The 72089-nt window shown below is 40.1% G+C and overlaps 3 protein-coding genes across 3 annotated transcripts in view; 1 reads left to right on the forward strand and 2 right to left on the reverse strand.

The window, feature by feature from the left end:
* Positions 1-5174, reverse strand: part of nts (neurotensin) — a 7449-nt gene extending 2275 nt beyond the window's left edge. Inside the window, exons 1-3 of the mRNA XM_061035996.1 lie at positions 4882-5174; positions 3336-3397; positions 1-17 (exon numbers count right to left, since the gene is read on the reverse strand). The exon at positions 1-17 is cut by the window's left edge and continues 190 nt beyond it. Of these exons, the coding sequence (XP_060891979.1) occupies positions 1-17; positions 3336-3397; positions 4882-4942 (140 nt within the window). The 5' untranslated portion in view covers positions 4943-5174. The remainder of the gene's footprint in view (positions 18-3335; positions 3398-4881) is intronic.
* A 3142-nt stretch (positions 5175-8316) lies between these two features.
* rassf9 (Ras association domain family member 9) lies at positions 8317-20620 on the forward strand. Its single transcript, XM_061035997.1, has 2 exons — positions 8317-8524; positions 17469-20620. The coding sequence occupies exons 1-2, from the start codon at positions 8478-8480 to the stop codon at positions 18733-18735; spliced, it is 1314 nt and encodes a 437-aa protein (XP_060891980.1). The 5' UTR covers positions 8317-8477; the 3' UTR covers positions 18736-20620.
* A 50668-nt stretch (positions 20621-71288) lies between these two features.
* Positions 71289-72089, reverse strand: part of alx1 (ALX homeobox 1) — a 7155-nt gene continuing 6354 nt past the window's right edge. Inside the window, exon 4 of the mRNA XM_061035999.1 lies at positions 71289-72089. This exon is cut by the window's right edge and continues 776 nt beyond it. The gene's annotated coding sequence lies outside the window, so the exon portion shown is untranslated.

Consider the following 72089-nt stretch of genomic DNA (forward strand, 5'->3'; position numbering starts at 1 on the left):
TGCTTATTCTGTTTCATCTGCAAACAGGGAACAAGAGTCGAGGTCGTTAGGTTGAAAAGAAATTCAGAAAGTGATAAGGTTTTCTAAATGTAGAGATTTTAGAAAATTTAGAAAGTCGATCCTTATTGTGCAGTGATGATATAAAGGAAGTTTCTACAAACAGTACGCTGCGGATAAACTGAATATGATCCCAGAGACAGAGAGAGAGGGAGAGAGAGAGAGAGAGAGAGAGAGAGAGAGAGAGAGAGAGAGAGAGAGAGACCACAGAGGACCAAAATAAAACCATGAACCAAAACCATTTCCTTTCAAATGTAATCATCATTTTATTCCATTGAACCTCTCTGGGCAGGAGGAAAAGGTTTTTTTTCCTGTGGCCTGAGTGATATGCTTTGATCGTTAGATACAGACAGGAGTAAGACGATCACAATCAAGAGAATCTTCTACAACTTAACTCAAGCTAATCTAATCGTCCTGATGTAACATGTTTACATGTGTGCTCATCATGCTGCTCAGGACTGTGACGGGACAAAGAAGAAGTTGTAATAATTCATATCGCTTTATACAATTTTAACATTTTCACCATCAATTTTACAGATCAGATGAATGTGTTCTTATATTCTTATCAGAATAATAATTTTTGATTAAAACGAATGTCCTTTTCACATTTCATTTAGTTTAAAATGAATCTGAATTGATGAAGCGAGTGAGGGGCAGGTTTGGTTTTAATTGTGCAGGTGTCGTGTTTAATATAGATTCATCAGAATCTTCTCCTGTAATGTCACTAAATCAATAACTTAGAGGGGGGAGGGGGGGTAATACAGTGGGCAGATACTCTAACAACCCCCAGGGGGTCCACTTGTTACTAATTCTTTGGAATCGGCTCCTTGGAGGGTCTGTTCTTTTTAATCCTTTTTGAATCAATCAGAAATAAAGACTATATTAGCCGGTGTTCTGTTGAGATGTGCTACCTTGTTGATAAATGCTTCTATAGCGTAAAATGATAGCAGAGGTTCCCCGTATCCCCTATCAAATATTACTACCCAGAACAAAATAACTTTATATCAAGTCAAGCTCATCTCTCAGTGGGTGCTGGATCCAAAAAACACAAAATAGGTAAGGAAAGGAAAAGAAGAGCCGCACCCACAGAAGCTCCCGTTTGAAGGATTTATAAGTAACATTTTAGAAAGTCTCTTTGACAGACAACTAACATCATCCAAAAAAAAAACCCACATATGAAACCTGGCTTGTTCATGTGCTGTCGTGATACAAACAGAAATAAGCCAGAGAGTCAAACCAAAATCCTGCAGGAAATCAGAACAAGAGAAGACTCAACAACAGATGGTGGATAATTTAAACTCAAAGTGAAGAAATCATAATCCTGTTTTTTTTGTGAAGCTCCAAAGCCCCATGACTCCTCTACAGTCCTGCACTCCTCAGCCTTTGGAGCCGTCTATCAGTCATCTGGCGAGTTATTATTACAATCATGAGCCCTGAACAACCTCCCAGCATCAGCAGCGACTGTCAAATCATCTTTGTACGAGCAGCACTGTTATTTTCCAGACAGCGAAAGACAGAGAGGTGGAAGACGTGTCGTTATGATGCTGTCCATCTGAATCCTATAACTCTCGGGTATCCGTCACTTTAACAAGCTTTATTTTCCCTACACATTCTCACTCCAAAGTTGACAAACACTCAAGCTTGGTCAGTGGCCTCACACTCAAAATATGAAGCTGCAGATGCCCCTAAAGCAGTGTGACTTATTGCTGATGATTAAAATCTTCCATCAAAGTCAGGTGACATCTTTTAAAAAGTACCAAAGCCTCGTCTATGTGGAGGTCGAGCGCAATGGCTGCGTCAATCATTTACGGCTGATGATACGAGACGGGATGTGTTATAAACCTTTAAAAAGACATTACTCTAGCAAGGCATCACCTCTGTCAACACACTTGACGAAGGTTCAGAGGGACAGAAAATGCTGTGTGTTTTTTTTCTAATAATCAGTGACGCCTTGCAAGAGGAGAGGTCAAGATTTTTTTATTTTCCAAATGACAGTTTGATATCTTACGCACCTACTTAATACATTTTCATGCAAAATGTAGTGTCTTTGTAAATTGTACTTTGTCTTTCTTTGTGTCTCTGTGTTTTTGCTGCTGCCTGTCTTGGTCAGGTCTCTCTTGAAAAAGAGGATCCTAATCTCAATGGGACCAACCTGGTTAAATAAAGGTTAAATAAATAAAAATAAAAACTTAATGAGATAGCTGGATGTGCGAACACCTCCTTTAAAACCTGTGTTATAAAACAAACATGTCCGTATCTGAGTGACCTTTATACTCTGAAGAAAGTCGAGTTTTCATGGTGCATAAAATAACCAAAGTGAGGTAGTTTACAACATCAACCACAGGTTAATGATAGTTACACATTCTTCTTTTGTTTTTCCATCTGGATGGATATTTGTATTATTGAATGGACACTGGACGTATGTGCTGCAGTCTGCTTACATCATACATCACATACAGTATAAAACCAGTGTCATGTTTTCCTGTATCTAGAAATCAAAAAGCAAATGTTTAAAATGAACCAAAACTTTTAGAACCAACTTTTAAATGACAACTCAAAATAATCTGTGAAAGGTCAGACACCAGTCGTCAGCAAGCTTTTTTATAGACCGCATTTTACAGATTATTGTCACTAACCCGTTTTCTTTATATAAACGGCCTCATGAACAATTCTAATATTATGGATAACTTAATAACACAACTGATCATCCAAACCAGATCTTCATATTTTGAAGTTTAGGGTAACACATCAAACTTGTTGTATCCCACCTCGAGCTCACACCACCAAATAATAACTTCGAAGTGGAGGCCAATTTCACTGTGAGAACCTGCACTTCATGAATAAAAGAGAAAGATCAGCACACTGTTCAGCTCCCAATGAGCAGCTTCATTAAGAGCAACGTTTGGATCATAAGGATCTTCTTTTTTTTTTTTTCTTTTTTTTGTCCTGCCTCTGTATGCAATGTGTGTGGATGTGCGCACACTAGTCTTTTTTCTCTGTATGAATAAAATACATAATTTCAAACCAAACCCTAACTAGCTCAGTCAAAGTGTGAGTTTCTAAGAGCGATGAGAAAAAGATTGAATTAGATGAAATCATGTATCTGCACTCAGCATGAGTACAACAGGAAGGTGAAAGAACTCTTGGCGGCCTGTATGTGCGGGCAGCAGCAGGGATACGAGGGATCACTAAAACACCGGGTGGGTCGAACCTTTTTGGACACTCAGTCTCTGATGTCACAGGTATAAAAAAGAAAAAGAAAAACCCCTGTACAGTACCTTAGAAGTGAAGAGACTGCTGAGAAGCTCCTCCTCTAGCGCTCGCTGATCCTGGTCCACATCTGTCAGAGGAGCAAATGAAAAGAAAATGTAATAAATCTGCATGACACATGTTTATAACATACAGAACATGAGAACAACGTTCAATTATGATAAGTGTCAGATAGCATTTAGACTGTGTTTGAGCTGTCGTCATGTAGAGTTTGCAACCTTTTATTTAACAAGCAGATAATATGTGGCTACGTGGTTAACTCAGGGACTGTCTATTGACCCGGTTAAATAAAAGAAACAACATAAATATACATACGATGAAATATGGAAAGAAAACCTAAACTAAGTCTTTAAGCATTCATTAGGAGACAAAGTATCAATTGTAGAATTAAAAAGCTTTTTTAGCCTGAGAGGTTCATCAACCAACGTCCGTTGGTTTTTTAAAATACTGCAAAACTCTCTCTGTATTAGATCATCGTAGGCAATATGTCCATGAATCTTAAAGGCTGACTGCTGATTGGATCAATGAGCTCAACGTGATTTTGTAATCTAATCCCGAAGGATTAAGTCTCTTAAAGAGTTCTGTGAAGGCTGCATAAAAGGGCCATTTAATTAAACCGCAAATAAATTCAAAATAAATGTACTTTGATTTGGAATCAAGAGAAACAAGTTGTGTTTATTTTGAGGCATCTTTGGATGAGCAAAGGTTTGAAAGGCTTCTAGGACGGTTAAATTAGGTCTTAACTGATTGGATCATTAAGGAGAAGCAGATAAATAAGACAGTTAACGAAGAATATAGTCTGTAGTAAGAAGAGCGGGGATTTATTCATCTCAATCTCCAGAGTGTATGTGACTGTGAGTGTGCATTACACTACATATCCTTTAATGCTGAATTGATCATGTGTATCCGTATGCATATGTGCTTATGTATATGTATGTTAAACTTCATCATGTCTTCATTTTTTTTGTTAGCACCTTTGCTTTGCAGATGATTGTGTAAAAAAAAAAAAATACAAGAAATAAGAGAATGCATTAAATTCAGTTGATTCAAAAGGAGCTTAAAAGAGGGGAGTAATGAATCAATAAGTCACAACTTGTGCAAAATGTTAGCTAAAAATGTCAGATAATATCTTAGCTTGACTTGAATATATTCAGTGAAGTTTCAAAGTTAGAGCCTCATGATGGAAAAAGCATTTCCATAAACTGAAGGACTAGAGATGTTGAATAACTACCGTATAAATAAAACATGTTTCACAGCAAGAATATTACAAACATAGAGATAAATAATGTCATGAAGAATTGTTGAGGTGCAGCACTAAACTGTATGCTTTATTTTTAATATAGAGATGTTTCACTGTTGACCAAATATAAAACAGAATGATGCACCTGTTGCACACAGTAAGACATGTAACGGGGAAAACGGCCAGAGCTATTCAGCACCATAGTTATCTGTTTATATTCCTTTAACCTGTTTTTATTGCGCATCTGTTCAGTGATAAATAATGAATGCAAAGCAATGCAAAAAGTATTTTGAAAAAAAAAACAGTTTTCTTACCTGTGCAGAGTCCACCACATGTGAAACAGAGGAGGAGTAAGCCCGTCAACAGAACCTGCATGCTGATAAGAAAAGGACTAAAAGAGTAAAGAAGATCCCGCTCTGAAGAATAAGAATTAACCTGGGGAGGGGTCTAGTCCGTATGGTTAAAAGACAGACACAAAGAGAGGCTGGAGAAGGACTGAAAGTGATGCTGCTTCTTCTTCTTCTCCTTTTTCTTCTCCTCCAGATCCAAACACTCTCCCTCCTGTCTTTCAGTTTCCTGGTTAGTTGTCAAGTGCAGTGGGCTCCATTCCCTCAGTTTATAAGAGCCAATGTGATGTAAGAATATCACCCCCACCTTCACACCCACTGATGCCCCCCCCCCCCCCCTCCTCCTCCACCCCATCACCCCTCCATCCATCCTCTCTGTCTTCATATCATCTTTTTCCCTTTATGTCCATGTGTCATCGCTGAATCAGACGTCATTGTGGCATCACAAGGCGAAAATGTTTTTGCGTCAAGGTTTGGGAGATTTGGTTATTTCCCCTCGGCTGAGAAATTATTTATGTATTCAATAATTTTAGATATTTTTTTGTGTTTGTCGGGAGTGGGGGAGGGTGCATGGAAAAGGATTCCCTCTGTGCCTGTCTTTGGAGAAGCTGTGCTCCCCCCATGTACTCTGGTTTGTAAATGAAGTCTCTTTCCAAATCAACAGGTGATTGTTTTAACTTTCCAACACTGTGGGTGAATGACATCAATCTTATTGATGTATATCTGATAATATGGGAATGTAATTTTACTGTATATGCTTTACTAACGCACTCTCTGCTTTTATTAATACACTTGTATACATACATTCTTTAAAATTTGCACTTATTTTACAGAAACTCTTGAAATTTCTATCCTCATCATTAATTCACTACCTTTCCCAGTAATGTAAATGTTCATGAACGCAATCATGTGTCCAGTTTTCGGATCATTAAAGAAAACAATCCACAAATGTTGCTTACATTTAAGTTCATTCTTGATTTTTCATGAATTAAGAAAACACTCATTTTAACTTCGATTTAATTTAATTATCTGATGAGTGTTTCTCTATTAGTAACTGCAGAAAAATAAAAAAGGAGAACATTAACAGAACCTTAAAAAGCTGCATTAAATTAACAGCCATCACGTGATGATCTCTGTAAGAACTTTGAAACTTGCATTTTACGGCTTCAAAAACACAATTATGATCAATTTAAACAATTTTTTTAAAAATAATTTACTTCGTAGTCCCTCAGGGATCTTTCTTAGATCCTCTCCTTTTTCAAGATACTGCCTTGTTTTTGTTTTCGTTTGCATTTAGTTTCTTATCATTCATACACATTCACACATTAATGGCTGTACAACAGGTAGCAGTAGGGTTCAGTGTTTTGCCCGAGAACAACAAGACATGTGGGCTGCAGGAGCTGGGGATCGAACCACCAACCTACCAGTTAAAAGATGACTGACTCTACCAGTGAGATATCTGACATTTATTTACATGTTTTTATGGGAATTTGTCTATTTAGAGAAACTGTATGCAAACAAGGGATAAGTATTATACAATTGTACTTCTGTTGTAAGGTTCGGGTGCAAATGCCTTCATTTTGACTTCATATGAACAAGAGAATTGTATAATTTAAAATAATAACAATCATCATCAGCAATTCCACAAGTAGAACAACTTGACAAACTTAAATCATTTCCTAAGATTTTCAAAATCTGTTGTTGTTTTTTTAGAAATCGACGAGCCAGTTGTGTCATTAATTCAGGAAAAACAGCCTCTATTTCTGAATCAACAACAAAGTGAACTCATTAATTGATGAAAACAACAGCCCAGTTTTTCCAAATTAACAACATAATTATCTTTTACATTTAGAAGCACAGAGCAGATTATTTTTTATTTCCTCATGTGAATGTAGTATGCTTCCATAATTTCCTCACTTGACTATTTATAAAATGACATGCTTTTTAGCTCATGAAAGTGCATAATGTGTGTGGATTTGCATTACATCTTCACTATGATAAATCTTCTGATACTTTTTCATCACAATATACAAACTACTTCTAGATACATCCTGATAACAAAATCCCTTTTCACACATACGTAAATCTCCTGAAAAACTCCGGAGATTTGGCTACCCAGAGGGGATTTAGGCTATGTGTGAACGCTAACAGCCGCATTTTTCGTGCAGACTTTACCCGGAGTTTCTCCGTCCAGACCCCTAGTATTTTTTCCGCAGAAAATCCAAGTGAGCTGATGTCTGAACATGGCAGCATATACTCCGGAGATTTCAATTTGAGCCAATGGAAAGAGAATGACGTTTATATACAGTTACTGCCTAAAGTGTCTGCCCACGACCTCTACGATCTCCGTGCACGTTATTAAACGGCTGCATTGTGTTTTCTGTTCATCAGTATGTTGTTCTCCGCTCTCTTGTGGATGTTGTCATTCCATTGGATTACACATTGATATAGCATTGATATAAAGGCAAATATTCTCATTATAATGTCGTGTAGCGGACTCTGTTGCTTCGGCCGCTACTTTCGCATTGTTTATTTACGTCACGTCTTACCTCAGGAAATCCCCCACGCCCCCTCCCCTCTGACAGGGATAGTCCCCCGCTGTGAGGAGAATATGTGAACGGCTAGGTCGGGAGAATCTCCAGAGAAGTCCTCCTGCAATTATCTAGATATTATCCGAAGTGCATATGTGAAAACGGCTAAATCATTACTGGATATGTAAATAACAATTTATGTAACAAATAAAATCCACTTTGATTTAAAGTGACAGTACAGTTTTCACACTAATTGGTCTCCTGAGGGTTAATTTCCTATTTTGGAAAAGCCACACAGTCTGTGTGTTCTGCTCGAGATGTTTCCAGTATGAAAAAAAAAGTCAGACTGAAGTTAGAGCGCGCTGCATTCCTCTCAGGTCTGAAATTAAATCTGTGTCATTTGAATCCAGCAGGGAGAGCTAGTTCCCAAATTAAATAAAAAGTGCATTTCCTTCTGTGTGTCCTGTACTGCAGCAAACTGTGACTGGGATCATACTTTTACATAACGTTATGAAGGTTTCTATAATACAACCAGTCACATGACAAGTCAATACTAGTATAATGGTACTTGCTGTTGCATAATGGGGGTTATTTTTATGCCCATGTGCATCATATTTCTGATATTTCTGTGATAAACTCACATTTTGTAATTCCTTTAAAACGCCTTATATGGAGTTTAATCTGATCTCCTATCCTACAATATAATTCCCTTTTAATCCCAGAAAGTTTTAGGCCTATACTGATACTGTAGCCTACTCTTTTGTAATGAACACTGATTTTGAAGAGGCTCGAGCATTTACTCGCACACTCCTGCAGGTGGAGGGGGGCAGAGTTTCACCATCTAATCTCAGTTGGGTCTGGGAAACACCTCCCTCCGCTTTTTTTCGTCTGGGACGGGCTGCGGAGTTTCAGCCGGGACACCCTCAAACTTTTCCGAACGTCTCCACAAAGTGTCTGACGACGTCCCGCGTGCCATGCGGGGATTGTAACGCGTTTCGGATCGCTGCTCGGTTCTCCTCGCGCTCCTGAGACATGGCTCCGTTTGGAAAAAACTTCCTGAAAGCTCGACTGAAAAACAGGTAATGTGATGACAGTGATGTGTCGTTATGGGAGACTTGTGAACTCAGTGGTGAATTACGCACGACGAAGCGCGTCAGGTTTATGAGCGAGCTGCGTTTTGGGTACAGAAGGACAGAGGAGTAATACTGTTTTGTTTTTAATAGTTATTTAGTTAGTTTCATCTGTTCATATCAAAGTTGTTATTTCTTGTATATGTGTATCTGGAGGACAGTTTAACGTTTTGCCACTTGCAAAAATTAACAGATACTTTTTTTCCAACTTAATTTTACACTTAAAATATGAAACCTTTGTAAGTTATATTGCACCAGCAGTTGAAAAAAAAAGCACTAAAACACGTGATTTAATGAGGTTTCACTTATTTCTGTCAAACTTTACATCATAGTTGTCAAGAAACCAGATTTTTTTTTGATATGATTCCAGTTCAAATCAAATGATATACATACCTTTAAGGGTACCATGGCAACTCTTTTTTCTCTCTTCTCTGAAGAGAGGGCAAACTCCTGCACAATGTCTTAATTGCACAAATACAAACGTTGCCAATGTATTTGTACACTGCTCTCTCTTTCTTTCGCTCCAGCAGCTTTGAGTTCAAAAACATGACTTAAGATCTAAAGCTATTTTTAAGTGTCGGTACTTGTAGATACTGTCAATCATTAAAATATCAGATATCGCTGTATGACTTTAAAACATGTGGTTTTAAAAAATATCTAAGCATCAAAAATGTTGACCTTACTTACTTACTAATTATAAGAGCACCTTCTCTCGCTCTGTAATTACAAAAAGGTGTTTCTTTTAATGCATGTTTCATCTGGGATAACACGACCAAAGAACGTTCAGGTACAAAGTCGTCCTGTCATCAACACTCTTATAATTTGCTGCTGTAGTTTCCCTGAGTGGCTCGCCTTTTTGATGTGCCTCTACTGTATGTGCAGCAGCTTTGAAAAAAGTGTGGGAAAATTAGATTTGCAGATCCACAAGCTGTCCTCCATTATGGGTGCAGAAATTCTATTTGGAGTTGTTGACTGCAGACTTTTGTTGTGCAGAGTTGGTAAACAGAGTTTCTGTGGGTTTTTTTAAGGAGTATCTAGGTCATGATCCAATCCCCTCGCAGCGAGCAGACAGAGTTTATGTTGCCAAAACCGGGATCAGGAAGGCTTTAATTGTGGGTTAAGAGCTATTTTCATTAGTTTTACTTATTAAGACGCAGACTTAGCACCTAACCAAGCAGCAAGGTTTGGATTAAGTTCAGAAATAAAACTGGCTTTTATGCTAAATTGCTGCTTGACAGTGGCACCAGCAGCAGAATGGATGGATTTTGACATCACACACACACACACACACACACACACACACACACACACACACACACACACAGAGCCTAGATGAATTATCTTTGATCACTTCAAACAGTCTGACTGAGGCTGTCTCCTGTGGATGTCTTATTATTTTTTCATGTTGTGTAGTAGTAATTACCATTGCGGCACCTATAATTACCTCGAGTGTTTAGATCTGCAGATATGTCACACACTCGATTTCAGAGCGGCTCCTGAGACATTCAAGCGGATGTTTGCCGCTCCACATCAGCTTCATCTTGTCGCTCTTTAACAGTCGGTTTGAAACATCAAGACTTTCAGAATTAAACTGATAATTGCAGCTGACAAAATTTGTTTCATTCTCTTTCACTTCAAAGACTCAGGCTGCGTCACTGCGGAGCTGCTGTGGTGGTGAAACTGCACTTTCAGGCCTCAAGTAACTTCAAGTGTAATGGTTGTCAGTCTGTGACACATGTGGCCGAAGCAATGACAGCTTCCACTTAATCCTGCTCTCTTGCCACAGAAACAGCATGACAGCGACCAATTAGCTGCTGAAATTTGTTTGGTTCTGCACAAATTAGCAGGCCACCAAAAAAGCAGTTTGAATGGATCGATTGTGTTCATAGAGAATAAGTCATTTATTTTCACTGAGCAAAAGCCTATTTGGTGATTCACAGAGCCAGCGGGGGGGAATAAAGGGCGGGTGGGTGGTTTCCTAGAGGAAAGGGGGGGGGGGGGGATAAGGGGAAGGGGTGTGTTGTGTCTCTGCTCACAGATGCCTATCAGAGCGGGAGTCATCCCGGAGATCAACATATCCAGATTCATTTGAAAAGTGATGTTTTTTTTCCTCGCCCATCCCTCATCCTCTTTGAGATAAGAGCGAGAGGAAGCACCTCCTGTCCAGAAACCAGAATCTGCTCTCTGTTTACTTTTGTTCCTTCTATCTAAATAAGCCACTAAAGACGGTATGTTTACACTTTCAAAGTCTGATATATCTGTCGTTTAAGTGCCTAACATAAACGTGGATCTCTGAAGGATCTCTTTTTTTTAAGTTGTCTATGAGACAGATTTTCTTTTTTTTTTCATCAGAAAGAGGCTTTGGTGGTTTTGCTCTCGTCAAAATCACCAGACTCAAATAACAAAAGCAGTGATTTGCAGAAGCAGGACACAGGAGTTGCTGATCTACCGCTGCCTTGATCGGTTAGCTAATTTGTGTTATTGTGAGACTTCTTGTCTTTAAATGTTTCTCCTGATCTAACACAGAATCAGTTAAACACACAAAAATAAAGCAAACTGACAAAAGCCGAGGTGGACAAGTAAGGCCTCATGTCCACCTAGCGTTTTTTGCAGGCAGAAAAGCGCTGGCTGTGCGCTCAGGACCTCTTGGAAGAAAAGTTTGTGTGCTGAGAATAAAAGTGCCGCACGTCTGTCCTGTCTCTATGACAACAGTCTGTTGACAACAGCTGCTGTATGACCGACACTGCTCCGCTGCTTTTTACTACATGTTTAAGACATGATCTGTAGGCGGCAAAAATACAGGGAATACCATACATTTGCAAAGAGCACTGGCCTTTTCTGAAAAGTTGAAAGAATTTTAACTCTTAAGCGCTCAGAGCAGCTGTATCAAAAGGGCAGAGCGCGCTTTTTCACCGGACAGCAGCCTGCTGCTGCAAATGCTCTCTCCTCATTTAAAACAATTAAAATCTGCTAGTTGAAGCAATTTCATACAGACATTTCAAAAACTGTACCTCTTAGTGACTTAACCAAAACTTATGTAAAAGACAAAAAAAAGTTCCCAGATTTAAAGATAGCAGAATGACCCTTTAACATCAGATAAGTTGTATGATAGTCCTCACACTGTATGACCGACAGGGCACAACACATCAGACTATCTCAGAGCTGAACAGTAAGTCTGAGAAAGAGAGCTGCTTCTTATTAGTTCAGGAAATACTAATATGATGTTTCATCTTATGGCCTGATGTCATTAACATTTACGTCAAGAGAAACAATGCAAAGGTCGTGTGTCTTTAATGAGATGTGTCGTTCCAGCAAAGCTTTCAGGTTTAGTTCAAACAAATGTCAACAGACGACTTTCTCTTACTTAGCTCTTTTTAATGCAAAGCTGGACTTGTTTCCTTGCATCCTGGGATTTCTCTGACATACGTTTACCTCGTGACCTAAATCTTTGCCCAGGTTTAGTATAGGCATCCAGCATTGTAGCGCTAATATGTGAGTTTTAGAATGGGGATCAGCAAAATAGGTCGTCTTTAGCTACACAATACAGCTGTTTTTAGGTCTTTCTTTTCATTCTTAACCATTTCTTACATTTGTTTTGAACCATAAACCTGCAGAACTCGTATTCTGATCAGCCTTAGCTTAGAGTTGCCGCTAATTAGCCCATCTAGGTATGCTTACTTGCTAAACGATGTCATGGTAAATCCAAAACTTGCTATATATTGGCATGTTAGCATTGTCATTAGGGATGTAAGCATGCCGACATGTAGAGTAAAAGTACTGTTGTGTCAACGTAAAGCCTCCAGACGGATGGATATTTAAATTATTAAAAATGTTGGCGTTAAAATAATAGTTTCAAGCGAAGCAGCCCTTTAATAGAGCTCTTAACAAGACACGTTTACATTATTTCTTTCTTTCATTTTGTCACCACCTGAAGAATCAGAAGGTAATCAAACGTCGATGCCAAAGCAAGAAAATCAGAACTTGCTGACAGCAGTTGCTACAGGATGTATTTGCTGACACTCTACCAAAGCTTTGTTTCTGTGTGCAATATTAGCATCCACTTATCATATCGCTATCAATCTGAGAAAACAAGCTGAGACACTGCAGAGCTATAACTCTGTCATTTGTTACGACATGTTCAAACCACCAGCATGCAGTCATCGCGGTAACTTGCAGCTTGCAAATTTACGACAAAGAGGGAATTGTTGAAGTCCCGAAGGTGGTCATTATGAGTGTTATGATGGAAGAGTGCCATGCCACCATGGTGAAGCTGTAACGCAATCGGCCTGCGCAGATACTTGTGCTGAAAGTTCAGATCATTTGAATGTGGTTTCCTCCCACGTGTCTGATGTCTCTCTGGGTTTCTCAGGTTGGAAGTTCAAACTGAGGTCAAGCTGGTCCGCTCAGGTTTCCTGGATTCACTCGAGTGTTAAATGTTGAATGCTGACTCTCCTGTGTTGCTCCCTGCACAGCATCAACCCCCTCTATGACAGCGTCTTTTTGAATGTCCAGTACTCGTCATATGTTTGTTATTCTCTTGGATGATTTTCAATCAGTGGCGTTGAGTTCATCATAAAACCAGTGCCAGCTTTGTCCTTTTCCACCTGAAGCCCGGACTTATGAGGGCAACCTCATTTGTTGCATCTGGCAACCACCTCTTAATCCCAAACTATGAATATCAAATGGCACCTGAAGTGACAGCCCTCATGAGCATATTAGCTGCGATGCAATCAGCCCAATAATGCGTGCAGTATTTTTCTTTATCTAGGTGGGGACTTGACTTGAGTGTGCTAGCGTCTTTGGTATTTCCAGACACTTAGCCCACCACCGGTTTTATCAAAATGTTAATCCATAAACAAATATGATTTTTCCACCTCACTTTCTCATGAGGTTACAATAATGTAGTGTTTGTTTTAAACTTCCTACCGAAGGTCAAGCATACTCTGTACAGTTGTATACAAGTCATTGTATATGACTTATTTCATGTCTCACTATATGAGTGAATTGTTTACAACACATGACAAAGGATCATGAATTATGCGATCACACTGTCACAGTGTTGTTGTTGTCAAGTACGACCTGAGTGGTCGTGATGGAGAAAGTCACACTTCTCTACAAAGTTTCACTTGAAAACTTTCCGCGGACAAGTTGAAGACGAGATCTGTGTAGTTCAGATGTCTAATATACACAGCTCAAATACAAATACAAGCTCTCTGCCTCAGTCTCTCTCTCTCTCTTTCTCTCCCTCTCGCATACAAACACACCCACACACACACAACACTCACCAACAATTAAAGGGTAATGAGTCAACCAGTTGTTTTTTTCTGTTGATTGTGTTCTCAGTGCAAGCGAACCACTCAAGAATTAGACTGAAAGCGAGCCGAGACACTCGATTGTTTTGAGCCGCATCAGAGTACAATTGTTGTCTTCACGTGTGTCCAAACTAATCGGAGCCGAGGGGGAATCGCTCCACTGTTTTCCGGAACAAAACACCCTTACTCCCTGAGAACATCTCAACACGGACATGAGCTTCATTCATTAATGTTAGAATTTTAAAGAAAATTTTCAGATATTTGAAATCAGGATTATCCAGCCATGGTCATGGATTTGTCAACACTAACTTCACATTAGAGCGGAGTTTTACAAAACAGATTTATTTTGACCGCTATGGAATTCATTGTCCCCTTCCTCCATCTGTCTATTGAGCTGTGGTGGCAGGATGTTGGGGATTGTGGCCCGGGACAAATACAGGTGTTTCCCTGCCTCGCTGTAACCTCTTCCTGCACAGCTGAGGCCATGGGTCGGTCTCTATGAAATACAGAAATGTCTGTAGAGCTTGTTTATCCACCTGTATGTTCAGATATCACCATGCACTAATCAAATACAGATATTCCTGTCCTAATACGTAATCAACATCTGTCCAACAAGCTTCATGTTTCTCTCTCGTTATTTCTTCTTCCCTCCTGTCCTGTTCTCTTTTCCGTCCTTTATTTCTTTATTCATCTGCAGCAGGAAATCCCTGGTTCTCTTTTCTTTTTTTTGCCAGGGGATACCATACAATTGTGTTATTTATTCTTCTGATTCAGAGTACAATCGTGTGCTAAACAATGATACCGATTACCCGATTTCAAAAAATGTTTTAACAACTTTTGCTGTGTTTGAACGCAGCCTTTCAATGTTGCATATTGTTCTAGGTGGTGCTCCATTTAAAGACTTACTTCAAGGAGTCGATGTATCAATAAATTCACAATATTGTGTAAAAGATGTGTAAGAAATGATCGTTGTCTTGCTGTCCTGCAATGTACCTTCAACTGTTAAATGTGCAGATAATGTCCCTCTAAGTAGATCAAATACTTTATCGATTTAAATAAAATAAGGTCAACAAATTCTATTTACTTTGTAATAAACCATTGCATGTAACCTTGAACATTTCCACAGATTGTTGCATTTCTCACATTTTAAAGAGGTGAAAATATCTATTACTCTACCTGGAAAAGCTTAATTTGCAAAAAGCCGGAAACATTCATGGTTGTGATTCTCATCGTTTTCCTCTTCCCCGTTCTGATCCTCTTTCAGTTTTTGTTGACCCCTCGGGGGCTTTAGATACCTAAAGAGCTGAAAAATGTGCATCATTTTTGAATATTCCTATAAAGTAAACAACATATGATGCATGGCCTACACGCTGTCCTCCCCCTGTCTCCCCCCGTGCATCAACAGTGTTTGCAGAGTTTCCTGAGTGGGCTGTAGTTGGAAACTCTGAGGTCATAGTCGTCACGGTCGATGTTTTTGAATGCTGGAGGCGTGCAGGATTTGTTTGGCCTGCACATAGCTCAGGTATTTGCTTTGCTCCGCTTGTCTCTGAGGGTCTCTATATAACCATTAACCAACCTGTTGCATTGTTGCATACATATCGCATTCCTGAGACCTTATTCAATGCCAGCTTACACAATGCTCTGGTTGTGTGTTTTCATGCAGTGTGGGAACCAAAACGCTGGTGGTATCAGACTGTAACATCTGTAAAAATGTGCGAGATAAAGAAGCGTTTCAGTTCTCCTGTTCGAACAGTACTTATTATATCTCACTTGCTGGTGTTGGCCTCCAGGCGGGTCATATCTGTGTCATCTCCAGACGATGTGTACTTTTGTGCCTCCTTCCTCGTGACGATCGGTGGTTAATGTGGGCTGCAGTCAACCAAGGCTATCTGAGAACAAAAAGATACTGCAGCTACAGGATGCAAGGTTTGGATCTGAAAACAACAAAACTAGAGACTGAACATCTCTACTATTTGGTTTTAACCACAAATGTTCGTAGGCAAGGCTTTTGTGCACAAATCCCTCACGGCAGTGGTTCTCGACAGGTGGACCCAAAAGTGGGTGACAGAGTTTTTCAGTGGGTCATGAATGTGTTCCTGGAAAAAGTTTTTTAAAAGTTTGTGAAGCGTTTTTGTTAAACATATTAGTTTTGTTCCGTTTCTGGCATGTGTTATACCATCTGAGGTCCAAAATACAACATTTTTCATTGAATACATCTGAAGGGTTGAAATATAGCATAAATGTGGGTCATGTTTTTCCATGAAGGAGTTGGTGGTGGGTGATGAGTCTTTCTCTGGAACAGTAAAATGCTTTCAGACAAGTCATTTTAATCATGTTGTGGTCAAAAGTTTTTGGTTTTTGTCCGCTCATGTCAAACAATGTGAGCAAGTGTCTCACTGAGCTAAAGCTGAGCTCCCTCACAGAGTCTGCTACCTATCCGTTTTGCAGACTGTGGACCAAACTTGACATTTACCAGGATTGCAAGCACGTTATTCGGATTTATTACTGTTAACAGTATCATGAATAAATGCCTGTTTGGTTGTAAAACCAGAGACCAACATTCCTTCAACCCCAGAGTAAGTCTGCTCTTCAGCGTTGGAGTAGGAACTCCTGATTTTATTTGTTGTTGCTGTTATAGGGTCATATTCTTTTCTGGTGTCTTTGGGATTTAACTGTCTGAAAGCATGATGACACCAGATATCCCTTAGAACATAAGAGAAGGTTTTATTTAAGTATTTCACTGAGACCGAAACTTGACATTTAGGAATACTTCTGCTTCTAGTTATCTGTTGCTGATCTCTTCTTTATAAATGATTACATGATGCATCAGTCTTTATCATGAAATCAAATTGAAATGTCTGGCGATGGTATCTAATTATTCGATTACTTCTCTGTGTTGTGGATGTCTGCATTGCCGGTGCCGATCATTTAATGACTGCATATTAGGTCCTGGATATTACCGGTGGTCCATTAAGCATGTAAAAAAATGGATATCGTCGGCCCATTGGAGGTCAATTCTTGAGCGAGTTTGACCGTGCAGATGAAAAGGTAATGAGGGCCTCGGGGTGAAATAGCTCAGAATCAAACCATTAAGTGATCATCTCTGATGAGTAAGACGATAAGTAGCAGTCTAATAAAATCAAGGCTGGGGGCACCAAATGAGCCAATGTAGTTTTCTGCTCGCTGATCTAATGGAAAACCATCAAAGACAGAACTGCTTAAGAAAATATGCTACTTAGAATACAGTGAAAGGACCTTTAAGCTTAGAGTATATGTGTGGTAAACATTCAACTGCAGCTCTGTTACTTCTTATGCAAAGCTTCTGAACTTAACAGCAATCTTTTTTCAATTTCTTTATGACTCCAAAATGTTCTTAAACCCACCAACAAGTAAGTCCAAATTTGGGTAAAATGCATGTAAGTGGACTTACAACATATCAAAACGGTTTCTGATTTATGGAACGATGGAAGAACGAAAACCACTGAGACTGTGATTTTTACAACCATAAAAGACTTCTGAATGTTTCACTCCTAAGCCACAATCACTAAAAAAGCTTTTTTTTCCCCCTTTCTTTTTCCCAGGACAAAAGATGCCGAGCCTGTGGTGGGAAAGGAGATTCAGGTTTCAGTCTGCAACGAGGAGAAAGTTGTCTGTGGAGTAACAAAGCACACAACATGTGCGGATATGATTCAGGCACTGCTGGATGATCACAAGTCAATCCCAGAGAGCAAGCGGCTCCTGCACGGGGAACCCAAAGACTTCTGTCTGGTGGAGCGGTGGAAGGGTTTCGAAAGAGCCCTGCCTCCTCTAACCAGAATCCTGAGACTCTGGTACGCCTGGGGCGACCAGAGACCCTTCATCCAGTTCATACTAATCAAAACCAGTGATTTTGTGCCTCAACCCACCAAGAAGGTTGGAAAGTCCAGGGGGGCTAGGCCAAAGCGGCTGGAAAATGGTCGCGCTCAGCACACCCAGGCTGTGCCGGTGGAGAGGCAAAAGCGCATGGTGAAGAAAGCTTTCCGAAAGCTGGAAAAGCTGCACAAGGAAAGTAAGAGCTCACTGGGTGCAGACGAGGTCGACCGGATGGTGCAGCTTATTCTAGACCAGGACCACACCATCCGAGAACAGATCCAACGCATGAGGGAGCTGGATTTGGAGCTCGAGCAGGTAGATCTCCAAACGAAGCAGGAAGCTGAGTCTGAGAGTTCACCGACTCCGGCTTGTGCTCAGAGTTTGGAGGCGCACTTTGATGATCAGCTGCAGGAGTATCTGTACACCAGTGATGGGGTGGAACAGCTCGACCTGCAGGTTCAGAGGCACCAGGAACTAATCCTACAGCTGTCTAAGGATATCGATGCTGAACTCAGGAGGGCCAACTTCCCGCTGAGCCAATACGAGGACTGTGAACACGAAGGAGCTGCAGCTGCTTCCTGGTCCCCCATGGAGACGGACGTATTGTTCTACACTGCTGAACTCAAGAGGCTGCAGGATGAATTGAAGCACAGCCTCTTCACTGGTGTTTCCCTTCACAACCAAGCTGCTGAGATAGACAAGCAGCTGGAGAACTTTGAGACGACCCTGGTCTCCAAGGATCAGGAGTGCTGGCAGCTGGCTGCCCACCTGAACTCATTGCAAATTGCAGACAAAGGAGACGAAGAGCAGTCCAATCCCGTTTCTCTGAAAAGTGAGACTCAGTGCAGTGTCTCGCAGACAGTGAAACTCAAACAGAGCCTGTCCCCTCTAGACATTACGGACACAGACTCAGACACCGGGATTAGCTCCACACACAGTCAGGACTCGCTGTCACCGTGTCTCGACTTCCCTCCCCCACTGGACACAGACGTTTGAACAACCATGTTGAACCTGCAATTTAGAGTTTCTGTGTGCACTAGCACTTCTTTGTGCCTGTCATGTGTTGTCACTGCCTTTGTGTCTAAGAGAGCAACATTATTTTTTCTGACCAACAAATCCCTGGATAGCTTTCATCAACCCTTTCACAACGAATTGATTGACCATGTTTATAATTTTTGCAATAATGCCAATTTCTGTTGCTTAGTCTTGAAAAACTGTAAGGGCCTTCAGTAATATTTAGAATACAAAGACAGTATCCACCCTTTAACCTTTTTTTGTAGTTTTTAGGCATCTCATACAAAAAAGGGCTGCTTCCTGTCTTTATTTCACTTCACTGATAAACTTGCAAGGCATGACACAGGAGCTTTTTCATACAACACCAACAGTCCATCACTTTTCCTTATGACAGATGGGTTTCTTGACCTCTGCCCTCAGCAAGTTTAAAGTGTGAAATATTATGAGATAGCTGTCATTAAGTACCCATTTAATTTTCTTTCCTCTGCAGCAATTAACTGATTAACCACAGATTCACATTTTTTAAAGCAATATTGCCAAAAATTCGGTTTCACAAGCTTTGAAAATGCAGAGCTTTTAGTCCAATATTTACAGATTGATCAAAAATGACTTTTTTTCAGTTTCAAGGCGCAATAATCACAAAAGGGACGGTATAGTTGGAATACAATAGCTTCTTTCTCCTTCAACTGTAGACAAGCCACCCACTATTGTTCATGACAGCTGGGTTTCCCGCCTTAGCATGTCTGAGGTGTAGCAGGCTTAGCTATAATTAAGTGTTTCCTGTTGATTTCTTAATAATGTTGAATGTATGCTCCTATCCTATCTTTGAGTTGTCAAGCTATTTATGAACTGCACTTCTTTGTACACACTTATACGTCTATTAACAATGTTTTATATTAAAACAAAGAGCTAACTGTTTTGGATGTAGATTTAAATTGTGTCTTCCTTTCAGCAACACTGTAAATATACTACTGTAGCAGCAGAACATTATGGAAGCCCAGAGCAGACATGCATGAATACATTTTATTTACACCGTTTTATAGCAATAATGAGTAGTTTCTGATTGTTTTCTGGAGATATCAAGTTATCTCATCTCAAGATAATATCCCTGTGATTGACTGTCGACCAGGCCAGGGTGTACCCCGCCTCTCGCCCAATGACCCTGTGACCCTGAATAGGAAAAGTGGTATAGATAATGGACGGATGGATCTCAAGATAAAGCTAATTCACCTGTGATCAGTGAATTCCACTTGTTTCTTGACTATTTGTTTTCTCTTAATTATGAAATTACCTATTTTTTTTACAACCTTGTTTTGTCTCAATACCGGGATCATTTTCTGGCAGAAAAAAACAGAACAACAGTCTGATCACTGTGGTGACCTTAAACCTCTCTGTTAATGGGAACAATGGCAGAATGGTATGTTATTGCTGTTGTCTTGCCTATTTCTAGGTTTGTTTTGTGCATTTTGTGCACAAGATGAATAAGTGAAAATCTCCCAAAAACAACCTGAAATGACTCGATATGGGGGGAATGAAGTAAATAAAATTGTATAGATTCATGTCCATTTGGGGCTTCCGTAGTACATCCCTATTCTTATGATACAATGTGTAAAGATGAAAAAAGCAGCTGAAAGAAAAACATATTTATTTGTCTTGTAATTGTATTTTATAGATTTTATTGTGACCGCTTGCTATCCGAGGCAATAATTTCCATGTGCAACCGATCTGATCACGCATCAGGTGTATCCGGGGCAAAAGTAGCACAAGTATTTGGCTATCACTGTGTACACCATGCTTTAACACAAAAGCTATTATAAAGTTAATTGTAAGTTTCATCTTTTATAATAAACACTAATACTATACTATATTCAGTTTGTTTGTGCTGAGCGTTGGTGATTTATTGCTGTATTTTCTCTAAGTTGTTGAATAGACTCCAGCTGGAGGGCATTGCTGCTAAAACCACGAGAAAGAAACCTGAAGCCGCCAAAAGCACAGAATTGACTTTCATGGATTCCTGAAACTTCTGAGTCACCTGAAAGAAATGACACAGCGAATACAGAGCCCCCTTTCCCGTCAGTGCAGCGTATAATCAGACAACATGGTCGCCAGGCAAGCACAAACAACAGCGAGCACTCTCCCCTTGTCAGGGTCCTGCTGACAGACTAACACTTTGTACTCGGGGCAGAGTGAGGCTGCCTCTTGGAAAAGAAGAGGATATCTATTTCACACACTAATTGCTTAACCCCCCACCCCACCCCATCCCTCGACCTCCTCGTCCTCCTTCATCGCTTCCAGCCACTAAGTAACTCCACCAAGCATGAAAGGCCAGAGATCTTACAATGTGAACAATGTTGCACCGGTGCCTCACACTTGTTGATGGAATGGGGGATGATTACGGTGCTTCTAGCATGTTCTTTTTCACCATCAGGCACGCACCAAGCAGGAATAAAAAGAGGCATTTTGTGGGACTGAGATTCTAATGCAAATCAGGTCATACGATGTTGGGCATATTAAGGGAAGGAATGTTGAATAACAGAGTTGCAGAGGATTCAGATGATTTGATCCAAAGAGTCATTATTCTGTATTCAGAGCTGAGGCCATCTGGGGGCATCTGGGGTCCACCTGTTCTTATTGACAGTGTAACTGCTCACATCCACTAAACGCATGTTAGGCTCGTCTCCACTCCCCCACGGCAGCAGAGCAGATTACTAGATTTTTACTTTTGTTATTGTGTGTGCTTCCACTGGCTCCACCATACTGCGCCTCAGCTCCGTCCCACCTCTGGAGGGCTGGAGCATTGTGCAGAAGATACGCAAGGCTTCTCATTTTTCCAAATGCAGCGGGTACTCCTTGGTCTCGCGACTCCAGCTGTCCGACGGTGCTGCTCCTTGCTGCGCTCTGAAGCCTGTGGGTGTTGACAGACGAGGAAGCACAGGGCTGTTACAGAGCGGGGCTGACACGCATCTGGTGGAAGTTCTGGGTCTGGCATCTCTGCACACCACTATGTTGGTTGTGTCCTTCAAATGATGCAGCACTCCAAATGACATACAGCTATTGATGATAATGGTTTCATACATGACACCAACAACCACTTTCAGCTACAACCTGACTAGCGCTGGACTTAGACCACAGAGGGCAGAGGTCAATGTTGACCTAATTCCCCCCTCACATTATAATCTGCATGATATCCTGTTGTGAGTGTGAATCTTCTCTAACATGCCTATAAGCACCAGAGTTTTAAATTAGTGGGCATTTTAGGATTACTCTTACGGGTAGGCCCATGCTAAAAAAAAATTGCAACATACATTTTCAATTAATTGACCAATTTATTTATATTTTGTTGGCTATTGTGCTCTGTGTTTGAACAATTGCTTTGTATATAGACCTCCATATTAAAGTTTATTAGTGTTGTCCTTCTACCATAACCGTTTTTAATAGATAAACATCATGACTTTACTGAATGACATATGGAGGCACCTGTAGTTCTCAAACAGGTGGACATTTTGACAGAGTTTTTTTTTTTTTTTTAATATTTGATCTCTTTGTAGTTTTTTTTTCCCAATGCCTTTTGCTTTAAGGGCAGCTTAGGCATGAAAACAAGTTTGAAGCAACCGATTGAGAAATTCTAATTCTTGAGAAATTGTGACAGTCTCAGAAACACTTCATATGTTCAGAAAGACAGTGACATTCTCTTAAATGCAAAGCTAAATGGACTAGAGCTTGTGTAGCACTATTCTAGTCTTCGTTCTACTCAGTGCTTTTTACACCGCAAGTCACACCTAATCATTCACTCACTGATGGTAGAGGCTGCTATGTAAAATGTCCATCAGTGGTGATTAATCCCATTCATATACATCCATACGCTGCAGACGAAGCAGCAGGAGCAACTTGGGGTTAAGTGTCTTGCCCAAGGACACATGCAGGAGCCGGGGATCAAACCCTCAACCTTCAGGTTGAGAGACGACCAACTCTACCAACTGAGCCACAGCCACCCCAATGGCACTGAGTATTCATAATACCGATTTAGGCATTCAAAATTCTTCAGTTCTTTCCAACAAACAAAGTGCTTTCCTCCCTGCAGGGTGCCTTTAAGTGAGGCTGCAGACTCAGGTAATGTTTACCCTCTTCTCTCTGCAGCACAGCAACAATTCAAAGACTTGCCAGCTCAGCAGACAACAATAATTACACGCACCAAAATGACAATTAGACCGACTGCAAACCTGTCTTTGTTCAGCCCTCCTAGTTACGATGACTGGGCAGCTTGAGCAAACCATACTTTGTTATCAGCTGTGGTTCCAGTGCTGAAGATGAAAAACTGAAATCTACACAGATAACTATTCATATACATGTTGATACAGACTGTGCTGTGTTGTTTTTCCCCAACCTTGACTGTACCCCATATCTTTGTGCACAGACTTTTGGAGGAAGCAGTGCGATAAGAGTCAGGAAGACATGACGTGAAAGAAACTGCATGTATGATTTATCAGGTTGGGCAGCTACAAAAAATACCAAATTAACACATTTTTATCAGCCTTTACTTAGCTCAACTCTACACTGTTTAGGGGATTCTTTAATCAGCGTATCTGCATTGAAAATAAAAACTGGCTGACCCTATGATGTCTAAGGACACACTTAAAATTATGCATCAATCATAAACACAGTAAATTGGTCAAATTAAAATGTTTTTTTTAAAACCAATAAATGTTCTCTTTTTCCTTCAATGAATTTATTTATTTTTAAAAAGCTTAGCAGGGCAACTGAGGTGAGGACATAGCTTGATTTTATTTCCCCTCGGCACTCCCCTCACATACCTCTACATGTGACAAAAGCACAATTATCACCCGAGGTTAAATTCCCAACAAGTACACTTGGCTGCAATATTTCAATATTGAAGCAACCAATCAATTGAAAGCTATTCCCAGGTTACCATAAATGAGAAAAGATTAATTATCAGGTACAAACTTTACTGTTTGTGCGTAATGGATGACATTAAGGTCGCTTTCATATATAAAGTTTGGTGGACACAATTCAGGGTTAAAGTTTAACACAGGCACACACATTTGCAAGTTTACCTGTATGGGCAACTGAAGGCGACTGTTGTTAGCAATGTTAACATTAGCCATGCTCTGTGAAGCTATTTGATACCCACAATGCACTGCATTTTGGTTTACTGCCCTTGTTTGGTCTTGATCATGTTCTCACCTATGGCAAACCGAACTCTGGTATACTTGGAAGCAAACCTAGACCTTGTTTTTAAGCGGACCCGAGTTTGGTTCTTTGGTCCACATCAGACTTCATTTGAGCATTCACACCAACCCAAACCAAAAGAACTATCTGACAAAGTTGCAGCTGCACACCCAACAGTAAACTAACGTGATTATGTATATTTTATGATTCCGCCAGGAGCCAAAATCAATCATTGATGCATCAATACATGCAGCCTTCTCTTTACAATTTGTTGGCAGTGAGATAGACTGATATGGGCCAAATCAAATTATGTTCATGTATTGGCCCCCCTTCAATGGTCCCATCTGCCAATCCAAGTCACATTTGCGTTTAAACTGGACGAGTTGGGACTTGTCAAAGTAGTTCAAGGGCCTTGGGCTTAATTGCCTTAATGAAAGCACATTTGGAGTGCCATGTTGTCAAAGAGGCATGAATCATTTGATAAAAGGCCCCAACGAGCAATCAAGTGTCCCTGCTGCCAGGCAGCAACAGGAGAGCAAAAAGTGAGAGTGGGTGTGTGTGTGTGTAGGTGTGGGTTCGTGTGTTGTGGAAATCTTCTGGCTGCTGTTTAAAAGTGTGGAAAGTTTTTTTAGAAATATGATCTGTGTTATGTGGTTTCTTACATTATTGTACACGATATAAGGTGTTCACCAACTCAAATTAAATCAAAACTAAGACTTTCTGTCAACACACACTTGCTCCTGCTCTTCTATGCTCCCTCCTCCTCCGCACTCCCTCGGTGCCAACTTTAGTAAACACATTTGATGTTGGCATTGATGTTCATTTTCCTCTTCATTAACACTGTTTTCTGTGGCTCAGGTTGTTTGCTGTCTGACAGGTGTTCTCTGATGCTGCTCTGTCACGCAGCCTCTCATTACATAAAGGTGGAGACGCATGTCACTACTCAGACAGAGACAGACAGAACAGATGATCTCAGTCTGTCAAGACACAGAGAGAAACAGAGCAGTGATATGAAAAATGCTGACCTGGAGGCCAAATGAATAGGAATGGATACATCATAAGTTTGGTTACATGTATCCCAACTGCTCATGGTAAATAACATTTGTAAAAAGGTTAAGCATGTACCCATTATGAGCCTTTTGGGGGCCTATGATTGTCCGCACCTATGTGTATGTAAGAGTCTGAATCAATGACTTTATAAAAATGTACGTTTCTCCACCTCCTCCCATTATAAAAAAGTGAAGCCAAAATACCAACTGTGCTGACATATTGCAAATTTAAAGCCAGAGTCTGTGCATTAGAGATCAGCTGGTGGATCTGCAGTTTTGAAGTACTGCCCCTTATATTACACTTACCAAAACACACATCTTACTTGCATCTTGTGAAAGGCAAGGGACTTTAACATGCAGGGAAAAAAAAGCACGATGGGTTGCATTTTGGGATGTGTAGTTTTTAACATTTTTGGAACCTGACCCAATTTTGGAACAGCAGGAGAAATTGGCCGCCTCTTTGTTAAATCTTACCCGTTTTATCTCTGGTGAGTTCTGCAGTTGCATTTCTTCATGAACGTACTTGTCATTTTTCAATTTCCCATCACATATAAGGATTTGACAGAGATTAGAGACAAAAATAAGAGAGAAACTTGAAGGACAAACCAGATTAACAACCAAAATGCTGCAGCAAAGAAAATGATTCCCAGCAGTCCAGTCTAACCTCTTTATATTCCCATGAAACACAGAGGCACTTCACTTCAAATCCATTTCATACCCAGCAGGCTTCACCACAATGATGGTATTTGTTGGTATTTAAGCGTTGCCTCCCGTCTCTCTCTGATTGCCTGACTGTGGCTTTGATTAGCTATAGTAAACATGGAATTCGTTTGTGTCGCCTCCGCTCTTCACCGACCTGAAGTGTGACCTCTACACTCCTCAACACTTCCCCTGTGGGGCTCTACATCCTCCGTCCTTCATTCCCACATGTAGGCTTATACCTGATTGGGCCTGTTTTTGTGTGCTTTACGGAGGTTTGCTCAGCGTGTAATCAGCCAGTGAGTCACGACCTTGCCATGTTGAGGAAGCCTTGAAATTCAACCAGGATTCACAATGCATCCACACAAGTGAGAGGAGGAGGTAAGATAAATACAACATGCATATAGACAAGACATGGAAATTGCTCTATTTATGTTGCTCGTGTATTTTCATGACTCAAATTCTGCACTTAGGTGGGCTTTGAATACCTGTGTAGATGTTTCCACTTCAATCTCTGCATGTCTGCCTCCTGGATATGGGTCAAAAAAAGAGATAATCATAAGGCAAACACAACGATCACGCACTCTCACATTTAACACAGTAAAAAGCTGGGACTGTTTTTTAGGCATCGACTATTAACTTGACGTTGTTGACATTGGACTTCTAGCTACATACTGTAGGCATCCTTGGTGGTATCTGGTAAGAAGAAACATGGAGATGGAAACATAGCACTAAGAAGCACCGTTTTCCACTCTTTTTCCACTCCACTTCCTTGTTCTTGATTGCATGTCCCTGAATTGACCAATCACAGGCTCGGATGAGTTAATCGCTGAGAGCTCAACTGCTGTACACGTAGCTATCCACATGGTGAAAACAGATGGTTCTACATAGAGCAACACAGCTGCACAGATACTGCACATTGTGGACTTTTCTGAACGCAATGGAAATCGTCACACAGAAGAACAGTTGAATCCTTTTTTTCGCTCTGGGACACACAAAACAGGCTGCATCTTACTGTATTATACCCCGGATTTTACTGTAATTGAAACGTTCTGTTGCTAACTTGTGTATGTCAACATATTTCAGATGAGCAGCCATTCTGTATTTCCATTTATCTTGTCACCAACCAATATTTCAGCTTTGCTCGGGTTTCTCTTCACTACAACTTCTTTGTTCCTACGGCTACAAGAGTATGCAGAAATACTGTTCATACTTCGAAGGTAAGATGCAACATTGTAAGAGCAACTTGACCATAAGATTCAAAGGTCTTGGGCATAGGGACATTCAGATATCGCTCTCTGAAGACTTTGAAGACTCGGCTCACAGAAGGTTTGAAGTGGCAGACGACGGAAGACCGACGACGTGCTCTGTGATAGATCTGATGAGCCCTTTGACGGCAGGCGAGAGGCTCTCTTGTTTCCTGTGCCATGTCGAGGCTGGAGCATCGTGCTTATCTACACACACTTTGAAGACCCCGGTCTGTTTATGAGACTAATATGATTGGGTGCTAATATCCTGAGAGTGGTCCTGTTGTTGTCACACACACAACACACACGTAACAGACAAACATGCACATGTAAACAGCACCCACACACACACACACACACACACACACACACACACACTCACACTGTTTGGCACATGCACTTTCAAAAAAAAAAAAAAACACACGCACCTCTTTTACAACCCGCAGCTGCTTTGTCTTTCAGGGCTGGTTACCATGGTAACTGAAAGCACACTCAGCCTCTTGGCAGTTGACCGTCTGTATTTCAAAAAGGTGCAAAAGTCACCATGGAGAAAGCTCAGCAGCCATCCTTTCTCATTAAAGTTTCTCCATACTTCAAGCTGGCAATCATCGGATATAAGGGTTTTTTTTTTTAGATACAGTCCTGTTTATTATAAAGATGCCATTAATTTCAAGGGAAATCGCTCAGATTAGCGAAAGGAACTCAGGAACAGAATTTCAAATAAAAAACAGTCAACACCAGGCCGTTTTGTTTTGTTGTGCAGACTTTGCTGTTCTGTCTGTATGTGGACAGTCAGACAGGCTGTGTTGGATTTACAGCAGAGATGGACTTCATGTTGACTCTGACACAAAGAGAGCTGCATTCCTCCACCTCTGGATGTATGACGGAGCAGGACCGGGCCTCGCACCGGTGGGCTGGGGTCTCTTTCCAGTTGGCTCCTGTGCACTCATGGGTTGTGGCTTCCTGTGATGCTTCCTGACAGGGAGGAGATTTGAGGGCAGCGATCTGGCCTTGGTGGAGGAATGTGAGAGATAACGAATGAGCTTCAAACTTGGGTTTATAGGGATTTGCACGATAAGATACACTATGATACAGTACGATACGATACGCTTGGAGAAATTTGTTTTGGACCCCAATGCTGCATGCATTAAGCTGCCTCCACAGTAGTATTAATATATAAGAAAACAATAAAAGCAAAATCCCACGTGTTAACAGAGAAGCACATTACAACAAAAAACACAAACAACATACAGCTTATCGTACATTATTTATATTGAAAAGGATCTGCATAAAACACGACATAATCAGCAAAAGTCAAGAACACCTTGATGCAATTGCACAAAACCAACAACCTCTCAAGCACCATTATATAAAATAGTCACTGACTCGGGTACAAACAAGTTTTAAAACGCTTCCGTATGAGCAAGCTTGGGTTTTAACTGAACACAGAGGTTCCTGTTTCATGCTGACTTTGGTGGCCAACTCTGATTGTTATCTTTAAATAAGAGAGTGGGATTAGAAACGCTTGAGCTTTCTTTTTCAATAGCCCACATTTTCACACTGAAAACTTTTGAAAAATTTCAGAAAACTCTTTTCATACTCTCTCTGCATGCAGACGGATTAAAAAGTCAACAGACTTGGTGGGCACTCTGCTGAAGGCTGGTAGCAGGCGTGACAGGAAGTGAGGGAAGCGTAGTGTTTGTCCAGAGAAAGGAGAGGTCAGCGCTCACAATGGAGCCCGGCTTTATGTTTGTCTGGAGGGGGGGTCACTGTAAATCAGCCATTTCAAGACAAACACACACACACACACACACTACAGCACTACAGAACAGCAGGGTTTTTTTCTTTTTAACTTGAAACCAACAAAAACTTTCCCACAGAGAAAGATGTTCTGATGGAGCGGTCCTCTCTCAGTTTTGAAATGTCCTAAGAAACACCGGTATGTTGCTCTCTCTCTCTCTCTCCTGCATCTTGATTCTCTTCTGACCTGGACTAAAGTAAGAGGTCAACACATAAGTGATGAGATTATATTCAGGATCTTTGTTACATTCTTGGAGGTTGATCAACAATAACATCCAGAGGCGCTGCTAGTCAACAGGCAAGACAGGCAACTGCTTGGGGCCGTAGACCATTAGGGTGCTCCAAAAGCAGCGGGCGTAAAACTGTCGTGTAAAACAGCACTCACTGTCGTTGCCCTCCTGAAGGCTGGTAGGAGGGCCCCCCAATTGAATTTGCCTAGGGCCCCAACAGACTCTAGAATCGCCACTGCTAGCAGCCTGTTAACTTTTTTCATTTTAATTCATGGTGAAACATTTCTTACATTACATAGCCTACTTGTGAGACGTGGCTGTTTTTCCCTCTGAGATTTGTTTATTTTATGACATTTTAGCATACAACCTCAACCACTGCCTTTTATTAAACTAAACAACAAAATAAAACTGAAAGGCATTTCATAAGCTCCTAACTTCATACTTAAACTTCCTTCATCAGAGGTTCCACATCCACATTTCTACAAACACAAGCAGTTTATTTTTACGCTTATTTAAGCATGTTCTTCAGGCGACCTTTAGTGGCTGTAAATTATGACAGAGTCATTTGAAATAGTATAAAGAGAGCAAGAGAGAGAGAGACCCTGCATTTACAAGCTCTCTGGGTGGTCCCAGTTCCCAAGTTGGGAAGTCTTTCTTCCAATGTTTGTGTGTTCCAGAGTTTCAAGTCATAACATGGAAACAACATGAATGCACCATTTTATAGTTGAGAACTAAAGGACACGACCTAAAACTTTATGACGATTGATTTATGGGCCCAAAACATTCATTTGCAATATCTTGATTGATAAAAAGTTTTAGACCATCAGCCAATTTTAACTTTTGTTTATAAAATGTTTCTTACCATCTTGTCAACTCTGCAAATTGGAACCAAGAGTTTGTGCAGCATATACAGTTGTGGCTCTGATTTTTTTTTTTAGCTGAAAACACATTTTTCTTGCCTATACTGACACCATGTCAAAGTGGGGCATCTCTTTGGAAGAGGTTGGTGGTAGTGTGTGCGGGTCAAACATTTAAAGAGCCCATATTATGCCCTTTTTGGGGTTCGTATATTTAATCTATGTTCCTACTTTTGTACGTTCACAATAGCTAAAGTCCGAAAAAAGTGTCTGTTTTCATGTACTGCTCCTCCTTGCTCCCTCTACGCTCTGAGTCCGTCAGCTACGCTCTGCTGAGCCCCCAGTGCAGAGCCCCGCGTGTGCCAAGTCTGCTCTGATTGGTCTGCTGATCCGCTCTGCCGTAATTGGTCAGTCACTCAGCACGGTTCTCGGAAATGTCCCGCCTCTTTTACCATATTTGGAATGCAGCCACTGGCTCCGTCCGAGGGGAGCATAAACATTAGCACTTTAGCACTACTGTGCTACCGCAGGCTACGGCATATCGTGGGCGTGCCACAGAAGTTAACGGGCGTGCAACATGAGCTGCTGGGCTTGCCACAACGAGCCAATGGGCTTAGATCAGTGATCTCACACTGACAATGACGTCGGCCTGACAAATTTTTATCGAGGGGGGCTAGAACCGAGCGTTACATGCGGCTAATGCTACAGCTAACAGGAGGACGTAGGAGAAGCCGAATTTTTGCAAATAGATGTGCCTAAACATGCACAGGACACATGGAAAACACACTAAAGCGCATATAAAACCAGAAAAAGCATAATATGGGACATTTAAGAAACCAGTGGATCGATGGGTGCCCTGTACACAGCCGTGCTAGAGCAGGAACAGATCTTTCAAGATCAGAGTAATCCAGGGCACACCAGGATAGTTTAGATGCTTATAAAACATTGGAGCAAAATATTTAAGAAACCAGTGTTAATGTCAATGGTGTAAACTAGAGGTGGGGAAAAATAGATTTAAAAAAAATCTAGATTCTTAATGTAATCGTGACCCCAAGAATCCAAATCGAATCAAATCATGAAACATCTAAAGATTCCCAGCCCTACTGTAAACCTAAAGTCAACTTCACTTAACATTGTTCAACATATGTAACCAACATAATGAGATTGACTCAAACAATGATTCAGAAACCTTACTTAGACTGTAGCTTTTTCAAAAGGTTACCCTGTGTTAGAGGAGGTTGGTTCTTTGTGTGTATGATGGTGGACAGGCAGTACGGGTTATTTTCAAGCAGCACCGATATTTTCAACTTGAACTCACACAATAAAGAAAAGTCTTCCAAACTAAATGAATGTTTCATCTTTATTATTTATGATAATCTCAAACTGGGAGCTGAAAATCCCAAGATAAGAAAGAAAGTATAGTTGGTTGGCTTTAAAAGATTCTCTCACATGACATTATACAGGTCAGGGCATCTCGTCTTTCCCCTCCTTCAGTCTGCCATGAATCTGATTAGTGATCACATGCTGGAGGATCATCCCACTATCATCTCATATCACTTACAGTGCTGTCTTTGTGTCCTATGGTATGTTTCCATTAACCTTATTTTAAAATGTCTAAAGCATTACGGAAATCCCCCACCTCCCCAAAAATCAAAGAGTGAGGCTCATTTAGTTTATTTTTGTGTCATCTAACCACAGATTTAACACATTAACAGCTGACATGGAAGACTAACAGCTAGGCTTGGGGTTTGTTGTTTCATTTTAGCTAATAAGAAAATGGAACAGTATGTCAATAAAGATGTAAAGATTGTTTCATCTTTCGATTAAGAACAGCTACATATTGCCCATCTTTGGCCGTGGAGGAAACGTGTAAAATCCCCCTTAATGTTCATCTATTTCAGTCAGGCATTTCCTGCAACAGACCTTTGACATTTTTCGATGACACAATGGGCTGAACTGCATATTACCTTGGAACAACAGGCAATTAAATTACCTCAGAAGGACGAGAAGTTCAGCTTTGAAAAGCTGGAAAATTACCTGTGAGAGATAAGCGGCTTAGGGAGGAGTTCAGGCTAGATGTAGAAGAACAAGGTGGAGATTTAATGACCTTATTGTGGCTGGTTGACATTTTCACAAATACATTTTTGGGCTAATGTTGGAATTCATTAATATAATTGATTTAGGAAGATTGTGGTTAGTCATTATGTTATGTCAAGAATAAAAGCTTTTCTTTTCTTTTTAAAGATTTATTTTTGGGCTTTTTGGGCCTTCAATGTAGAAATAGGACAGAGTCGGAAATCAGGGATAGAGAGCGAGAAATGACATGCGAGAAAGGAGCCACAGGCGGGATTCAAACCTGGGCCACCCACTTGGAAGACTATAACCTCCATGCACTAACCACCAACACATAAGACATCTGGTATTTCAGATTTGTGTCTCAAACCAGATCTTTAAAAAGCAATGCCATAATTTTTTTTGGCTAGTTATTTAGATGTCCAACCATTCTGCATTGGTTGCTGTGTAACACTGTGAGCATCAGTCACAATGCATGCTGGTGGCAGTGCTTTACAACCAGAAAAGAAAATCATCTGGTCATCCAAATAATGGCTGGTGAAGTGGAGCTCAAAACCTCCTTTGCAACATGTTTCTTTTGTTGTCCATATTACTGTGCTAATAGCAGCCTGACTTTTGCTCTGTGGCTCTGATGCATATTTGTCATTAATGATTTTATGACGTCGATGTGTTAGTGTTGCATGTAACGCCAAAGACAATTGAAATTGGGTTTGAGTAGCCAATGGCTTTAATCTCCTATTTCATGCTTTTTTCTAGTCCAGACTTTCTAAATGGAATCTGAAGTAAACCAGATATGTCAGAAAAAAAGTCTGAGCTGGAAATCTCAGACATGTTTGGACAGGGGGTAGGAATAGATAAATTCACACTTCTGACCACTCGTTTTCATGTAATTAGAATTAACTGGTTCCCTGTGTCCTATTTTTTTGTTTGTTTGTTTATTTGTTTTTTTTGTGTCTTGAAGAAAAAAGTACATGTTCACAATAAAGACTTCAATCAACCTTAATAAACGTTCTTTATCTGTTCCAGCAGCTTGGTTTCAGTCTAACAACTCAAAAGTGGGTCACCAAGCTGTTTTCATTGGGTCGCGAAGGTGTGCCTGGAAGAAAAATTGTGTCCAAAGGTCTATGAAGCGTTTGATTGTTTAGTTCAGTTTCTTTGTTCTATCACGCTTTGTACCATCTGAGGTCCAAACTGCACACTTTTTTATTAAATACAATCTGATTGATTGAAAAATATCAGAAATTTGGGTCACAATTTTTCATGAAGGAGTTGGTGGTGGGTCCTGAGTCTCGACCAGTTGAGTTAAACCACTGGTTTAAGCAATGATTAAGTCAGAATTGCACAGTTTTGGACAAATCAACACACAGACCATTATCAATGTCCAACAAGCGTGTCCAAAACACACCATTTTCTGATTCATAATTGACAATCATTCATTATTTTTTGTGGAGGGATATGATTTTTATTTTTTCCTCAGTGCTTAATCTTTACAAATATATCATCATATTGATCTCCTAGTGAAAACCACACTGTGCAAATGACAGGTGCAGAAAAAAAGTTGTCTGGGCCATTCTATTAAAAAATTATTTAAATCCCATGAGGGACAATTGAAGGTCTGATTTTCCTGATTGTGTTCTTTATGAGCGTAACACATAGCAAACAAATACTCATCTGTCTTCCTGGAAACTCTCTGCAGGAATGTGAGTTTTTCCCCTTAATTTGGTGTCCTCATTGCATCCCTTAGCTCTGACCATCACATTAGCTCTCTCTGTAGGAGGATGTGGTATGTTAAAAACATCAACCCCTGCAGGACCAACGTCATCATCCCTCTTTTCTGTCTATCCACCTCTCTTGGACGTCGGTCCAAACTTTTCGTCCTAATTGTCATTCTCACAGTGGAGATGAACCCCGCCCCGGCAGACGTAAACAAACAAGCGGCTTACTTTCATGAAGCATCATCACAAAAGTTGATTGCTCCACAAAATTGGCCACTGCCAACAGTAAACAGTAATTACAGCTCCCATGGCTTTTATCCCCTTTTTGTATACATATAATTCAAAAGCTTCTTGTCCACTGGAGTGCCATTGGAATTAATGTGTCAGTAAAATATGATTCTCAATGGGCTTTCTTAATAGTTTATGATTAATAATATATACTTTTATAAATACCACTCTAGAGAGGAGTCAGAGTGGTTGTTGAGAAAAGCCATGTATGGTAGAGAACGCTAACTTTCTGGATGTAAACACTTCCGCTGCCGGCCTGTATACAACACAAAGGAGGAATTCAAACATTAGAATGACAACGTCCAACCCCTTTGATAGGACAACAATACAAGCCTTCTGCTGAACAATAGGCTTAATACATTACTCTTTCCTGCTGACAGAAAATCTCCCTATAGTGCCCCGAAACCTGTTTGTCACAATGAAAGAGAAGAATTGAACCTGGAATGCTTTCGCCCACTTTGCTAACTTGACAAGTAAACAGATTAATCCTCAAGAATTTTCTGGCAGAACCGCACTGTTTAGTTTCATATCTGCCTCTGTGTGTGTGTAAACTGTATAAATATAACATCATACAAATGCAAACATGCTGGAAGAAGATTCAGGATGGAAAGGCAAAAACATACAAACCAAGACAACAAATGCAACAAAAAAACGTTATTAGTTATATAAACATGTATTCCGACCTTAAAAATTAAGTCTTCAGGCCTTTACAGGGAGCGCTAGGCTTAGCTGTTGTTATTACATTGCTCCTTTTTGTGATTGACATCCACTGTTATCAGCAGAGTAAAGGGATCTATGTATTATAGAGAGATCTAATAGGTGAGAAAATACACCCTCTCGATGGTATCCATCTTTGTAAGCCATTTATGTGAACCCGGAGTATTTGTGTGTACTATCCTCTGTAACTGGAAGGAATATAATGAAAGATCAAGGATAAAAAAATGTACCCTTAGATTCAAACATAGTTGTACAACAAATCTGTATGAATAAAGAATCTAATGAAACACATGAGCCGTACAAACAAACCAACTTGAACCCTTGAAAGAGGTTTTATGTTCTATGACACATGTCTTTACCAATTGGCAATGCTAGTGTTGAAAATTTAAGCCAATGCAGACGTGCAAAAATCTGCAGTTCCTTCAGTGTCCACTTGAGGGTGGCTGCAAAAGCCCTGTTAGTCCCATACACATCCATTCTAAATGCCAATTTTTCTACAACAGAAAGTAACACGCTAACAGGCTTGTTCAAAAAAATAATTTGGTCTCTATAGCTCATGTCTACACACACTGTGATTTCTTTTAACGCATCTGTTTTGAGACTTATTCATAACAAGGGGCGTGGCCCTTTGTCAGGAGGCTTTATTGTAAGTAACCTACATCATGCCCCCTTTTAAGGATTTATTGATGTCAGACAAACCTTCAAAATGAGGTTGGGCTTCAAAGACTGTCCACCTCACCAAAGTCAAATATTGTTGGCATGCTGCCTGAAAAATCTAATTACCCATGAGCCCATAAACCTCATGTGTTTTCACCTCTCACTCCCGTATTGTCTTTGCTGTGCTGTTTTTGGCTGAAGTGCCGCCTGATGTGGGACATGATGACGTATGGAGCACCTGTTGACTTACGCACAAAGGCGGTCAGCGAGCTGATAGGATCACGACCCCTACCAGCTCTTATGTGGAAGACTATGATTTCTGAGACACTCCCTGCTGCCTCTTCAGTATCTCCATCTGCTATTACCACTGTGGCAGACAGAAGTACCTATATTCAGTTTTTAGGGAAAAAAAGTGTGTCTTATGTCGTCCTTCTTTCGTCTATTTCACACGCACACACACAAACACTGCAGACACACTCCCTCAGTAATCAGAGGAAGTTGGTAGTAGAGCAGCTTTGATTCAAACAGGAAACACCCTCCATTGTTCCTGAGTTGGTAGCTAACCAACACCCAGGCACTGGCCTCACATAAAACCGTCATTTTACACCATCTTTCATTACTGTGACAGGCTTCTGTGCTTTAATATAGCTTTTCTTTCCTATTGGACATTACATTTCCATTTTAGGAATGTAGCTGACATTAAAACAAACAATAGAGATACTTAAGGAACACCTGGGGCAAATTAACATGATGATAAACACACATTTGGCTGCAGTGGGATTCAAAAATTATTTCTGGAAATCATTTGTTTTTTTGTTTTTCTAAGTGAGCCATTTATGTCCACATTATGTTGACACTACAAACTGACCCAGCAAGTTCAATCCTGCAAAATGCTTCGTCTGAAAGCTTTGTGACTCGTTGACTTGTTGAAATAGATCGAATATGAAACTAGCAGCAAACAAGGGTCCTGAAAACATGCTAGTGCTAGTGCTGGTCTGTTTGCAAATGTATTTGTTATTCGCCTTGAGCAGATTCCAGATCCTTTACCACCTAAAATCTTCCCTTTATGAATTAATTTACATAAATAAAGGTTGCTGCATGCCTCATGGGAAAAACACAATTTTTCATAGAATTGAATACCAGAATAGGAATATAATCTTTTGAACTCTGTACGTCTCCATTTGCCTTATACATTTCTGTAGTTAGTCATCTCCATCCTGAACACATCCCTTCAGTGGTTCGGCCAATCAGCAAGCTGATTCCTCTATGGAGCTTGCCTACGGCAGACATGGAGTCCCACACTACAAAATCACATTCCCATCACTTTGTTGAATACCACCTACGGTGTATTTACAGTAAGTGGGTGAGGAAACGTCATGGGATTTCAGATTGTGAACAATTTTCATCAACTGGAGGCGACAGGAGATTTAAAGAGGTACATGGCAAAGATCAGGCTGGGTGAACCCCTTTAGCATCCAGTTTTATCTTTGCTGTCCTTCACTTTAAGGATGTCAGGCTTTGGATCAAAACAACGCATTCAATATTCTACTTCAACACTTCACTGAGGATATGGAACATTTCTAGACATAGATTATGAAGACTATTATTTGGTTGGTATTTGGTTTCACCAAAACCTGGTAAGGAAATATAAATCATGGTAAATTATAAATATTTGATATCCCTAAATATCTTTGAATATTGATTAGATTTTTTAAATAAATTTCTGTGTGTTAACCCATTGCAAAGCATGAAATATTTAAGTGGTTGCAGTGGAGAAACATTTGAAGATGCATTCATTTCAAAATGCTCTCCTCTCCCAATTAGATAACCTGCAAACCCAAATCCTACCATGTTGGTTTGATGGGCAATATTTTATTAAAAAAAACATTGCATTGGTTGCATCAAAACAAGATTTTTTTTTCTAATGCATTCAGACATAAATAGAGGCCAAGGGTCTTTTTTATGTCTCTGAACATAGAATGGCTAATAATTGCTTTATGTTGCTTTCTCAATCTTACATATTTTTTTTACCAAAGCCAATGGGTGACAGGCATTTACTACAACCAAAACATTGGTTTCCTATTCGTAATAAATTCTTTCAATCTGTAGGAGTTGTTTTCAGTTTCACTTCATCGTCTTTTTGTCTGTTTTTGCTGATGTAAAATGTGTTGTTTAAGTTCAACAGAAGGTATCTTCTTTCATAAGTTATTGCCACCATTTATGGCCCATACTAAGTTTTTATTAATACTTTTATATAAAAAAAATCCCATGCTATTTTCTCCAGAAGACAATGATTCCCAACACATCACTTCAAGTTAGCATGACGGTCTGCCCAGGACCAACAGACAGTAATAGAGTAACAACAAGCTAATTTAAAGCTTTAAAGGAACAGAGACACCTGCATTTGGTCTGCACCGGGACTTCAACCGGTGACCCTCTGGTTCCCAACCCAAGTCCCTACAGACTGAGGTACTGCCGCTACTGAAAGCCCATTAGAGGGAATTCCAAACTGGGTTGATTGAAGCTGCAGGTAGACAGAATCCTCAGAAATGGACAGGTGAAATCAGAGGTAGAGATAAAGAAGTAGTGAAGACAAAAAAAAGTATCAAGATGGTCAAATTGGTTAATAGGTGATTATCAATTTAGGGTAAATTATAAAGCATGGCAAGCAGACTGTCAAAAGAGAAATTTGGTATTTAAAGCCATAAGAATCAGGTCCAAGAGAAGGCTAAACATGAGGAAGCAGCTTTAAAGGAAAAACACAAGCAGCTTGGAAGGGAAATGATGCAGGAAGCAGATTGGAAAGGGAAACATCATGAGCTAGAAGAAATCAGGTACAAAGCTTGATGAATATTGCTTTTCAAGGACAGAGTTAAGTTCTTAGCATTTATGACTAGGAATAACGAAATTGCTGGGATACGGAGGAAGAAATAAAAAGTTGACAGAATTTTTTTTTTTTCTTTTCATGGAAATCATGGAAATGATCAGAGAGTAAGTAAGCAAGAAGGAAAAGGTAGCAGGAGATGTTGAATGGCTTTTAGGCCTTCTCACAACCAAGACTGTGAAGCCATTAGCTTGGCATCTTTCCCCGCCTTTTTCAAATATAAACACTTATAAACCTAAAACCAAAGTTTCCTGCAGCTCAACCATGGTTTGTCAATGTTGTTTTGTTTTCAAACACCATGCAGTTAACGCCTGATGATTCAAACTTTCCAACAAAAGTCTGCAACAAAATATAGAGACATGTCTTGATAGAGATTCTATGTTTGTCAATACTGGATCTTGGTTGGAACAAGTAGAACACAGAAGTCAGTCACGAATTAAGATAGAGCATAAAATTGCATCACAAATATGTTTTCCCCCAACATTGAGTGATGTTAACTTGCACAATTGTTGTTGTTGTTGTTGACTCATTGGGTGTACCCGTGTATGGTTTGGGAAAGTGATGATGGCCAAATTGCCACGCCTGATTTTAAAATTGCATTCCACCAAACTGGTTCCATCTATCAAAAGCCAATTATGATGTGAACCTGCTGTGAACAGGTGAGTTCATAAGTGATAAAAACCACAGGAGCAGGTTCACAAAATAAACTTGGGTAAACTTGTATTGTTTGAAATGTAGTAGAATTTGAAGTGATTGTTAGCATATTTGCCCAGATACTAAGGTTTCAAAAAAGCAACAAAATTGGGAAAACTCAGCTTTTTTATCTAATTATTCCTTTGGGAAAACTACAATTCCCAACATCCCTGGAATGCAGAACACTTAGCCACTTAGCCAAATATTAACAAACCACAGAAACACACTCCCAGCATGCCTGAAGGCCTTGGCTGGTGCCAAAGCCAAAGCAGGTCTAGTGATAGTTTAGGCTATAGAAGACTCTGTTCCTAATCTCAGAGAGTATGAGGAGTGTCTGGTATCTGCTCAAGGCTGCAGCGTCTATAGGGGTGAAATGGGAGGTCTTGTTTTGACACCATGGGACAACTCGCTTTGTTCTTACTTATCTTCCCTTTCTGTAGCTAACCCCTTCATGCTGTTTCCCTGTGATGTCTGTGTGTTAGATAGTGGGCCATGAAAACATTCTGCTCAGAGCAGCAGAACCTCCTTTGGGTGGTGATTTTAAGACGAAAAAAAATGCTGTTCAGTGCTTTAAACTTTTGGTTATCTCTATGGGTTTAAAATGTTAATGATAAATGTGCAGCCACCAGTACAGACGGAAAAGTAGAACTAGTCCCATAGGAGGAGAAAAGAAGGACTCTGCAAGGTCACATTTTGATATTTGCAGGATGATTAAATTAACTGCCCAGGTCATTAATGTCAAACCAAGTCAGAGTTGATTGTTTCAATAGTTTCTAATTTCAACCAAGATTAGCCAAGACAGCCTACAAGTTGTTTTACTTAAAAACTGATCCCGTATATGTTGTACCTGTGATGAAACCCAAACTTTACATTAAATGATGTCAAACCATGCAATACTACAGTTGAACAGTAAATTTTCCCTATTGGGAAAGTTGCCTTGGTAATTAGGCTTATATTTAATGATGACTTACTTTTCTTTTGGAAACACAATGAAACTACAGGCATTATCATTGTTGTGTGGGGTTTTTTTTTTGGCTGCATTCTGTGGAAGTATTGCTTTAAAAGCCTAAAAAAGTGTAGCAGATTTTAGGTCAAAGCTATGAAATACTTAAGGTCCAAAACCAGGTTTTGAATTGGTTCCAACAGTATTGTTAGAAACTGTGATTTAATCTTAGTTAAAAGCTAATCCTGATTGGTGCCCCCTTAACTTTGAACAGGTGCCAGAGTCATACCAGCTATCAGGAAACAGACAGCTCTCTGAACTGCAAACTCCAATGAATTGTTAAAGAAAAATCAACACTCTAAGCAATAAAAGATTTACTGTTTCATACTGAAGTGAAACTGTAAAATGGAGCTGCTAACAGAAAGTTGTGTGCCTGTTTTATAATGATCAAATTCCACCTGATCCATCAACATACAGTCCTTTCTCCCACTTCCAGCCAAATATGACGCAGTTGATATAGTGTTTCAACCCAGAAATTGTCCAAACCTTGCATGTATCCATTACAGTTCATACCATCCACTTTATCTTATGAGCACTCTCTCCTCCACCTTACAGACCCTGGGTGCTTTGTTTCCAGGAGAGCCCATGTGAGTTGCTGTGCAGAGCTCAAGATTATATTTCAGCCCAAGGCTTTGGAGTGGCCATACGTCTGGTGAGAGCGAGAATTGGCTCCGCGGGGGAAAGGCCAAACAAGTAACCACCGACTGGTTCTCCTACTAATCCTCCTGAATGGCGGTAAGAGGTGAGAAACACTATCGCACATGAAAAGACCGAGGCCTCAATTTACACACTCCCAGCTTCCCACAGCCCAAGCTGCAAACAGGAATTAATGAGTTTGTAGCTTTCTGCAACAATGTTTGGCAACAAAAACACCTTGAGATCTGCATGAGAGCCTTTACTCTGAGAGATGAAGCGCACAACGTCGTACCTAATCTCCCTTGGCTTCACTGAATAACAGCTAGTTTTATAAGAAGGTTGACACAGTTTTCACGGCAGGATTTACAACAACAACAACAACAACAACGTTCAGTCCAATAATTAGTCCCAAGTCATTACGTTCTAATTCCTAAATTATTTTAAGTATATTTTGGATTCAAGTCAATAACTGAAGAGTGATTGTTCTGTTGAAGGAGTATTTTGACCCACAATGCAGAGCCTGACAGTGGCACCAAATTGGTTTCAAAATCCAATTATTTTTTACAAAAAGAAGTAAAGTAAAAAAAAAAAAAATGATCCAGAAATCTGAGCTCAAAATCAGGAGGACAATGATTAACATCATCTCTTTCATATTAGTTAATTGTGTATAAAACGTTTTGGATGGCTTAGTGGTTAGTTTTCCCACACCATGTACAGTCCGGGTTCAAGTCCGATCTGTGGATCATTTGTCATGTCATTCCACAATCTTTCTCTCCCTGATTTCCGACTCTGTCTACTGTCCTCTTTCTCCAATAAAGGCATAAAAAGCTCAAAAATATATCTTTAGTACATACGATTATAACAGAAAAATAACCCCACTAAGCATATCTTTGATGTTTGTCTACATAAAAACCCTTAAGGAGTTTTCAGTACAAGAAATAGTAATGTGTATCAGTGGTTGGAAGCCTGAACAGCCTTACTGTCTTTATTTTCTTGATTTCACAAGAAGACGACATCCTTCAGTGATCATCATCCCACCATGACTGAGCATCTCTATCTCCACTGAGAGGCACTGAGAGATATCTCCTGCTCATACAGTAAATCTGTTCACGCTCAGAGAGCAGCACATCTTTCGAACAAGTTGACTGTATAATAAAAAGTTTTAAAAATTCCCTCTGCTCTCGACTCTGTTTGTTCTACCAGCTTGATGAGTTTCTTCATAACGCACGACTGAGACGCTAAAACGGTATCCAGGAGCTTATTACTTCCAACTTATTAGCAACCTGAGAAAGCGCATGCAGCTCTTGTAGGAGAAAATTGATACTAAGTGGTAGGATTAACTCGATGTTATGGTGACAAATTAGTTTTGGCTTTGTTTTCTTTGATTCAATGCTCTAAGAATGGCAAAGCCTGAGAAGCAGAAAATATGTTAGCTCTGCATGGATTGGGCTGTGTCTATAAAGTCCATTGAACACACCGTGCTTTAACATATGAACATGTCTTATGCATCAGCTGGGAATCGGCCCAAGCAGATCACACGTCAGGTGTGCACGTCCAGACACATTCCAGGTTTCTCATTTGCCTTTGGGGACGTGAGGGAGAAGTTAATCACTGATGCCAGCTAAGGGAGGATTTTTCACACCACTCTCCTAACAGTAGCTTTCAGGTCTTTAAAGTGAGACCTAACTTTTTTGCGACAAGTTGGTTTGTCTACTTTTGCCAGGTTCCTAATGTTAAATCACACCAAATGTTTCCAACCAGATGACATGCATTATAGTCAGCGACAAATGCTGAAAAACTGCTCAAACCTTCGTGGTGGATACGGTGTTTGATAGATGTATTGTTCACACTTCTGAGGTCAGTGGGTGTTGGTTTCAAACGCTGAAAGCCTGTAATTTGTTGCTGAGCATGACTGTGACTCAAAGAGCAAACACTGTGAGCACTCAGCAGAAATGGAGCGGTGACTGTATGCCCTTTACATCGTCCTGAGACAAACTGCCTGCTTTTCTTTTCCCAACAAACGCTTGAGACTTGGAAGGACAAATAACACTTTTATTTTTCTTGCTGAAGCACTAAGCTCAGCAAACTTAAGAGCAATGAGAAACAAAAATGATATGTAAATAAAAAAGTCCCTGCCCTATTGGGGCGATAATCTTTGCCTCTAAGGTCAAGTTCTGCTAAAACGCTGTGTTTGATCTTTACATCAAAAGACTCACCTGGGGGCCTTCTGTTGTCTCACAAACCCTACAATATCTTTTCCTTTTACATTAAAGGAGATACGAATGTTTTTAGGCAGCAAAGTGAACTCCCATTTTAGTTTTTTTACATTTGATTTGAGGAGTAACCCCCAATTTCCACATACTCTGTCTGTCAGCGCCAAGCACTATCCACCATTCACTGCCACGCCATGGTTGTGTTTCCACAGCGGGCGCCGCAGTCTGTCTCTGAAGCATGACAGCGGCGCCACTACGCTCTGCTCCGTTTCAAATACTCTGCGAGCCTATTTTCGACGGAGTACGCTGCAGGCACGCGTCAAGCTGGACAGAATAACGACCCGGACAGGAAGTCAGACAAGGAAACGCACAGAGTGTCCGGTCAATTTCAAAATAAAACACAATATACGGGCTCACGATCGCATTTTCCATCATTTAGACAAAGCAACAGGTAGTTTGCATGTTTCTCTCTTTATTCCCATGTGATCTTGTAGTTATGTGATAACCGCTCAAGTTCCAGAAATGGATCCAGTGCGGCAGGACGCGCCGTAGGCCTACACCGGAGCAAAACCGAGGCACGCACGGGATATGTGGACATTGGGGGTTACATTTCTGCCATAGCAGTGAGTGTTTATGACAGTGTACCACAGGTAAAACAACCTGACTTCAGGCAAGGCCTTTGTGATTTTTATACATTGTTGACTAAATAAACAGCACTTCATTTTTGTTTCTTACTGTGCATTTGTAAATCAGTTAAACAAGAAGTGTATTACAGACAGAGTTAACACACAAGCAAGTAAGAGACTGAAGACACCATCTGTAGTATTGTCAAAGAGAAAGCAAAAACAGGAAATGTGCTCATTTCACCAAATTACATGAGATTATCTGATGAATCACCGGGAGTCAAACTGAGCGCCTTTCATCTGCTGGATGAGAAAATAGTTGGCTGTGAAGAAGACATAAAAAGATAATTTCTACTTATGCTATAAACAAGGTCAATGTGCTGTTTCATTTTATTTGAATTCAATTTAATTTGGTAGGATGTCATGTTTTTTGGCAGAAGATGGTTTCTACTTGGACTGTGAAAAGCTGAGTTTGACTTTGTGGAAAGCTTAGTGAAGGTGTTGTTTCTTGTAAAATCAAATAGAAAATCTTAATCTTAAAGGGTAACCACAAAGAAATGGAGATTTTTCAAAACAAAGGCACACTAGATCTCTTCTCGCAGGTTTCTGTCTCTGCTCATAAAGGTGTGAGTGAACCAGAACAGAAATCAAACAGTGTGTTTTCACAGATATTAGGTTAATTAAAGCACACAGATGTGCGTTATGCAAAGCGTGTCTGCTAATTTGTGTAATTGTTTGCTGAGTAGTGAAGGCGGGGGAGGAAACACTTTATGTGATTATGTTGTAATTCTCGGTGTGTGTCAGGACTGACAGGGTGTTAATTCATAGTTTGGTTACCACCATCGATTCATCTCCCCGACGGAGGAGCCCCGTGTGTCATAGACTTCAGTCTGAACATGTCCATTTAGAGACTGTTCAGGCGGACGAGAAACACTCAGGTGTTCAGGGTCCTAACCAATGAGTGGTACTGTTTCTAAAAAAAAACATGATGTGGGAACTTTTCAAAAATGTTGAAGCTATTTTTGTTTTAAGTTTTTTCTTAAGTTATGGTCGACCTATGGTCGACCTAGCAGCATGGCTCTGGAGACGGTCCAGTAGTGCGAGTTTGGTTGTGATCTTTATGGTTTTTAGGCCTTGTACAGTGCAGACCCAGTTCACTTGGATGTAGACTGCTTCTGGCTCCAGCATCGAGTCTTTAAGATGCAACTCAGATGCAATGAAAACAATGAGGTCAGCCAGAGGATCCTGAGGTGGTGTATAAGTGTATAAGCACTCCTCTCCCACACTCTCACTCTCACACTGAGCCGTCAGGTTTGTAAAGCTGCTCCTGAATGATTTCCAGGAGATTTCTAAAGCAGCTCCATAAATCTGTCACACAGTGAATATGTCGCTGAAGCAGCTGTGCAACAACCGACACAATCATATTTTTCATTTAAACTCTGGCATACATTACAGCCTATAAACTTGAGCCTTATGCATTTAGGTGGGTATTTGTTTACAGATTAAAATACTTTACATTATACAAAGTATAAGGCTGGTATTGTCATGTATTCAGCTTTCTGCAAGGAGATTCAAAGACAAGACTTGTACAGTCTTTCTCCTTCGTTGTGTCCATCTGAAGAAATAATCAACTAAAATGTCAAAACTTTTGTTATACTTTACAAAAGGGCATGTAATTTGCATTAACCACTGGACCATGTAGTAATCAGTAAATACCACTCAAACTAGAGCAAAAAGTGCTTTTATTTGGGACTACTGTAAAACATCCCAATTTCAGGCCCAGTCTCTTTTACCAGCCTGGTGATGCTGCAAGTTTTGACTGATAAATAAGGCCCGACCCATGCAGGATTTTTGGGTCCGATATCAATATTAGGGAGAGAAAAAATCTGATACGGATATCTAACTTCGATCTGTAGAGATAGATAAATATAGATATACACATTTATTGCGATGATCCCTTAAACGCAGTCATCAAACACTTGTGGAAAAGATATAATGAAGTTTAGATGGTCACTCAACTGGAAAGAAACTTCACGTGTGTGCATCACCGCCTGACACTTTGGAGAGTGATCATGCTTGTTGTAATCCATATAGCGCCCTCTGCTGGTGAAACAGAACTGCTTGTGTATAAATGTTTATATGGCCGTGGACGAAGGGAGAGAAAACATAGTGAAATCGTAAACAATCCATTACAGCTGAGATTCCAACAAGGACACATCGGACATGTGGCTGCAGGAGCTGGGGATCGAACCCCTCAACTTTCCGTTGTATTTTAAATAAAACTTTTACTGGATGAAAATCTCTGTTTGGTGGATTATTATGATCAGGAGAGTTAAGTAAATCTTCAAATGGTAAATTAAAAGACGATGTTTGTTTGTCGCTGGGCTGATCTGCACACACTGCGTCGGTGTGTGTGACTGCTGTTTTGGACATGTGTAATATCATTATAAGGTCAAATTAATGAGTAAGGAAAACGATGTCCTATCATAGAATAAATTGTTATTCCCAGATTAGAAGACAAATAGTTTAATGATGTGGTTAATCTGAAATGAGAATGTTGATCAAAAAACAACAACAAATCTTTCGACTGTCGGTCGACGACGAGCAAAATCTGAAGAATCAGCTTCGACTATGTGAATCCTCAGTCGAGGACAGTCCTAGATCAAATGTAGTGACAGGCAAAGAACTCAGGTGAGCCTTAAGCCTCTAGGCAAACTGATAAAAATTGTTTGTGTGCAGTCAACTCAGACGCACCCAAATTTATGCATAACTCTCTGCCTTCATAACATTCAAAACAGGTGAGTTATAAAACATCTCAACCGGCACACAGTTTTTACCGGGGATGTTCCCAGCCAACTAATCTCCTAGTCAGTCAAGCAGAACTTTAAATTCTGTTTCACTACAACATTAGCTTCATATTTCAAAACTGAAGGTTACCGCTTGTGTTGGACTGTTCTTTGGTTTACCTTTACTGCACAGTTGTGAGTTTGGTGACAAATTTTTGTGGGCTTGTCACATCAGGTAACCATTTGTGCAGTAAATTTAGCGATTTAATTTATTGTCAGTAGAGAAAAATCCAATTGGTACAGTTTTTTTAAAGGTTTATTTTGGGGCTTTTTTTAAGATTTTACAGGACAGTGGAAAAAGTCAGAAACTGGAAGAGAGAGTGGGGAACGACATGCGGGACAGGAGCCACAGGCCGGAATTGAACCCGGAATGCCCACCCAGAGGACCCCGGCGTCGGCTCATGGGGTGCACGCTCCAACCACTAGGCCACCGGCGCCCCAGATAGGTGCAAATTTAATAACACCTGAAGTGTTCTCAAAGTACCATATGGAACAAAAAACTTTATTTTAAAGTGTTTGATATAGGACTTGTTTTGTCACTGCCAGACTTTCTTTAATCAAGGAAATCAATGACAACTTTGCGAGGTCAAATCAGCACTATGTCGGTAAAGTGTTGTTTGAATGATCTTGGATGTGAGTGACTTCTGTACACGCTGAGATGATGACAGTGAGTGCAGCTGTGAATCACGCTCTCTGTGATCAGTATCTGAGCAGATTGAGTCTGTGAATCATCACAGAGAGTGACGTCCACAGCAAACAGCAGGTACAATCTGAGCGGTCTCACTCCGTCAAAGACGCTGTGATTATGGCCACATAACACAGACTAATGTTCACCATGCAGCTAACACACGTTAGTGTTTATGACACATGGCCACAGTTATCTTAGTATGTTCTGCTACCTCAAAATTACAAAATCATAAACCTGAGGTATGAAGACGATCATCTTATGATTCACTGTTTTAGATCCAAATACCCTCATTCATCGTAGTCATTTAAGTATTTCAAATTATTTGCAGTATTTAAGGAGACAGTTTAAAGGACTTTATTCTACACTTATATTTTTGAGATTCTAAGTAATTTTAAGTTTAGGAAAAGCTTCTCTTACAGTACATTTAGTTTTAATACACCCCAGGATTAACACTTTGTCAATTTAGTTCTATTGTATCTGAGGGGGCTGCATGATGGTGCAGTGGTTAGCGCTGTTGCCTCACAGCCCGGAGGTTTCTGGTTTAAATAGTTGTTGGACAGGAGCTCTCTATGTGGAGTTTACATGTTCTCTCCGTGCATGTGTGGGTTCTCTCTGGGTATTCCGACTTCCACCCACAGTCCAAAGACATGCTCATTGGGTTAATGACTCTAAACTTGTCTGTAGGTGTGAATGTGAGTGTGGCTGGTTGTCTGTCTCTATATGTCAGTCCTGTGATTGACTGGCAAACAGTCCATGTTGTAACCCCGCCAATCGCCCAATGACGGCTGGGATTGGCTCCAGCCCCTGTGACCCCAAACGGAAAAAGTGGCATAGATAATGGCTGGATAGATGGATCTGAGGGCTTGTTGATGCATAGTTACATTTTAATTTCATTACATGTTAATACATGATCAGCAAGCATTGATTGCATCATACATATATATGAGGGGAAAAGTTTTGAAGTTGGACACAAAGAGCTGATGTTTAAATTTATGTTCTGTCTTTGTCCACTTTCTACACAGAAAACCATGAGCAGCAGCTTGTATCCTGAGGGGTCGGACTCAGACAATAGTAGAGCTTATGGAGGATCACTGCAAAGCCGCTCAGATCAAGAAAGACAACAGGACCACAGTTACTGTTTGTTGCTGTAAGTGTATCAAACACTGGCCCTTTAAGAAGCATGGGAGATTTCTTCTGGTCGGCTTTTTCTGCTTTAATTGTTTAACCTGTGTGATGGAGAGCCAAGACACTAACTTTAATAAATCCAAAGACTCAGTGTTGAGTTCCTAACTCTGAGATCTTTGACACATTTGCAACATTTCAGTGAAACAGATTCATTAAGATTTTGTCTAATTGTACATCCTTACATGTTGATGCAATTTTTGTTTTTACCATCTCTAATTTCTGCTCAGTCATAAATGTACTATGCTTATTATTTATCATCTATAGATTGATTCTTGCACTAATCACCACTGTTTCATATTTAGTCATGTAAATATTAGTATTTTCTTATTATGTTTATTGTTGATATTTAATGTTGTACCCATTCATATGAGAGCATAGTTCACCGAAGTTAAATTTCTTGTGTGTGTAAGCATACCTGGCCAATAAATCTGATTCTGATTCTAAACTTTATGTTGGCTTCCCATTATTCTAACACTAACATTACAATTTCACATTTATGTCTTTTGTTGACCATTGAACACAAAACTATCTCTTATGCACTCTCAACCTTTGCTTACATTCTTTTAATCAGTAGTAACATTGTCCAAATGATTATCTCAACCCTATCCTAACACTGTGCTGTGTCTGAGGTTTTCTCTGTAGCATTGTCTGACGTAGTGTTCATGCCATTTAAAAGTCAATTACTGTTCTCTGAAGTGTTGACAAAAAGGAAGCGGCAAACTCCAAATAAGGGCATCTAATCGCTTACTCATCTCACTTGAGGGTTCTGGTAATATGTCCAGTAACGGTTCCTGCATACCTTAGATTCCACAGTCCTCAAAGATTTACCTTTGACCATCTTAACGGCCAAATATTAACTTGTTTTGGTTATCTGAACTTTGCTTTTCCAGACAAAGAATTTGATAGAAACCTCCAGACACCTGTTTAGCTTCAGAGGGGCTGACAAGGCTTGGACTTACAGTAGTTCTTAAACCATTTATACCCAATATGTCCTTCATGACACTCGAGGGATATATCTTGTTAGATGTCTTGATCCAGAATATCTGATACTTTGTGGGCTTTTTAGATCCTGAATTTCTAGGTTTGCTCGTGTACTCATGAAGCCTTCCATATATATTTTTTAAAATAACAATAAAACGCGGGTCGCGAAAATTATGCAGATCAGTTGATGGTGTTTCAAAGCAGCAGTAAATATTCCAGCCCTTAAAGCTAAATGTAGCTAGCCTGCTAATGTTAAAAAAAAAAACAAAGAGGTACTAACATATAGATCGTATGAAACATGGACAAAGTATCCCATTGGTCCCTGAGGAGGCATTTTGAAGCCCAATAAAAATGTTCACAATATTGGGTATGCTATCTCAACCTAGCTTTAGATCAATCTAGCAATGATGGCGCTGAGGCAGGCCTTAAGCCTCCCGGCAAAAAGTTACTTTGTACTCACTTGTGCCCCTAATGATGCCACTTCATGCATAACTCTTGGGCTAAGTATAATCAAAACTACTGAGTTCTATAAAAAAAAAAAAAAAAAACTCAACCCCAGTACAGTGTTTATCAATAAAGAAATTAGCTATTCAATAAAAAAACATGTTTGAATCAGGTTGTAAACAGGTTTATTTCTACTGTAACAATTAGCATTTTAGTATGGAACCTAACCGGGCTTCCTTTGCTTTCGGAGCTAGCCTCTAGTGGACAGTAAATGAACTGCAGTTTTTTGGCACTTCCTTATTCAACACCATTCATGCATCAATCTGGCTGAATAATAGAAAAGCCTTGCTCACCGCTTCCAAGCAAGTGTTTGTTTTTGCCAAGGCTGGTAACAAATTCTGATTTTGTTTTATTATGACAAATAATTAGAACAGATGGCTGTAGTCAGTCTCTGTTTACATCTGCTTCCTGAAGATCACTTTAAGATAGAAGCTCATGTGAGGTAGCACATGCTGTATTTTGGATAATATTCAGGGTATCCAGAAGTGAGTGATGTGCCTTTATTGAAACAATAGAACATGTAAAAAAATTTCTTGTGTGGACAATGCAAAACCTTTTTTTTAAATCAGCCCAATCAAATTAAGCATTTTGGTTCAACGCACACAGAGAATTTTCCTGTTCTTCTTGAGATGATATCAAGAACAGCCAGTCATACTTAGGACCTACTCCGTTCACTGATGTGGGGGTTATTTACCTCTGAGGTGTGAGCGTATTCAGTGGGGTTTGAAGAGCTCATTCATCCCTTCCTGTGGCGACTAAGCTCGTTCCTTACAAACTCAAAAAGAAGCTCTGAATGTGGTGGGAGAGTGTTCAAGTGTTCATACCCACACACTCCCCCCCGGGCCTTCTTACAGTTGCAGGAGCTAAATCTGTTTGAAAAGCTTACGTAAGCCAAGACGAGGCCACAGTGCCAAGTCCCATCAAACCGGTGGGGGGTGCCCCCTGTGTGAATAAAATTTCAGAGAGGAGACGATGAATATGTTTGACCTTTTGTGAGGCGCACGATGAGGAACTGCCTCCTTAGCTCTCTGGGGCATTAACCTTATCTTATAGTCACATAATAGCCTTTTGACTGCTCAACATTTCTATCCTGTGACTTCAAGTTCAATGGCTGCTGATGTTTTTTTCTCTGGGAAGGACTTTTCGGTGCAGGAATATTAACACCACCGATAGCTGAGGTACATTACCATTGCTTTCTGCCATTGCTACCAACTGTTTTCACTCAACTAGCAGAAAGGATGAGTGGAAAGCATTGACTGTATGAGAATGAAATGTAAACACCATGATGTCACCCACTAGCTTGTGGACCTTCCTTTTTGAAACCTTGAATTTGGCAGCAACAACCATGCCGATATTCCACCACCAGAGATGACTACAATGAGATGATGGTGAAACTGGAGAAGGGCAAGGTGTTGGCAAAAGCATGTTTGTCAAGGCTATGATGAAACCATATGATGAAACCTATTTATAAGTTTATAGTATATAAGTGTGAGAGATGTTTGGTTTTTATATAAATGTTTGATCATACAGTACATGCCTGTTATCCCTTCTGACATTTCTTTGGCGCCTTCTTCTGTAATGTTATCCTCTCTGTGACACTAAAAAGTGAAACTTAAGACATATTATTATGTGTTTATCTTTAATTGACTTTTAATAGAATGTTAATCCAAGACCTACACCGAGCCAATTTAGCTTGACTGGAGGCTACAGAACAATTTATCCACATAAAGACCGTAAATACCCCATGATTGCTCCAACTTGCCCACAGGCTCGTCTCTGCTCCTTTACAAGTACAAAATGACGCCGATCAAAGCTTCATTTTGGTGTATTATGAAGGCCGTGTCATTTCTCAGGTACACACACATGCATACACACAGCATACATCGCCTAATATCTGATCAAATGTGTCAGGTCAGAATTCTGATTTTATTTATTATTCTGATGTTTCTACCTGCAAGCAGAAACATAATCAATAATCAATAAAAGATTATTCAACTTGCATAAAAAAAGGAAATGCCAAGAAAACCGGTCCTAGGGAACAATGATCATTTTGAGGAAGATGTGTATTCATTTAACAATGGACTCCATCCATGTGCCTTTTTCCCCATACACGTTATACTGCATCCATAATGACCACTAATGTGTTGACGTTATTAGACTATGACCGGTCGTCTGTGAATCTCATGTTGAATCTTAATGTTCTGCTTTCTGCTGCCGTGTATCCACGCAGAGGACGATCCTCTGGAGACGAACGCTCCAGCTGAGGCCCAGAAAAGCCTGGCATGGACCGGAGCATGTGCAACGTGTTTCAGAAAATGAATCTTTGTGTAACAGCGACCGATGAAACGATGATCCAAATGCATTCTCGTCCTGAATAAATCGGCAGTAGCAGCACTGCTCTGGAAGGATACATGTGACAGGGATTTAAACAAAAGTGACATAAAATAAAACCATCTTAGAATAGAAACGTCTCTGTTCCTTTAAAGCTTTAAATGAGTCTGTTGTTTTAACCCTCAGACTCTATTACTGTCTGTTGGTCCTGGGCAGACCGTCATGCTAACTTGAAGTGATGTGTTGGGAATCATTGTGTTCTGGAGAATAGAGCATGGGATTTTTTTTAAATATAAAAGTAATAATAAAAACTTAGTATGGCCATACATGGTGGCAATAATTTGTGAAAGAAGATACCTTCTGTTGAACTTAAACTTAAACATGACATTGGTTGTGTTATCATTTTAAACCAGCAAAAACAGACAAAAAGACGATGAAGTGAAACTGAAAACAACTCCTACAGATTGAAAGAATTGATTACGAATAGGAAACCAATGTTTTGGTTGGAGTAAATGCCTGTCATCCATTGGCTTTGGTAAAAAAAAATATGTACGATTGAGAAAGCAACATAACAGTATGTGCTGTCATTATGCTGAAAGACTAAATAACTTGTGTTAGCTGCTACAGATCCAACTGAGAAATCAAATCTGTCTTTGTACTCAAACTTAAAACAGATCATAAAGTAAGAGAGAAAACTGTAAAGACTGCAGTCTCCATTGATTATAAGTAAAATCACTTCGTTATCTTAGAAGCATCCAAAAGCTGTTTCATATTTTCATTGCTATCAATAACCTGCTTGATCGCCATTGTGTCTGGATAGCTCGGCACTTCTATACTTTTGGATACCACGTTTATGAAACAATACAATCTCTGCTATTTAAATGATTGATTGTAATGCAAAATACAGAAGCTTAAAAAAAATACAGCTGTTTCATAAGACTGGTGCATAGGAGAGGAATGAATCCATCATTAATCACAAGCAATCACCTTCACACTGTCTAAATTACCCAAAATGTATTGGCAATGCTTGTGTACCGGAAAATGCCAATCTTTGTTTGCAGTTTTTGCTGATTTAAATCAAGAAATTATCCTACTTGAGACTTCCATTTTTGTTGCCATGGTTTCAAAATACAGTAGGTATTGATTTAGAGTTTTGATTTCACAAATATTGTATCAGAGTTCAAAATTCTGGTATCGTGACATCCCATGTGTCTGGTGTAAGGTGTAAGTCCTGTTTTTAAGAGTCTCAAATTCAGAAGCACTCAGATTTTTGAAAACATTTACTACAACAACAGAGACAAGCTTTTCTGCTTGACATAACAAAACCCGATTCTGCCGTGTGAAGCGTTTTGTTCTTCGATATGATAGGAGCAGATGTAGGCTACATGTTGTGAATAAAAGCTTCTCGGGTTAATGTAATAAGGAATGCGGACTATTGTTGTGTGACATACGATCCAGCCCTGAGGAAAGATCCTTTACTTCATGCTACAAGAGCAGGGTCTATAAGCGCTACAGTCCTGTTAGCACCATATGGGACTGTGAGGAGATACTTTGACATCGACTACAAAACTAACGGGGAGTGTTACACACATAAAGTTGTGTAACACTTAGTACTTCCTGCTTTCTCTCACACAGGTACAAAGTCCACCCCCCACCCCCTCAAATCAAAACGACAAAAGAGATCAGAAACATGGACAAAGTCTCAGTCAGGGCTGAACTGGGACCAAAAAATGGCCCTGGCATTTTTTGTCCATGGCGGCCCACCATGATTATTTATATGATATGCGATATGCGGAGGCACCACGGGCTATCATCATTTCTGTGTCATTCCAGTGTCTTTCTGACACTGGCGGGCGTGTGTAGCCTACGTATACCTGTCTGTCTGCGCAAAGACATTTGATAGGTTTGCTTGTTGTACTGCGTCAAGATTGACAACAATTTCGACCAATCATGACTGACTTCAGATCTCAGAAAGTTGAGTGCGTTCTGAAGCCGACCACTCATTGATTTGTTGTGGATAACTTATTTACGTTTTCTCCTCTCCACGTCGACGACAATCGCGCAATGTATAATGCAGGTGGCTTCTTCTTCTTTGCTAATGATGCAGGTTGCAGACAAACGCTCAAATGCATGCCAATCGAACTTGCAAACATATTCGTGATTTTGGCACTTTTTGCTGCGTCCACTTGTAGGCTTTTTAGCCTTTTTTCTCTGAGCTTCTCTACGTCCCCCTTGCGCTTTTGTTGTTTCTTCTCCCTTTTAATTCACACTCACTTACACTCACCGGGCATTGCCCGGTACGCCCGATGGCCTGTCCATGGATGGTCTCAGTGACGTTCAGACGATCTAACCCCGAGTAAGCATAAATATGACAAAGTTATTTACAACACCTACATGTGACTGGTAGTAATATAATGGTACCTGAACTTACAAAGATTGACCATTAAAAACATAGATGCTGGTTCCATTCTCAGGCTCTGGGGTCAACGTCTAGCTTTAACAGAACCGTTCATTCTGACCTACGTCCTTTTAAGTTTTGTGGCTCTATATTGCACTACATGAAACTGAATTAGACAAAGATGCTCCATGCAACTTTAAATTGTTCAAACCTGAGGACACCAAAAAACTCAAAACTCAACTCAAATCTACCCAGATACAAAGAAGAGAAATAACCGATCAATGGATCTGACAGAAAAACATAATGAGCTTAAATTTTTTATATGTTTTCCAGTTAGCCCGAGGCTGATCTGTCTTATCCACAAAATGTAAACAGACACAAAGCTGCTGCATGTGTTGCTAGCAATTTTATAAGTGACATGCAAAACAATCCGGTTGTCATTTTGAATGGAGAATAGTTTCACCATCACAAACAAAGTGGCAATCAGAAACTTGTCAACACAAACTATTTTATAAATGGCTTGTGGGATTAATCAATAATCCCAATTGCTCATCATGAATTTCCTGGGTCATTCAGCACTGCTGTGGATTGACCCTCGTCCGACCATCCAGCTGACCAATTTGCCAAATACAACGGGGACAATTAATTCAATGACCCTGATGAAGGTCACAAGCCGAAACGCGTTGGTCTAATTTGTTAATAAAGTTGATTTTCAAGTGTTTCTGGAGCTTTTTGAACTCGACAATCGATTCAATGCCTTGTTAGCTTACAACATTTACTGACTTGCCTTGACTTTTGATAAATGAAAAACATCTCCATTGTCTCTGGAAGGGAATTTGATTTACAGCAATGGGTAAAAACACAACATATAAAAAGACGTATAGAACAGAGCAACACAACCAGGAACAGAAAATGTAACTGTCTCTGCTGCAGCCTGCAAAGAAATAATGAAACGCAACATTTCCCATACACTTCTAACGTTTAACTATTCATTGAATATTTCTCTTCATCATTGCCTGAAGTTATTTTTATTCCTCTTCTTAGCTCAGTAATGTTTCTGTTCATCTGGGCTGAAGATGCATTATGAAGGAGCCGCCGCTCATCCAAGAAATGTACATCGATGATTCATCTTAACCTATCTAGCTGTACATCGCAGCAGCAAGCATGAACACTAAACTTTGCATCAACAGCAGTGATATAAGAGGATGACAAAGTGATTCAGTCCAATATATAACACAGTTTCCTGGATACTTTGTGTGTTGCGTAATCTTTTTGAAAGTTGTTGTTCTCTTCACTGTTGGCTGCGTACATAATGTAATCGAGGAGGTTTAACTTGTTCTGTGATAGCAAAGGATTTAGTCGTGCTGTTGACTCAGAACGCAGGCCATAAGTACCAAAACATCTGAAACAAGCATTTATTATCCATCCCTTCTAGTTGATAAATGCTGACCTTTCACTGTTTTAATAGATTATAACCTATCTTAGGTTATTTATAATGCTGGTTACAAGGGATTGTATCACCTAGTCCTAGGATAGAACTGACCTTGTTTGTTGAAGATTTTTTTCTGCACTTCTATTCGTTTTAGGGCTTCAGCTAAATCTGCCAATTATTTTTTCGAGTAATCAATTTTCCCTCTCTCCTGCTTATATTTTGATATGACACACAGTGGGGGATATCATGGATTATGAATGTCCAACGGGCCCACCACTTCAGGCCAACCAACGCCCCTTCAAGGTCCTAAATAGTATTCAATCATGTTCTTGGGGAAAGTCGAAAAACTCGATCTGAGCCTTCTTTCTCCTTGTACAAAAAAGAAATCCCATGAAGCAGGACGGGATATTGACTTAAAGAAATCTAGTTGCAATATTTTACATGTAATCCTTATGATATAATCTATTTTTTAGTCCACGACTAAATGTCTTTAGAGTCTCTCAGACTATAGTTGTTAAAAATTCTTCAAAGTCTTTAAATGTAAGAAAGCCATAAAGTTTGGCTATAGGTCAAAGGAACTGAAAACGTCTTGGTTACAGTTAAGGAGAGAGGGAGAGAGAGAGAAGTCATGGTAAAAAAAAATTATGTTGACTGTGTGCAGTGATAGGACTGTTGATTGGAGACAAAACACAGTCGTGATTCCAGGGGTGAATATCAACGCTCTCTACTGTGTAACACGTCATAACAGACAACAATAGACACGAGAGGTAAGAGGACAACGACAAGCAAACGTCACTTTAAGTGTTTGAACAAATATCCAGCGCTGCAGTCAAGATGGTCTCAAGACGGTTCAAGTGTTACATGATGAGGAAAAGGAGAGCGGTGAGCTGCAACCATCAGTGACGATGTGTGCGAGATAAGATTACATAGATTCTTTGCCTCTCATTGGGTGTCCAATGAAGTGTGAAATGATTGGGGGAAAACTAACACACACACACACACATAAACGACCAGGGCCAGCTCTTGGCAGAGGCCATATAGGCAGTCGCCTAGAGCGCCACATGCTGGAGGGGCACCGCCGAGGGAGACCTGGCCAAGACTGTCTGCAAAGGTGTACATTTCACCTTTTATCACACTCCATCCTTCAACTTCTTTTCACTGCTGTCTGATGTCATCCTACTGTCTTCTCCTTCTACTTCAGTTATCCCACTGTCACTCTCGCTTTTGGACAAGTTACTTCCTTTCAAGTTACTCTCATTCATGTCAGGGGCGCCACCGTGAGGAGTCATGAAGAAGTGATGCAGTCAGTCAAACTACCAGGGAAATGTTTACAGGGGATATTTTTTAAATTAAAAGATAGATACTTTGCACCAGCAATTCAACAATTGTATTACATGCGTCAAGACGACCATGTAAAGCTGTATTGAGACTTTTGCAACGTCTACTGGACACAAGTCAATATTACCATTTAGTCCTGTAGCTAAAAATCAAATCACAATGTTCCACTGGCCTCAATGCTACAAATATTTAAATTTAATGTAAGGATTTTAAAGGTCACATGTTTTGCAAAATAGACGTAACCATGTTTTTCTAAAACAAATATGTGTCCTTAGTCTGTCTACAAACCCACCAATTATGAGAGAAGTCCATCCTTTCCGTCTTTCTGTCTGCTCCACTTTTCAGAAAATGTGTGATCAAACAGGTTGTTTGGAGATTTTCCCTTCATGACATCACAAAGGGCGGTATCCTCTCCCCCAGGTGGGTGACACTCCCACAGCTAGGTGTTTGTTCTGCCCTCTGAGTCTGCCGTCTCACCATAAACAATAGGACATGGAGCGAGAAAGCCTAAGCCACCCAAGTCCTTTCAGAGAGGGGGCGTGGTCAGACACAGCTCATTTACATTTAAAGGTACAGACACAGAAACAGCCTGTTCTGAGCAGGGCTGAAATAGAGGGGTTTATAGGCATGATCAAATACAGGATCAGAGTGGATTTATAACAAGCTTCACAGACATGTTTTGGGGAGCCCTGAGACTTTTTTAAACTGGTTGAAAAGGAAGAGAATGAGACCTTTAAAGTGTTTCTCCTGATTAAGGGCCCAAAAGTGAATCTTAACTAATAACATGTAAAAACATTTTAAACCATTGTACAACTTTAAAAGCTCAAGTATTTACACTTATCAAAAGACAAAAGGGACAGACACACTCTCAAAGTTGTTATAGCTGATATAATGCAAGAAAAATAATACAGTGCATGGTAGTTATGATCAGTGTCAGACAGGGGACATCCGGCAAAGAAGAATGCATTCCTTTCGATCTTTTGAGTGAATAATATCCCACAAGGCTGCAGAACATCAGTGGCTTTAATCTCACACAGGTGATATTTAAGAACTGAGGCTCATCATTTGTCTCACCATCAGGTTAATTTACAAGATAATTAATCCGATGTTCTGAGATGTTCTGTGCTATATTACATGATTTAATTTAATCACGATCAGGTAGTCATGAATTAAAAGAGCACATGTGAACTATATCCAATATAAGCCAACAGAACACAGCTCCAGTGAAGGTGTAAAAATGTCGGACTGTGCCTGGTGGCTTCATGCCAGGCGACACTTTCACACATTTAATAAGACAGCAGGGGTGATTGGAAAAACTGGTTTTCTCTCAACACCTTCTATAGAAACTCAATTCTCATCTCAGTATGAAATCCCAGCAGGCCTTGGGACTTTTTAATTTCTCAGAAATCCTAATCATACATTTAAATGTTTTTTACAGATATCATCTTTTTATGGTAATGACAGAATGAATTTAACCTGATTTAACCTGTGACACGACTTACAACTTTGTAATAAATGCATTGACTGTAAATATTAATGGACGAAGCCTGAGTGACGTCACATCTGCAGGGGGCTCTCATCGGTGTCATCCACCATGCTGGAAATCAGTACAGCGTCTTCATCACAGCTTTTTCTGCTGCCACCAAAGGGTTTGATGAAAGCAGGATTCTTGGCTGTAACACCTCAAAACAGATCCAAAACAGACTAAAATCTTACACAGCTAGCATTCATTTGTAGCATTACACTCAAGCACTTGGCAGTTATAACACAAAAATAAATATTAAGGCAGCTTTAACTGGGATATATCATTCCAAGAGGCTGTAACATGTTTGGGGATTATCGTTCTTTGAAGAGAGCACAGTCTTCCCAAAGCTGAGTCACTATTTTAATATATTTCAGATTATTTATGTTTACCTACAACATGTCGTAGTCTAGTGATTGGCTGGTTCATAATGTCAACGTACACCAAAACAATAATTAACTAACTTAAAAACATGACAATAAAGTGAAGCAAGATGTCTGTGTACCCAGTGCGAAGAGGATTGCAAGGGGTGTTAAGGCACTGACACACCAAGCAGATGGCAAAGAACTAGTTGGGACGCAGGCCGCCTGTCGTGTCGCCTCACGTCGTCTTTTCATTTTGGCCAAAAAGTTGCACTTGAACACACCGCAAAGACTACAGCCGACAGCCAGCCACCACATTCTGCGCATGCATGAGAGGAAATAACTCTCCATGCCAGCAGGCAGCGGTAGTCCATTGTTTTTGATACGAGAAGATCATTTTCACACCGCTGTCGGTCACCACTTGTATTATAGGTAGCCTACTAATCGAGAATAATGTCTGATAAAAAGTTGAAAATGGCGCTGGCGTTGTTAGCATGCTTCCTTTTAGTGGAAAAGAAAAGAAGAGGCGGAGGCGACAAATAAGGAGAAACCGCACTAATGGGTGAAAGCATGGAGACTACAGCGGCATGCTTAAGGGGCTTTCCCGAACCTGAGTCGAGAGCTGGAGATAAATGAAACCTCTGAACAGCCAATCAGAGAGATTCCTCTCACCAACTGCCGATACAACATGTCTAATCTGCCAAAAAAAGGCCGACAGGGGCCGACGGGTAGCAACACATCGCAAAAACTAGGGCGACGACCGCTCACAGACGGTCCAACTAGGGCCGATGGGCGACGATGGTGGTGGTCTGAGACACCATCTTTTAGCAACCTACAATGCTTTTCTAAATTCTCTCCCCAAACAACAGAAGTCCCAGTCCTACCCTGACACCTGACTCCAACGACCAACAGGCGACTGGGGGTGGTAACGACTCCAGGCGAAACTAGGTTAACGACTCTGATGTGAGTCCTCCTTGATCATTAGCATGCTAATGATCTGCAGAGGCTTACATTTCTAACTCCGTCCACGAGAAGAACTGAAGAAGCCTTTCGGAGGAGAGGTGAAATGCCTTCCAGATCTTCAACCAGTCCAGTGGCCTTTGGATCAAGCTTCAAATGACAATGAAGCAGAACAGGCTAATTATAGCAAGTGCAAATATGGTGTGACAAAGACAAGCAATCAAAAAACAAACCAGGCACTACAAGGCTGAGCCTCTGATTTTCCTATTTGTGTCACAGTTTGTATTTTAAAAAATGGCATCAGAGGATTTGAGAGGCTGTGAACGATTATATGAACGCCTCTCAAGTATGACTTGATCCACTTCGTATGTATCAAGGAGCTGTTGAAAGAATGTGATTGTAGGCGAGTAGAAAAACATCACTTTTAACAATCAGGTCAGCTTGGATTGTAATGAATACTGTAGATTATAGTTCAGCCATAACTTACTCTTGGAAAATATGTGTCAATATAGAAAACAACTAATGGAATGGGCTGCCATGATTCTCCAGAACATCTCTCAAAGCTCCACTAAAACTGTCTTCATTCTTCAAGCCTGACTGATAAATAACATCTCTACCAACACTGGAACTTTTTATTCTGAGTGTCATCCATCTTTTGTCCTTTCATGTACTGCTCCCATGGACTAAGTGCCACATGTTAACACCAGAGCTCTGCCATCTTCCCTGATGAAAAACATGAGAGTGCAGTCCCAGCTGGTGCCCCCCTCCATTGTCTTCAAGTGGTTTCAGAGCCACTCAAGTCGGGTTCTGAGTCAGAGAGAAAAAAAAAACACTCTGATGGAACAAAAAGGATAGCATCCATGTTGTGTCCATCCACAAACGAAACAGATGCATGTGTCTGTTGCAGGTTTAAAATCTCTGATTTATTTGGAGTTGTTTTGCCTCAAATAAAGCCAAGCTGGCTCCTGGTACACCAAAGAAAGGCTTTAGACCAATTAATGAAGGTTTACGTTCTTCACATGCTCATACTGGTGAACCCTTAAACAACTGAATATTCATCAGATTGGTTCGTAATGCAATTTTGTTTTATAGAATGCCAACAAATAAACTTGAATTTATGTTAGCCTCAAATAATATAAAATGCTTCTTCTTCTTCTGATGCACTATTAGCAAGTCTAAAACATTACAGGTCCTCTGTCTGCAACCTTTAAGACGTCCAAAACCATCAAACATGGTCTTATTATCATGCATATGCCGTTCTCTGGTGGTTGTTAAGCAAAAAGGAACAGTGCAGGGATATTGAGCCTGTGAGCCTCGGCTCAGGGTAAAGCAAATCGAGACGTACTCTGTGTAGACTTATCTATATCTACTCATTAGAATAAAGTTCAATTCATTAGTAAAAGTCTTCACATTTTTCCCTTATTTTTAAATAAAATGCAAGTTTAAATCTGCGTGAGTAAGACATACAGTATAAGAAAGTATTTGCACACAAATCAAGCATAATATTAAGATGCGGAGTCCCTTCACATCACTGTAGGTGATGTTTGTAAAATAATGCTCCCATATTTGGAATCTGGGTCAGATTTTCTGAGTACTTTGCACTGAATAGTATTTATACACTTTATGACTGAGAGAATGACCATTATTTTTATTTTTTTGGAGGGGGTGGGGGTTGACACAACTATCTCATGAAGTAGGTGCTTAGGACATAAAGCTCTCACATTGGAAAGAAACAATCCTGCACACTACTCTTGCTCAAACTTTACCAATTTCTGAAAATAAATCACATCGTTTCTCTCCCACTGAACCTTGTCACCCTTGACAAAAGGTTTCAGAGGGATCAAAACGGTCCTGCCGAACAGGATTGGTGTGCAGGATTTCTTTTTTTTCACATGATTCTTTTAGTTTGGATAAAAAATCCAAAACGACACACATCCCTCAGTGGGTGCTGGATCCAAAAACAAGAATAGGAATGGAAAGCAAAACAAGATCGGCACACCAAGAAGTCAAATCTGAGGAAGAGCATGATGGCTCCAAACGTCACTTAATGAACCCTTCAAACGGGAGCTTCTTGGTGTGCAGATCTTGTATTGTTTTAGTTTGGGGCTTTTTTTTTTTTTTTTTAAGTTTAGGTTAGCTTCTTAAATTTCAGTGAAGGAAAAGTCTTAATGCTTCACAATAAAGTGTCAAAAGTCTTTCAACTTTGTCACAACCGTTTTGGGAAAACTCTTTACTGTTTCAAAACTGTTGTTACATTTTGCACTGAGGGAATACTTTCAAAATCATGCTAAACCCTGCCTTTAAAGGACTGGCTTTCTAAGTTGTAGGTGGAAGTACTTTACTTGCCTACATTTAACTCAATCCCACCCATTTAGGACGACCTGCTTCACAAACTTGGATCAACCCCAAAAGCCATGCCGGTTTACGATCGTTCAACGAGCCTTCATGGACGTATAGAGGCTTCCTTCACCCTTCCATATCCCTTAAAATCTGGAAACAAGTGTGACACAGCACGTCAGGGCAGATTGACACCACAGGGGGTTTGATCATATACTATATATGTGAGGACTGCAGTACACAGAGAAACGGTCTGAGTTGAGTCATACAAGCCTCTAAAAATAATCTCCGGGCAGTGTTACACCTTAACCAGCAGATGGGGTAGTGCTCCAACAGTTTAGAACATTTAATTTACACCATCTGCTGCTGAGTCCTTGTGGGCACTTTATGCTGACACTATGAACCTGAATGTGACACCAGTATGGTATCTGTAGAGTTCAATCCTAAAACCATGTGTGATAAAAGCTTCTTATATCCTTTGACAGCTTTCAAACACATTAAAGAATCATGCTGCAGGGTTTTTGCTCCTATTCAGCCACAAGAAGGTCTGTGTAGTTGACCCCTAATGTTACACAATAAGACCTGACCAGCAGAGCATCCCAGTTCTTAATGATGTGGTCCTACTGAACAAATACGTCAAAGTTGTTTTTTTTTTAATTAGGGGGGAAAAAATGTAGTAGGAGATCCATCAGTGTCTGAGTGTAGTGTCAATAAAAACAGGGATGTCACACTGCACAGTTTATAATAATATGAAGAAGATGAAGAAAAAGAAGAAATGTGTTTGTATTGCACTACGTTCAGATATGGTAGCAGTCGAGTAAAACGCCAATCTGCTCGTAAAAATCTTTAACCGCAAAGCATGATGGTACATATTGCCCGGATGGTGACCACTACTTTTCACAATGCATTGTGGGATACAATGAGGGGACTATACAGAGTATGATCATGCTCGCTCAGAATTCATACACCACTACAAAATGGTGTGTTAGTGCAGAGTGATTTCAGACACAGCCTTTGATTTTACAAAGCAATTGACTCGATGGATTCAGGGTTTTTTTTTAAATTAGGGATTGCAAACTGGGTTGTGTCTGAAAAGATTTCAAATATTTTTTTTTTAGCTATTTCTCTGTTGTTTTTTTTCTAAGAATCCACACATGAATAAAGTGTTTATGTGCCATTGTGTGAAAAGAGAAGCTCTTATCATTGAGCCCTGAATAAAACAGCACTGATCCTGTGCTGCCCTCTAGTGGACTCATGAGGAACTCCTGCACTTTTTAAATCACATGTCTTGATTCTACTTTTTTGATCATTTTTAAAGCTTAACACTGCATTAAAATACATGTTCATGAACTAATACCCTACAGGTTTATGTCAGCTACGTGTTATTTAATGCACACATGTAAAATCCCCTCCAGTTGTACGCACTCGTTCCTCCTATGTATATTTATGGCAGGGATGAAGTACCTGGAGCTGTTAGACAAATACAGTCATGTCAGATTTATGGGACACAGAGGGGCTGCAGGGAGGCAGGCTGGAGTTTGATTTGGCCATCGCACAGCAGGAGACTTATCTTCCTCTGTCAGCTTTTAACTGGACAAGGCATTCATCTCTGTGGAGGGAAAAGAAATAAAGCATGATGACTACTTCCTGTCTCTACGGTCCACTCTCTGCTACTGAAATATGTAGATTTTTATTTGACACAACGTCTTGGGATTGTTTTCCTTTATAGGCTTGAATTTTGTCAAGTATATTTATGATTTTTGGGATAATGAATATTCCCCAATCCTTAAAATGTTTCAGAATTATTACCCTTAGAGACATTGATTTTAGAAAAACACAATATACAACACATTTTTCAAAACCTTTGGTTCCCGTTATTTACAACTTTGACTAAATATCCAAAGAGATATAATAACAGAATTGAAGAGAATATATTGTGTTACTATTTCTTTTAAATTTTCTGCCTTAAAAAGGAGGGATCAAATGTTACTAAACTTAAAACAAAGATGTTCTTTTAATGTTGTTTCTGTTGTTTTTAACAGTAAATTCATCATAATTCATAAAGTTAAAATTTCTACCATGACATATTTTTGATACTTTCATGTACATATGATTATTGGGGACAGTAAAGGTAATTCAATGATGTTCCTTTGTGTGTATGCACACAACATTTGTGCCACCCCTGCAATAGGGGGACATGGTTTGGCAGCCCCAGATAATACAGTATAGAAGCGACCCTTCCTGTTTAAATGACGCACTTGTAAGCACATCATGTCACTTTGGCCAGCAGCAGGACAGAGAGATCTGTTGATGGGACGGAGGGGGCCACACTGACAGGGACTCAATTTTCATCTAGGTAAAAGTAAGACAACTTCTCAAGTGTTACAATCTTTCCTTCATCGATCTTATTCACAGTGACTCACACGCTTCTGTTGAGAGACTCTGATTTTGTAGCTGTGTCTGAGATAGACCATGAAGGTGACGTGTCAGTCAGGGTGTGATCGTGTCAAAAAGAAGAGAACGCGCCCACAGTAGGAATGTAGGAACAGAGCGGAGACGTTTCTTAGGACAGAGAGACCCATGAGAGACATTCATGCTCTGCTGAAATAAAACAAGTGCGCATTTATTCCTTAAATAAAGTATCCCGGGCCTTCCTTTTGGAGTGGCGCCAGGTTGTGTTGGGATAGAGGGACACCACTCCAAATGAATGGTATTGTCATGGTCCTCAACTACAAAAATCAGAAAAGAGTGCAACCTCACAAAACCATCTACAGGATCTGTTTGTAGGAAGTCCTGCTGTAAGACGAGGCTGTCACAGAGCTCATAGTTTGATGACCCTATAAACAGTGGATCTTAAACTTGATGACACCAAACTGAAGAGTAGTGACCTCTAAGTGATGTCAGTCAAAGCTCATGTGCAGCAGAGAGATGACATCAGTGATTAGGTAACAGGCTGTTAGATTCTGGATTGGTTACGGTGGATTGGACTACATTTACCAAGGGACTCCACACTGCAGCTTTCCCACAATAACACTGCTCGCAATTCATGCCGTCCGTTTGTTAGGAAAACACAACAATGACATCAACAATATTTTGCATACCTACACACACGCATGATGCACTTTGATACACGACTCTCCACACACACACACACACACACACACACACACACACACACCTCTCTGGTAACTGGACACCTGCTCTCTCCTGCTCTCTGACTGACAGGCAGCAGCACAGAGTCCAGGTCCAGTTCCAGCTCTTCCTAATTGGATTTGTGAGGCATCCCGCCGCAGGCCTCTAATAGCCTCTTGTAAGCCGCCACGGGCCCTGGTGGACCACTTCCTCCCCACACTGAGAATAAGTTACCTCCTGAAAAGCATTTTTGGCAGCACACCCGAAATCCTTAGAGATATTAGGCACTTGTAGATTTTGAAGGACTTTGACAACAATGTCAGAACAACAGGACAAAGACATGGTCGAGAAAAGGAAACAAAAAGGGGGGGAGGCTACTTTATGTGGTTTTAAAACTGGAACATTTCTTTATCGGACTTCCTGAACAAGTCAATGTTTAACATTTAAACCCAATGAGAAAAAACAAATTTGTCATTCAGTCAGAAAAAGATGGAAGGCCTAATGTAGGTCACATTGAGACTGTGGTTGGATAAATTGGGCTACAATGTTAGCTTGTTCACAACTTGTATTGTAGGTATCAGTAGCAGCACCAGGGTATCATGAGTGTGGGAGGCATGGGGGCTGGATATGTTGTAACTCACAATACCATACATTTCACAAGCAAAGGAGGCCTTGTCCAGGCAGCAGAGGTTGGACTCTCAAGTAGACGGAGCTCCCCCAACCTTCAGCAAGGTGATCTGGAACTACTACCACCCGATGTCCCTGACGCCCAGCCACCACCATCAGACTGTGACGTCCCCACAACCACCGCCGTCCTCATTCATGCGCGGCCTGCTCCGACCTGTGGACAACTGGTACGAGTGGAATACAAAGAATGTACAAAAATTAGCTTTTTTGTTTGAAACAGCCTGTGGTGATTAGATGCTCACAATGGCTCATTTGAAAATCATAACACAGCATAGGCCTACATCAAATATTGTCAAATGTATTAGATTTGAAAATTTATATTTTAAACAGAGATATAAATTAATGTATGTATAATCTTTGTACATATGTATATGAAAGAATGTATCAGTGTATCAGTCATCATGTTATTGTTACTAACAAGCAAATAAAAAATCTATCTTTATCAGTCAATCGTAATTTGTATAGCCCTAATTCATAACAAATGTTATCTCAAGACACTTTACAAAAAAGCAGGTCTATAGGCCGTAATCTTTTATTTGTGTTGTGTTGTGTTGTCCTGGACTCTTCTGACTACAGTAAAATGACCTGTGCATGTTGACTGATTATAACAAGTCTTATACTTGAACAATCCACTAGAGGGCAGTAAAGTGCAAACTAACCAAATGTAAGGCCCTTTAATCTAGTTTCACTACAATCAGAAGACCTTATAAAGAACTGACTTTTTATGATGATTAGATTGGACTTGTTTCATATAATAGAGGCTACTCAAGTAGAAGTATATGTGTGAAGAAGTACTGATACATCGTCTTAAAAAGTAAAGACTGACATGTTGTCACTCTATAAAAATAAAAAGTGTCCCCATGAAGGACGTTTCTGCCAGCTTTTATGTTTAGAGCTAACTGAACCTCAGTCATATTTGGACACTTTTAAACTTGACTCTTCTTGTATATGTTTTTTTGGGGGGGCTTTTGGGGGCTTTTTGGGCCTTTATAGTCGAGATATGATGGTGGCTACAGTCGGAAATCAAGGAGCAAGAGAGTGGGGACTGACAGTCGGGAAAGGAGCCACAGGTCGGATTCAAACCTGCTTGGAGGACTAGAGCCTGCGTACCTGGGGCGGGTGTTTAAATCAGTCTTGATGTTTGTGAGGTGACGCTAAAAGATGCAAATAAATTGAATAATTTCTTCAAATGCATCAAATTTCAAGTGCATGTTTTGAAATGTAGAGGTATCAAATGCACACTCGGATAAATTACAGATATCTAAACTTTCATCACTTACCATCAACAGTTAGAAAGTATTTTGCTTCCCACCTCTGAGAACTGTATGGACTTTATGTTTTTTTGCCAAGAGACTCATATATTTAATGACATGTTGAATTTAGTCTGCGGATATTACACTGAGCCAGGGCGAGGGGGTATGATTAATAGATGTCCTGGCAGAAAAAAAAGAAGAAATATGGGTGGTGAAGCGGTCTATTTGTTCCAGAGAAGAAGAAGAAGAAGTAGAACATCAGTGCTGAGTGATTAGAAAAACAACAGTGAGCAGACACAGAGTGTACATCTCTGCTGTGGAACATACGTGACCGCCAGCTCCATTTTTCAGCCGCCAGAACGTTTGATCTAGCTCTATGTCTTCATGTCCACACTTTTACGTGTGTGTGTGTGTGTGTGTGTGTGTGTGTGTGTGTGTGTGTGTGTGTGAGTGTTTTCTCATACATACACACAGGCCTGTCCTCCCCCACGTGAGGTAAAGCGGGAAGTAGGGAGGCAGGGGAGGGAAGCTCTTATATTAATGGCTGCGGTTAACCTGAGGGGGTCAAACCCATTGGAGCTGTTGATGGATCTGGTCTGCAGGAGCTTTCTCTCTCAAAAAGTCTCTCTAATACACACACACACACACACACACTCAAACATGTGTGCAGGCCTGGTTGCTTGATCATCAGTCTCAGGTTGTCGAGTCACAACTTCTGTGGCAGCGAGATTGAAGATGATGCAGGAGGTGAGAGGAGGGCATCATGAGCTCACAGATGGTGGGAGAAATACAGATATAAAAGAACACGTTTAAGTTTTAGGTTCAGCATGTGTTTATCGGAGGCCGGAGTCAAGTTATAAAATACATTTTCCCTTAATTCCATGAGATAAGATATTGGAGCTAAGCTAGAGTATACACCTTTAAGTTATAGAAAGTTTTGAAAAGGCTGTTAACATGTTTCATTTGGTTGTAATGGTGGGCATTTTAAAATTGGGCCTAAAGGGGATTGACTCACTTTTGCAGCCAGGCCCCAAGTGGCCATTTGAGGAACTGCAGTTTTCGGCACATAGGCTTTGGCCTCATTTCTCAGCCCTGGATGTTGCTACATGTGTGTAACGTCCGACCAGTCATCATATTACGTTCATCCACGACGTGAAATGCAAAACATTTGCTGTTAAACAAAAAATATATGCGCAATGCAGGATCTGTGACGATGAATGGGAAAGATTTCAACAACTGAAGTCAATCCTCCTCCTTTGACGATCATCCTCAACTACTGCAAATATGCAACATATATATCAATATAGCTAGCATAAATTCAAAATCACGTAATGATACGTTTACAAAGCAGTGGGTAACAAATGTGTCTTCATTGTTTAAGACCCAGAAACACCTCACTACAACATGAGTGAAAACACCCAACACTGTTTCCATGGTTACTTCAGGATCAAAGCCTCCATGTTTTGATGCATGCAGATAAAGTTCTTGTGTTTGTTCTCTTAAATGACAGTAACCAGGAAGTGCACAAAAGGAAACAAACGTGTTTCTTAACTCAAACATCTGACTGAAGTTACAGCCCTTAATTGAATCAAGCCTACCGTTCCTATGGACAGGGTTTCCCTTCAGATACCATCCACCGCGGACTGTGATCTCACAGCAAAACAAAAGGATGATGTCAGAGGAAGGAGACGAAGACATGCTCCCAATTAGGAGACAATGTGATGGATTAAAGTTCTGCATGTTTTCAGGAGAGACGCGGCGTGTTGGGGCCTCATGGAAATGGCTCGGCTACTACTGATGAATGAGGAGATTAACTGAGTTTAATGAGCTGACATGGCTCTTTCCAGACTACAAAGGTGAGGCCTGATTTTGGACGGAGTTTAAAGGATACCGTTGGTTACACTGTATATTTTTCTTGTTGTCATCCAATCCCATGTAATGACCGACTTAAACAGAGAACGATCCTTCTTATACGGAGCATCTGCGTACCCAAAGCTTCAATTTTGACCTCAACGTATTCAAACCATTTGGAGGAGTCTCAGAATATGCAGTGGCTGACATAGTCTGTCATCAAAATGATCACGGGAACTGGAGTTTGTTTTGCATTAATCCAGCATACACCAGACAATTTACATTAGAGCAGTAAATGTGTATTAATCCACATCCTAAAGTAGTCCCTGATAAATGCATTTTATATACTGACGTTTGCTGAAAACTTAAGGAGCCAACTGTTTTCGGACATTTTTGAGACTTTTCAAAAAAATGTATTTAAAGTTGTGACCAATTTCCTAAAGTCCGAATAAACATATTTATTTCTTCTCTTTTTTCTTTAATTGGGTGTGCGCGCCCCATGTACAAAGGCTTAAGTGCTTGAGAGTGGGCAGCACCCGGTTCGAATCTGATCTGTGGCTCCTGTGACTCTCTCTCTCTCTCTCTTTCTCTCTCTCTCTGGTTCCAATGTCCTATCTAAAAAATAAAGGCATAAAAGCCCTAAAATAGTCGTTAAAATGGGGTTGCTGACTTTGTAAATGCAGGAGCAGCAAAGTGTCATAACATTTTTTTTGTCAAATGTAATTTTGCACTGTCAGCTATGAAGCAATTATAATGGGTTTAGTTCCTAAAGTGTACAGATTTAATGCCATTCTCTGTTTTATTTAGTTGTAAATTAGGATTTTGGTCAAAACAATACATTTTAAAGACGTCTTTTGCTACCTGAGAATGAATTGATATTTTTGAGTATATATTGGACTTCATTGATCAACATATATACATATATATATATACATGTATTTTTAAACAAAGAAAAAACTTAAAGTTGTAGGATTGGTTGGGTTTTTATGCTATTGTTTGTCGTAAAATTTAATGAGTGACAACAGTGATATATTACAAGCTGCTAAAGATCTGAATGACTAGTTAAATATATAATATGTCTTGCAGGAATATCAAATTCTTAAAGGATCAAACCGCTGTTGTATTTACTTTTCTTAAAGAAGGCAAATTCTATTACGAGACTTAAACCCGGCATAAGTTCATTACTTGTGTCAGACTCGTGTTTCTGGGACATGGGACCAAGCTCACGGGTTCTTACTTAAGACATCCATTTTAAAAACAGATAACAAACAGATAGCACCATTTGGTCAAAGTGCTTCAGTGTGTGGTATTCCTATTTTAGTTTTTTAAGGTTTATTTTGGGGCTTTTGGGGGCTTTATTTTTAGAGACAGGACAGTGGATAGAGTCGGAAATCAGGGAGAAAGAGAGGGAGAGAGAGAGAGAGAGAGAGAGAGAGAGGGGAATGACATACGGGAAAGGAGCCAAAGATTGGATTCGAACCTGGGGCCACTTGCCCTTGTACATGGGTGTGAAAACTAACCACTTGGCCTCCAGTGCCCCTTTAGTTTGGACTAAATATATTCTAACACACACACAAAAAGTCTACATTGGGGACTATTTATTTTCTATTTATTTTCATTTCATTTATTTGTGAACGTATACTGCTTGTACCTACGCTGCAAGCTACAGCAAGCTAGCACGAGCTAACTGCTTGTGTTTGGTACCTGACTGTCCAACAGGAAGCAGACAAACTCCGCCTCCGCAGGTAAAGGCTAACCAAAGGTTCGCCACCGTTCTGGTCAAGCTTTACCCGCTTGGAGTTTTGCCTCACTATGATTATATTTTGTCTGCTTTGCCGCTACGTCCACATCCATCATCTTCACCGGTTTGAATCACGTCCAATCACTGAATTGTATTCACTCCTAAACTCACCTACGCGCTGTCATTGGCTGGAGAAAACACACTATCTTCCAGCACAGAAACGTCCAGAGTCAAGTAGAAAACATGAAAATCCGGGAAGAGGACAGAATCCTTGCAGACACAGTCACCACCACACATATATGGAGGCCCTAAGTGATGATTGAGCAGCATTACTTTTGTATAAGTCTATTTTAGATTTTTTAGACTCTGCCTTTAAGTTTACAGATAACGAGAAAAGAAAGTGCAGACCTCTGGAATCAAGAGACATTCATTTATTTTGCTTACATCAGATAAATTTACAACACAATTACAAAACCTGCCTCCTCTACCTGCATCATGTACCTGTGATACAGAACAGAGACAGGCCATAAAGATTACAGAGCTTTGCTGCAAAGCACAAACACATGTCAGTACATCGCATCACTTTGACCCCCGCGCCGCTCATCTTCAGTCCTGAGCTGTAAGGAGGGAGGAAGACGAAGGTATAGAAAGCTTATTCACAGTGCTTACAAAATGCTGTAGTGGTTTGGGGACTCCTCCCTCTGGATCCACATGCGCCCACACTGGGTATGAATCCCAACTGGAGCCCGGGAATTTTTTTCTCCCGCGCCTCTCTTTCAAAGTCTTTTTGTCACAATAAAAAAAAAAGGACTCTTCAGGTCTTCCTGGTCCTGATTAAAAAACAAAAAGAAGAAAGCAAATCCTGAATCATGTTGCTAACGTTAAAATTACTGTGAGGAACTTCAGGGTGTGTGTTAAAAAGAAATGTCAGACCCCTGAGGATGAAACAGTACCTCTGATCTCTTTGTTCATCATGTCCTGTACATGTGTTAGTACGTTTTCTGACAAAAAAAAAACTCATCCTGCTTTTTTTTAACAGTCAAACATATCACTCACTGTTCATCTCTTTAGTTGAAAATGTAAACAAAGGCACTTCCGGTTTGCTTTGACAGAACCGACCAGCACTGACAGGCATCAAAAATAACTTTATAGACAGCCTGTTGGCTTTTTGTAGGTCATATAGAGACATAAGCATATTATTCAGTCCTGGACATAAT

Source organism: Labrus mixtus, chromosome 4 (assembly GCF_963584025.1).
Source record: "Labrus mixtus chromosome 4, fLabMix1.1, whole genome shotgun sequence".
In the NCBI taxonomy this organism is placed as follows: domain Eukaryota; kingdom Metazoa; phylum Chordata; class Actinopteri; order Labriformes; family Labridae; genus Labrus; species Labrus mixtus.

Coding starts and splice junctions, on each gene's coding strand:
- rassf9 (XM_061035997.1), top strand. CDS start 8,478: ATGGCTCCGTTTGGAAAAAACTTCCTGAAAGCTCGACTGAAAAACAG. Junction 8,525..17,468: donor AAAGCTCGACTGAAAAACAG/GTAATGTGATGA, acceptor TCTTTTTCCCAG/GACAAAAGATGCCGAGCCTG.